The following is a 72,089-nucleotide window of genomic DNA, read 5'->3' as shown; positions in this document are numbered from 1 at the left end:
CCTGGTACTACAGTCCATGGGGTCACAAAGAGTCGGACACGACTGAGCGACTTCAGTTCAGTTCAGTTCAGTTCATTTCAGTTGCTCAGTTGTGTTTGACTCTTTGCGACCCCATGAATTGCAGCACTCCAGGCCTCCCTGTCCATCACCAGTTCCTGGAGTTTACCCAAACTCATGTCCGTTGAGTCGGTGATGCCATCCAACCGTCTCATCCTCTGTCGTCCCCTTCTCCTCCTGCCCTCAATCTTTCCCAGCATCAGGGTCTTTTCAAATGAGTCAGCCCTTTGCATCAGGTGAGTAAAGTATTGGAGTTTCATCTTCATCAGTCCTTCCAATGAACACCCAGGACTGATCTCCTTTAGGATGGACAGGTTGGATCTCCTTGCAGTCCAAGGGACTCTCAAGAGTCTTCTCCAACACCACAGTTCAAAAGCATCAGTTCTTTGGTGCTCAGCTTTCTTTATAGTCCAACTCTCACATCCATACATGTCTACTGGAAAAACCATAGACTTGACTAGACAGACCTTTGTTGGCAAAGTAATGTCTCTGCTTTTTAATATGCTGTCTAGGTTGGTCACAACTTTCCTCCCAAGGAGTAAGCATCTTTTAATTTCATGGCTGCAATCACCATCTGCAGTGATTTTGGAGCCCAAAAAAAGTCTCTCACTATTTCCACTGTTTCCCCATCTATTTGCCATGAAGCGATGGGACCAGATGCCATGATCTTAGTTTAAAGTTGAGCTTTAAGCCAATGTTTTCACTCTCCTCTTTCACTTTCATCAAGAGGCTCTTTAGTTCTTCTTCACTTTCTGCCATAAGGGTGGTATCATCTGCCTATCTGAGGTTATTGATATTTCTCCTGGCAATCTTGATTCCAGCTTGTACTTCATCCAGCCCAGTGTTTCTCATGATGTACTCTGCTTATAAGTTAAATAGGCAGGGTGACAATATACAGCCTTGACATTACTCCTTTTCCTATTTGGAACCATTTCCTATTTGGAACCAGTCTGTTGTTTCATGTTTAGTTCTAACTGTTGCTTCCTGACCTGCATACAGATATCTCAAGAGGCAGGTCAGGTGCCTAGATGTCCATCAGCAGATGAATGGATAAGAAAGCTGTGGTACATATACACAATGGAGTATTACTCAGCCATTAAAAAGAATACATTTGAATCAGTACTAATGAGGTGGATGAAACTGGAGCCTATTATACAGAGTGAAGTAAGCCAGAAAGAAAAACACCAATACAGTATACTAACGCATATATATGGAATTTAGAAAGATGGTAACAATAACCCTGTATAAGAGACAGCAAAAGAGACACTGATGTATAGAACAGTCTTTTGGACTCTGTGGGAGAGGAAGAGGGTGGGATGATATGGGAGAATGGCATTGAAATATGTATAATATCATATATGAAACGAGTCGCCAGTCCAGGTTCGATGCACAATACTGGATGCTGGGGGCTGGTGCACTGGGACGACCCAGAGGGATGGTGTGGGGAGGGAGGAGGGAGGAGGCTTCAGGATGGGGAACACATGTATACCTATGGTGGATTCATTTTGACATTTGGCAAAACCAATACAATATTGTAAAGTTTAAAAAAAAAAAAAGAAAACACATCACAAATGAAAAAAAAAATTTTTTTTCTGGAGTTTGTTGTGGTCCACACAGTACAATTTGTCAATAATAAAATCAAAACTAGAAGACAAGAAAATCTAGACTTAGATGGGAAAAAAAGCATCATCCGAGATAAATTACCATCATGTAAAGCCATATACTAAAGTTAATTTGTCACTATGCCAAAAAAATGAAAGAAAATTTCAAACAACAGTTAAAGTGATTTAAGTTAAAGTCTTTTTTATTTGCTTTAGGACTTAATGTTCAAAGCCTTCAATCGAGGTACAGAAAATTTATATGTATATATATGTATGCTGTGCTGTGTTCTGCTAAGTCACTTCAGTCATGACCAACTCTTTGCAATGCTACGGACTGTAGCTCGCCAGGCTCCTCTGTTCATGAGATTCTCCAGGCAAGTATATAAGGAGTGAGATGCCATATATACAATCACATTTATATAAATCACACACACACATATATATATATATATATAATCACAATATCATAGTTAAGTAATATCAGTGATGGATTGCTTTCTATATCTAAATTTTATTCAGTGTGAGAGAGAACGAGCAGTCCTTGATAATTGGAAACTGATCTAACCTGTAGAGCTTGGACTCTGTTGCCAGAAGCTTGTCTGACTCTTAACAGTTCAAAACCCATGAATGCTACTTTGCTTTTCTAGGTGTTTGCCTATGGATGCTTCATTTAAATTAGTGTAAATTAAGGTGGATTTCCTATCTCCAGAAATGACTTTTAAGAATGTTTTCTGACCTGACTTTAAATGAAGCTGAAGAATAAAACACTACATATACATGTAATTTTTTTAAAAGTTCAGTCTTGGTTGATTACCTAACTCCTTAATTTGATTTTTTTTTTTCCAAATTAATTTAAACTTTAAGACTAGCTCATGAAAAACCAAAAATGACAACTCATCCACTGTGCTGGCCTTCCTTTCAATTTCCCATTTGTTGAGCCTAAGATATACTTCTTGAGAAGTATATATTTTCCCATGTAGCCCAGTGGGTAAAGAATCTGCCTGCAATGCAAGAGACACAGGAGATGAAGATTCAGTCCGGGGTTGGAAAGATTCCTTTGGAGGAGGGCATGGCAACTCATTCTAGTATTCTTGAGAATCCCATGGACAGAGAAGCCTGGAGATCTATAGTCCATAGGTTCGCAAAGAGCTGGGCACGATTGAAGTGACTGAGCCCACTAGCGATGTATACTTCTTAATAATATTTGTGGTTTGCTTGGGTTCACTGATATTTTTGTTTAATGCTGTTACACCAAATATCATTTTTTCCCTAATGACCTGTGAATGAAAATGCAGTGACTGAATTTGTATGAAATTCTAGGGACCTTTTGGAAGCAGCCTGACTCACAAACTAACCAAAGGTCCAGAAACCTTGTGTACTGCAAGAACAGATTGGTGACTCAGTTTCCACTAGTCTATCAGATTTTTCCAAAGTAAATGACACTAGGAACAGAGAGTGTAGGACAAAATTCACATAGTTTTATGAGCATTAGTAACATTTTTTTAACTTTTTTTAAAAAATTTTATTTTATTTTTAAACTTTACAATATTGTGTTAGTTTTGCCAAATATCGAAATGAATCCGCCACAGGTATACCTGTGTTCCCCATCCTGAACCCTCCTCCCTCCTCCCTCCCCATACCATCCCTCTGGGTCGTCCCAGTGCACCAGCCCCAAGCATCCAGTATCGTGCATCGAACCTGGACTGGCGACTCGTTTCATACATGATATTATACATGTTTCAATGCTATTCTCCCAAATCTCCCCACCCTCTCCCTCTCCCACAGAGTCCATAAGACTGTTCTATACATCAGTGTCTCTTTTGCTGTCTCGTACACAGGGTTATTGTTACCATCTTTCTAAATTCCAGTAACATTTAACATATAAACATTAGTGTAAAGTTTTAAAACTATGTAAAATTAGTGTTTTATCTGTAATACTAGTGATTTTACTGGGTTTGACCTAATAGTTAATTTCACAAATTATTGCAACATACTTTTGGCCAGCAAAAGAGACACAGTAGGAGTAAGGGAACAAAATTTCTCTTGGCCTCTTTCAATCTCTATTTATATGGACGTTTAAAAATCCCAGCCTTCCCTGGTGGCTCAGATGTTAAAGAATCTGCCTACAATTCAGGAGACATGGGTTTGATCCCTGGGTCAGGGAGATTCTCTGGAGAAGGGAATGGCAATCCACTCCAGTATTCTTGTCTGGAGAATTCCATAGACAGAGGAGCCTGTCAGGCTACAGTCCATGAGGTTGCAAAGAGTCAGACACAACTGAGCAATCAGATCTGTTAAAGGTCCCAAGTAGGTTTTAGTGGAAAGGCATCACTTATGCCTTGTTTTTCAAAGAAGTTTTCATTTTAGTATTATTATTTATTGACCATCTACCATGTATCAACCAATGTTGTAGAAAATTTATTGTCTTATAACTGATACTAGCAGCAATGCTTGAAGGCAAATTCAATTATTCCTATTTTAAAAATGACAGACCTGAAGGTAAGGTTGATTAAATAACTTGCTACATTTTTATCTTACTCCACAGTTCATGCATTTTCCACTCTCTGAACATAGCTATTTAGTCCTACTCAAATATAAGGAAGTTTTTACTCCATATTTGAACATACCCTTCAGTGAACAGGGAGAAAATATCTCCCCAAATGCCAATTAAATAGATCCACTTAACTTGTTAGCAGTTCACTTAGAAATATTGTTTCTCTTCCTAGTTCATTACGAAGCAATTACATCTGTGGCAAATGAAGGAGATAAAGATGACTGTTTTGACTTAGAGGAATAGCTTTGCCAGAAAAGCTTTGCTTTGGGTTCTTATGCATATAATATTGGAACCATATTTTACATAATAAAAGTTCCAGTCTCATTTAGCGGCATTTAAATATTTTATGTTGTTGCATTTGGCAAAGAATAATTAAAATGTACTTCTTTTCTGCAAAAGAGTCATTTAAAATGTTACATTTCACAGTGATCAAATGTGGGGAAGTCAGTGGCTCTCACTTCAAGGCATCTGATTATTGTTTCAAGCCATTCCACATTAATGCAGGCTTGATGAGCATCTTGCTGGTATGAATCCTGAGACCAGCCCCCATTTGGGTAAATGTCTTTTTTTATCTCTAAGTATGCAAGCCAGTTTGAAGAGAAAGTTTTGCTTTAAGTTTTAACTGAAAGTTTTCTTGCAAGTGGATTCTTCTTACTCAGGACACATAAACAAATAGCTCATTGAATGGCAACACTACACGAATGCTGTTCCTCTTGAAATATTGAAGCAAAATTGAACAAAACATAAAGAGGAGTGAAGAGAGGGAAGCCCTGATGTCAGGCCAGCCTGGCAGAGGCTGGCAGAGAATAAAATTCTATGTCATCTGAATATGTATCAGAGGAGGGAGGAGGAAGTGACCCAGCACAAAGAGAGAAGAGCAGACAGGCAGGACGTGAAGGGAATCCTCTTTTAGGAAAAATGCTGCCAAAGAGCCTTGCAACCAGCTCCCGAGTGTGTCAGCTCCAGACTGAGAGTTACATGCGTTTTTAAACAGGCCTAAAGCAATTTATATCTGCAAAATCACAACCTTAAGAATCTATTTCTGAGAATAAAAAATTAACTTAGACTTAATGAATAAGGAAGAAGAGGAAGAAGAGATATCGATGGACACAAAAGCTCCAGAATCTTTCTTGGTGTCATTTGATATTGCTTCATTTTTTTCTGAAATGATTTGTAGACAAGGTGGTTAGAATTTTGACTACAGGCTAACCACACACAGAGAGAAGTCATAAAGTAAGACATTCAATAATTTCATATATGGTTCCTTCAGGCATGTCTTAAATTCTGAACCATCTTTTCAGAGAAGGAACATAAGTGTTCATTGACAGAGAAATGGATAAAGATGTGGCATACACACACACACACACACACACACAGTGGAATATTACTCAGCCATTAAAAGGAACGAAACTGGGTCATTTGTAGAGATGTAGATGAGCCTAGGGTCTGTCTTACAGAGTGAAGTAAGCCAGAAGGAGAAAAACAAATACTATATATTAACGCACCATATGTGGAATGTAGAAAATGGTACATATAAGTAGTTTTAATGAATGAGACTTGATTCCACAACTTTAGAGTCAAACTGTGCTAGTTTGATCGAGGTTCTGCCACCTCTCAGCTGTTTGGCTTTGAAGAAGTTATTAATCCCTCTGGGCCTCATTTCCTTCAGTAAAATGGGACAAATATATTACTTACTTCATATATGTATAACTAGTCTAGAACAGTGAAAAAATGAAAAAACAAAACCCAGAATTTTTAGCTCTAAAAATTATTTTACTGTTATTGCTGCTGCTGCTGCTAAGTCGCTTCAGTCGTGTCTGACTCTGTGTGACCCCATAGACGGCAGCCCACCAGGCTCCCCCGTCCCTGGGATTCTCCAGGCAAGAACACTGGAGTGGGTTGCCATTTCCTTCTCCAATGCATGAAAGTGAAAAGTGAAAGTGAAGTCGCTCAGTCGTGTCCAACTCTTCGCGACCCCATGGACTGCAGCCCACTAGGCTCCATCATCCATGGGATTTTCCAGGCAAGAGTACTGGAGTGGGTTGCCATTGCCTTATTGTTATTATGATAACATTATTATCATTATTTTTTACCCTGCCATCTCCACTCCTTATCCCAGGAAATTTTCAGCACAGTCAATAAAGAAAAGGCCTCTGGAGTCATACAGTCTGGGCTTAAATCCTGTCTTCATCACCTGCCAGCTTAAAATCCATAGGCTGGTTTCTTCATTTATCTGAGCTACAGTTCTTTCACCTATAAAATAGGCCAATGAATCATTTAACTCATGAGTCCATATGAAGATTGTCTTTGATATTTTAGGTAAGGTGTCTTGCATGATAGTACACTTTTAATAAATAAACCAACTTTCCAGCTAGTCTTAACACTCCTAGCTATCAATAGATTGAATCTTAGGAGTTTTCTTTTATAGGCTAAATCCCCTAGAGAAAAGAATTTATAAAATGTTATAGCAACAAAGTCCTCACATGTTTTTGTGTGCAATCATTTGTGTCTTTTTTCAAGACCTATTTTTTTTTTAAAGCAGCTTTAGTTCACAAAAAAAATTGAGGGCAAGGTACAGATATTTCCCATAGACCATTTGCCCCAACATGTGCATAGCTCTTCCGCTATTGTCATTCCTTACCAGAGTGGCACACTTTTCACTGTTTCCATAGTTTTGCCTTTCCCAAAATGTTGTATAGTTGGAATTGTACTGTACACAGTCCTTTCAAATTGGGCTCTTTCATTTAGTAACATGCATTTAAGATTTTTCCATATCTTTTTCTGGCTTGATAGCTCATTTCTTTTTAGCTCTGGATAATAGTTGCTTCTCTAGATTTATGACAGTTCACTTATCCATTAACCTACTGAACACCATGTTGGTTATTTTCAAGTTTTGGCAATTATGAATAAAACTGCCATACATATCTGTGTACAGTGTTTTGTGTAGAGAGAAGTGTTCTGCTCCTGTGGGTAAATAGCAAGGATCATGATTGCTGAAGGAGTGATGCTGAAGCTGAAGCTTCGGTACTTTGGCCACCTGATGTGAAGAGCCAACTCATTGAAAAAGACCCTGATGCTGGGAAAGACTGAAGTCGGGAGAAGGGGGTGGCAGAAGATGAATTGGTTTGACAGCATCACTGACTCAATGGACATGAGTTTGAGCAAACTCAGGGAGATAGTGAAGGACAGGGAAGCCTGGCATGCTGAAGTCCATGGGGTCACAAAGAGTCGGACATGACCTAGCGACTGAACAACAATAACAATGGTTGATGAATCAAATAGTCAGAGTATGTTAGTTTTATAAGAAACTTCCAAATGGTCTTCCCAAGTGACCATGCCATTTTGTATCCCCCCAAGCAGAGTGAGAGTTTCTGCTACTCCACATCCTCACCAGCATCTGGTATTGTCAGTGTTCTGGGTTTGGGCTTCTCTAACAGGTGTATTTTGGAATATTGTTATCATTTTAATTTGTATTTTTCTGATGACATATGACATGGACCATTTTTTTTTTCATGTATTTATTTGCCATCTGGAACAGTGTCTGTTCAGGTGTTGGGCCATTTTTAATTTGGGTTGTTTTCTTATTGTTGAATTGCAAGAGTTTTTTAAAAAATATATTTTAGATAATACATCCTTATCAGATAAATATTTTGCAAATACTTTCTCCCAGTCTGTGGCTTGTCTTCTTGTTCTCTTGATATTGTTTTTTGTGTTTTACATTTAGGCTTGTAATCTATTTTGAGTTAAATTTTATGAAAGATGTAAGGTCTGTGTCTACATTAATTTATAGTTGATTTACAGTATTGTGTTAGTTTCAGGTGTACAATAGTGATTCAAGTTTATGTATGTATATATTCTTTTTTATTCTTTTCCATTATAGTTTATAAGAAGATACTGAATATAGTTCCTTGTGCTCTACAGTAAGTCCTTGTCGTTTGTCTATTTAATTATGGCAGTACACATCTGTTAATCCAAAACTAATATATCCCCACCTTTATTTCCTCTTTGATAATCATAAGTTTATTTTCTATGTCTGTGAGTCTGCGCCTGTTTTGTAATTAAGTTCATTTATATCACTTTTTTAGATTCCGCATGTGAGTGGTATATAATACTTGTCTTTCTCAGACTAACCTGCTTCAGTTAGTGTAATAATTTACAAGTCTATCCATATTGCTGCAAATGGCATTATTTCATTATTTTTAAAGGCTGAGCAATATCCCATTGTGTATATAACACATCGTTAAAAGTGTAGATCTCCAAAACTTATTCTGTTGTAGCCAGTGCATAACCAAAAACTGCTTCTCTCTTGGGACCAAAGTAAACATGGAGACCAAGAGGGCAAACTCTGCTCATCTGTGCAGTTTGTCTTTGAAAGATGAGATGCTACACTGAAAAAGTCAAGGAGAAAGAATGAGAAGAAAGGCTTCCTTGAGACAGGGAAGGTGGTTATCTGACAACCGTGCGTGGATTGTTGAGAGGTTATTGTAATCACTGTTCTATTGTTATCACAGTGATGATGCTGATGATGATTTCGGTGCTGCTTTTTGCTCCCTGAGCATCCTTCTTGCCCTCCACAGGATGGCCATCAGGTGGCTGTAGGTATCTTAGGCCAGTTTCTTTTCAGCTGCTTATCTTCCAATCTACTACCTTAGATTTAGATCCGAGGTACTTATCCTTCAATCTGTCAACATTTAGAATTTTACCCATGATTGAGGTCCCCTCTTATATGTCACGTATGCTTTAAGATGTTTGCAATAAATGTGTGTCTACCCCATGTTGGTCTTTTAAATTAGTTTCTTCCTCTTATGATCTCAAGGCAGCAAAGGAGAAATAACTGTGCAGCATAGCGTTAGATGTTGAGCCAAGCCCCTCCTCCAGCTCTGCGTATGTGAGATTTGTATCAAAACATGAACCTCTCTAAGATGTCACAGAGCGCCAGACTGGGCTCCCAGTGTTAGACAGCAGCTTCCCACTAGCTAGCTATTTGAAACATGGTTGTGTATGTATGTCAATGCTACTTTCTCAGTTGATCCCCCCTCTCTGTCCCCCGCTGTGTCCACAAGTCCATTTTCTATGTCTGCAACTTTGTTCCTGCCCTGCAAATAGGTTCATCAGTTCGATTTTTCTAGATTCCATATATGTGCATTTTACCTCCTCTTCTGATCAAAGGATTTCCTAACACAGCATCCACAGCATTAACAGACTGCTGTGAGATCCAAATTTTGACACAATTTAATTTACCACCTCAGTCTTTTTTGATTGCTCCAAAGTGGTTCCACCATTTACAGTACAATCAAAACCTTAAGAGCAGAATCACGGTTGTAGAAATATACTAAATACAGTCACAGCTTCACCTCCTTTTCAGTGTTTTTTTTCTTAGGTGTAGTATTCCCTCAGAATCCATGTTTATCTGGTAACTCAGAATGTGACATTATTTAGAAACAGTCTTTGAAGAAGTAATTCAGTTCAGTTCAGTTGCTCAGTCGTGTCTGACTCTTTGTGACCCCATGAGCTGCAGCACGCCAGGCCTCCCTGTCCATCACCAACTCCCAGAGTCCACCCAAACCCATGTCCACTGAGTTGGTGATGCCATCCAGCCATCTCATCCTCTGTCATCCCCTTCTCCTCCTGCCCTCAATCTTTCCCAGCATCAGGGTCTTTTCAAATGAGTCAGCCCTTTGCATCAGGTGAGCAAAGTATTGGAGTTTCATCTTCATCAGTCCTTCCAATGAACATCCAGGACTGATCTCCTTTAGCATGGACTTTTTGGATCTCTTTGCAGTCCAAACGACTCTCAAGAGTCTTCTCCAACACCACAATTCAAAAGCATCAGTTCTTCGGCACTCAGCTTTCTTTATAGTCCAACTCTCACATCCATACATGACCACTGGAAAAACCATAGCTTTGACTAGACAGACCTTTGTTGACAAAGTAATGCCTCTGCTTTTTCATATGCTGTCTAGTTTGGTCATAACTTTCCTTAAGGAGTAAGTGTCTTTTAACTTCGTGGCTGCAATAACCATCTGCAGTGATTTTGGAGCCCCCCAAAATAAAGTCAGCCACTGAAGAAGTAATTAGGTGAGGAAATCTCCATAGAATTAGAGTGGATCTTGAATCCAATGACTGATGACTTCATAAGAGAAAGGAGAGGAATGTTTAGAAACAGAAACACCGATCAGAGTAGGACAGTGTAGGACACTGTCACTGCCTAACAAGTATAGACTGACCAAGAATGTCAGATCTTCAATAGAGGTGAAGATAAGGACAGAGATTGGAGTGATACAGCTTTAAGTCAAGGAACATCAAGGCTTGCCTGGAGCCTCCTGAATCTAGGAAGATGCAAGAAAGGATTCCTTCTGAGAGTCTTTAGAAGGAGCATGGCCTTCTTGAGAACTTGAGTTCAGACTCCCAGCTTCCAAGATTGTGAGGACAAATTTTTGTTACTTTAAGCCATCAAATTTAAGTGTGTTTAAACCACAAAGCAGCCCTAGCAGATGGATACACTGGGAAAGAGGGAGGAACCACTGCATCTTCTCTCAGGGTATTTTGTCAGTAGCACCCTACCTGTGATCCTTGAAAACTAAAATGAGCTTCTTTTTATTTATTTATTTTTTGTCATGCATTAAAACAATTTAATTGGAGGCTAATTACTTTACAATATTGTGGCAGTTTTTGTCATACATTCACATGAATCAGCCATGGGTGTACATGTGTTCCCCATCCTGACCCTCCCTCCCACCTCCCTCCCCATTTGAGAGAATAGCACTGAAACATGTGTATTATTATATGTGAAATAGATCACCAGTCCAGGTTCAATGCATGAGGCAAGGTGCTCAGGGCTGGTGCACTGAGCTTCTTTTTCAATCAAATTTATGCTTAACGTGGCTACAATTTTTGTAATCTGTTGAATGGGAATCTCACAGTGGATGTGAACATAAGTTTGGTGCTTCGTTTTTATTTGTTTGTTAACCTCTGACACGTGTAAGCTACTGGAAGACAAGGGTTCTATTATTTGGATTTAATATTTATTTAAGTCCTAGGTTATCTGCATCTTAAAAGTCACCCTCTACTTAAACATCGTCTATAGAGGCACTGGCAATTTCTTGTTTAAACCATTTATGCTCAATGGCAGTTCAGTTCTTACTGAGGTAGCTCATACTGGCATTGCAGTTCTTCAATAAGTTTCTCAATGTGCAGTTAAAATGTCACTAGCTATAATATCTACATTCCATCTTAATTCAAGCACACAGGCCAGCCAGATGAATTCTGCTCTTCCCCACCCCATAAGAGCATCCTATCTTTTCTATAGCACCTATATATTTTTTTTTAGCACCTATATTTAATAAGAGTTTTACTCCCCCTTTTTTTCTGTAAGTTAAACATGTCTGTTCTCCAAACAGATGCTTACAAAAAGGAAAGTTTAACTTCCTGTACTATTAACATCTTTGAATATTTCCCAGAGTGGCTTCATCTCTTCTAGAGCACAACAGCTAGAATCAAATATGCTGCCTTTTTAAAGGACGTTCTTTGGTGCCATTGAAGGCAGTGTAGGACACTGTCACTGCCTAACAAGTACAGACTGACCAAGAATGTTAGATCTTCAATTAGAGGGGTTTGAAGAACCCCTGAGCTGGAGTTGTCATATAGATGCCATATAGTCCTGTTTGGACTATATTTGATGTAGAAACCGGAAACAGGACTCATTTGATGTAGAAAATAATTTGACATCCAGAAGCAAGTCATATATTTTAAAAGTGTTCCCCTCCCTCCCATTTAAGGTAAATCAACGTATTCCGTGAACTTAATATTTACCTTCCCTTTGTAGACATTCTCTCTGCTTTATTTTGAAGTCTAAAATGCAAATGAAAACAATGCAATTTTTCCAGTAATTGGGTGTGTGATATGATTATATTTTGGTTCAGACTATTTTTAAATATTTAAGTGAAAGTGAAGTCAATTCAATATGAAGATTCATTTGGTACATGAATTTTTTTCTCATATTTTAAACTGGGTTCTTCCTAACTAGAAGGCAATTTCCTTGAAGGCTGATGTAATAAAATGTCTTGCCGGTGCTTAGATAATGTCATTCAAACAGAAGACGCCCCATATATGTTGTTAAGAATGAACTTAAAATGAACCCTCTGGGACACTGGGGTCGTGCACCAGTTTAATCATGAAGTGACAGCTCCAGAGCTGGTAACCTCAACTTCTCCCTCTGCTTCTTGTCAGTCTTCTTTCTGTTGCTTGAATGAAGAGTAAATGAACCACAGGAATTAAAACTAACCCTGGGGAATTTGCATTAGATACAGATCAAAGCCTCTAGCTAGATTTATACATTTTTGATGGTGGAAATTTGGGCATCAGCAATAATTAAGGTAGAAAACAAGCATTTTTCAGTACCTGGCAGTCATCTTATACTATGAAAAACAGTTACAAAGATTTTGGAGTAATTTAATGTTTTTTTAAAAATGCCTATTTCTTTCATTGTATTGTACTGGCTAGCACCCAGGGATATTTCACCTCCCTACAAAATGCCAGCAATGGTTTGGATATTGGGCCAAAAATGTACATTAAAAATAGCAAAGTAAGTTAAGCCAGAATTGTTTTTTTTTTTCCAAAGTAACTAATCTCAGTTATGTGATTCCCCTAGGACAATAATTTGGAAGTTTTCAAACTTGATAAGCCAAATTTGAGCCAATACCTTTGAACAGAATATTAGGTGCTCTAAGATGGCCTAAAGGGACACTCTTGTATAAGATGCAATTTTCAGGTTATAAATTAATTTTAACCATGCTTATAAGACTTTCCAGGCTAGAATACTCTGGACACTTTAAAAATTAATACTTTGAGGGTTTTTTTAAGCTTGGAAAGTTGGGAGAGGTTTAGATATGTGTATGTATGCCTGCATATACAGAATATCACAGAGAAAAATTCTTTTCTATTTAACAATGACTAAAGATGCTTACTCCTTGGAAAGAAAGTTATGACCAACCTAGACAGCATATTCAAAAGCAGGGACATTACTTTGCCAACAAAGGTCCATCTAGTCAAGGCTATGGCTTTTCCAGGAGTCATGTATGGATGTGAGAGTTGGACTGTGAAGAAAGCTGAGCACCAAAGAATTGATGCTTTTGAACTGTGGTGTTGGAGAAGACTCTTGAGAGTCCCTTGGACTGCAAGGAGATCCAGCCAGTCCATTCTGAAGGAGATCAGTCCTGGGTGTTCTTTGGAAGGAATGATGCTGAAGCTGAAACTCCAGTACTTTGGCCACCTCATGCGAAGCGTTGACTCATTGGAAAAGACTCTGATGCTGGGAGGGATTGGGGGCAGGAGGAGAAGGGGATGACAGAGGATGAGATGGCTGGATGGTATCACCAATTCGATGGACGTGAGTCTGAGTGAACTCTGGGAGTTGGTGATGGACAGGGAGGCCTGGAGTGCTGCGATTCATGGGGTCGCAAAGAGTCGGACACGACTGAGTGACTGAACTGAACTGAACTGAAAGAGAGAAATTAAAATTGGCATTTGAAGAAAGCATTTTAGTGCATTAACAAATTTAAATTCAAAAGTTAGTCTCTTACCTGTATCCTTTAAAATGTCTAAGTTTCCCTTCCATTTTTTTGGAGAGACAACTATAACTCAAACTATAAATATATTCACATGAATCTAAAAATGTCAAAGAAAGGTAACTTTTATTATGAAAAAAGAGGAAAAACCTGGAGAAATCCTGGGGTTCAAATTCAGTGTTTGTCAGCTGTAACAACCAAAAGTTTAGTCATCAATCTTAGTCAAAATTATTTCTACTTCTAAAGTGATTTCTCATTTGGAAATCACAAAGTGTATTATCAGCAGTGGGTGAAACAGAGATTCCAAGGAAAAGGAGTTATATTTGTTGCATTTACCTAATGGACTATCATTATTTTCCAACTTTCAGTTCATAATTCTAGTTTTATTTCTTATTTAAAACCCAGGTTGCACACATTTTTTTCCAGGCCACTGCATCCTGAGGAAATATAATTTTTAGATGTAAATGACAGAATGATCTCTGTTCATTTCCAATGCTAACCATTCAATACCACAGTAATCCAAGTCTATGCCCCAACCACTAGTGCCAAAGAAGCTGAAGTTGAATGGTTCTTTGAAGACCTACAAGACCTTTTAGGACTAACACTCAAAAAAGATGTCTTTTTCGTCATAGGGAACTGGAATGCAAAAGTAGAAAGTCAAGAGATACCTGGAGTAACAGGAAAGTTTGGCCTTGGAGTACAAAATTAAGCAAGGCAAATTAATAGAGTTTTGCCAAGAGAACACACTAGTCATAGAAAACACCCTCTTCCAACAACACAAGAGACGACTCTACACATGAACATCACCAGATGGTCAACACTGAAATCAGACAGATTATATTCTTTGCAGCCAAAGATGGAGAAGCTCTTTACCATTAGCAAAAACAAGACTGGGGGCTGACTGTGGCTCAGATCATGAATTCCTTATTGCCAAATTCAGACTTAAATTGAAAGTAAGGAAAACCACTAGATCATTCAGGTATGACCTAAATCAAATCACTTATGATCATACAGTGAAAGTGACAAATGGATTCAAGGGATTAGATCTGATAGACAGAGTGCCTGAAGAACTGTGGACAGAGGTTTGTAATATTGTACAGGAAGCCATGATCAAAACCATCCCCAAGAAAAAGAAATGCAAAAAGGCCAAATGTTTGTCTGAGGAGGCCTTACAAATAGCTGAGAAAAGAACAGAAGTGAAAGGTAAAGAAGAAAAGGAAAGATATACCCATCTGAATGCAGAGTTCCAAAGAAGAGCAAGGAGAGATAAGAAAGCCTTCCTCAGTGATCAATGCAAAGAAATAGAAGAAAACAACAGAATGGGAAAGACTAGAGATCTCTTCAAGAAAATTAGAGATACCAAGGGAACACTTCATGCAAAGAAGGGCACAGTAAAGGACAGAAATGGTATGGACCTAACAGAAGCAGAAGATATTAAGAAGAGTGGCAAGAATACACAGAACTATACAAAAAAGATCTTCATGACCCAGATAATCACGATGGTGTGATCACTTGCCTAGAGCCAGAATCCTGGAGTGTGAAGTCAAGTGGGCCTTAGGAAGCATCACTACAAACAAAGCTAGTGGAGGTGATGGAATTCCAGATGAGCTATTTTAAATCCTAAAAGATGATGCTGTGAAAGTGCTGCACTCAATATGCCATCAAATTTGGAAAACTCAGAAGTGGCCACAGGACTGGAAAAAGTCAGTTTTTATTCCAATCCCAAAGAAAGGTAGTGCCAATCAATGATCAGACTACCATACAATTGCACTCATCATACACACTAGCAAAGTAATGCTCAAAATTCTCCAAGCTAGGCTATGTGAACTGTGAGTTTCCAGATGTTCAAGCTGAATTTAGAAAAGGCAGAGGAATCAGAGATCAAATTGCCAACATCCGTTGGATCATAGAAAAAGCAAGAGAATTCCAGGAAAATATCTATTTCTGCTTCATTGACTATGCTAAAACCTTTGACTGTGTGGATCACAACAAACTGTGGAAAATTCTTAAAGAGATGGGGATACCAGACCACTTGACCTGCCTCCTGAGAAATCTGTATGCAGGTCAAAAAGCAACAGTTAGAACTGGGCATGGAACAATGGACCTATTCCAAATTGGGAAAGGAGTACATCATGGCTGTATATTGTCACCCTGCTTATTTAACTTATATGCAGAGTACATCAAGCAAATTCTGGGTTAGATGAAGCACAAGCTGGATCAAGATTGCCGGGAGAAATATCAATAACTTCAGATATGCAGATGACACCACCCTTATGGCAGAAAGTGAAGAGGAACTAAGGAGCCTTTTGGTGAAAGTGAAAGAGGAGAGTGAAAAAACTGGCTTAAAACTCAATATTCAAAAAACTAAGATCACTGTATCCAGTCCCATCACTTCATGGCAAATAGATGGGGAAACAATGGAAACAGTGACAGACTTTATTTTCTTGCACTCCAAAATCACTGCTGATGGTCATTGCAGCCATGAAATTAAAAGACACTCGCTCCTTGGTAGTTAAGCTATGACCAACCTAGACAGCATATTAAAAAGCAGAGACATTACTTTGACAACAAAGGTTGTCTAGTCAAAGCTATGGTTTTTTCCAGTAGTCATGTATGGATGTGAGAGTTGGACTATAAAGAAAGCTGAACGCAGAAGAATTTTTGCTTTTGAACTGTGGTGTTGAAGAAGACTCTTGAGAGTCCCTTGGACTGAAAAGAGTTCCAACCGGTCAATTCTAAAGAAAATCAGTCCTGAATATTCATTGGAAGGACTGATGCTGAAGCTGAAGTTCCAATACCTGACTTGATGGAAAAGACCCTGATGCTGGACAAGATTAAAGGCAGGAGGAAAAGGGGACGACAGAGGATGAGATGGTTGGATGGCATCACTGACTCAGTGGATATGAGTTTGAGCAAGCTCCAGGACTTGATGATGGACAAGGAAGCCTGACTTGCTGCAGTCCATGGGGTCACAAGTATTTGGACACAGCTGAGTGACTGAACTGACCTGAACTGACCTGAGAGCAGTTTGGGGCTTGAAGTCCTTACCAGGGAAATTAACATAAACCACGTCTCCTCCTCCCATTCTGCCATTGTCTTCCACTTCCAATCCTGGGGGCATTGACATTCTCTACAAACATTCTGAGTATTGATATCTTTAATAGTCACTTGTGGCTTTAGGTCGAGAAGTATTATTAACCATTACTCTCTTTTTTCATTAAATAAAGAGTTCTTTGAAGAATCCATGTCACAGTCACTTCTGTTTATGTTACATGTACTTTCTTCTGATATTCTTGTCTCATATCTTCACCATGTTAAGGGGGTTCTGGATTGCATGCAAGAGGTGAAAACTGTCCACTCCCCAGGTCTTTGCCACACTCTTTCATAGGCCAGATAGCAGTTCTCTTTGTATCCAAAATTTCCTAAGTTTGTATAACTTGCCCGTACCCAATCAGTTCAGTTCAGTTCAGTCTCTCAGTCGTGTCTGACTCTTTGTGACCCCATGGGCTGCAGCACGCCAGGCCTCCTTGTCCATAGCCAACTCCCAGAGTTTACTCAAACTCATGTCCATTGAATCAGTGATGCCATCCAGCCATCTCATCTTCTGTCATCCCCTTCTCCTTGTGTCTTCAATCTTTCCCAACATTAGGGTCTTTTCAAATGAATCAGTTCTTTGCATCAGGTGGCCAAAGTGTTGGAGCTTCAGCTTCAGCATCAGTCCTTCCAATGAATATTCAGGACTGATTTCCTTTACGATGGACTGGTTGGATCTCCTTGCAGTCGAAGGGACTCTCAAGAGTGTTGGATTCAAGGGATTAGATCTGATAGACAGAGTGCCTGAAGAACTATGGACAGAGGTCTGTGACGTTGTACAGGAGGCAGTGATCAAGACCATCCCTAAGGAAAAGAAATGCAAAAAGGCAAAATGGTTGTCTGAGGAGGCCTTACATGTAGCTGTGAATAGAAGAGAAACAAAAGGCAAAGGAGAAAAGGAAAGATATATCCATTTGAAGGCAGAGTTCCAAAGAATAGCAAGGAGAAATAAGAAAGCCTTTCTCAGTGGTCAGTGCAAAGAAATAGAGGAAAACAATGAATGGGAAAATCTAGAGATCTCTTCAAGAAAATTAGAGATACCAAGGGAACATTTCATACCCATACCCAACCACATGCAAATAATATATCCCACTCCTTAATTTTCTTTTGAATCACTGGGATAAGAAAAAACTTGTCTTTTCTCCCTTTCTGAAAACAAATATATCTGTGCATAGATATGGATACAAACACATCTTTTGTGTATATTTAACTTGCAGAAAGATTTTACACCGGTGCCATCTGTGCCCTAGTTCAACCAGTCTAAAAATTTACTGCTTAACATTCATGCCTGCAAAGTGTCATAAGTGATTTTTTTTCACTGTTTTGGGGAAAAGCATGTAGCAAATGAATAGTGTCAAAATTTTAAGGTCTTTCGTGCCCTACTGTTGTTGTTGTTCAGTAAGTCATGTCCGACTCTATGACCCCAAGGACTGCAGCACGCCAGACTGCCCTGTTCTTCACTATCTCCCAGGGTTTGTTCAAACTCACATCCGCTGAGTCCATCCAACCATTTCATCCTCTGTCGTCCCTTTCTGTTCCTGCTCTCAATCTTTCCCAGCATCAGGGTCTTTTCCAATGGTCAACTCTCACGTCAAGTGGCCACAGTATTGGAGTTTCAACTTTTGCATCAGTCCTTCCAATGAACATTCAGGGTTGATTTCCTTTAGGATTGACTGGTTTCATCTCCTTGCTGTCCAAGGGACTCTCAAGAGTCTTCTTCAGCACCACAATTTGAAAGCATCAGTTCTTCAGCATTCCAGCCTCCTTTACGGTCCAACTCTTACATCCGCACGTGACTACTGAAGAAACCATAGCTCTGACCATATGGACCTTTGTCAGCAAAATGATGTCTCTGTTTTTTAATATGCTGTCTAGGTTTGTCATAGTTTTACTTCCAAGTAGCAAGAGTCTTTTAACTTCGTGGCTGCAGTCACCATCCACAGTGATTTTGGAGCCCTTGTGTGCCCTATAGCACCTCTGTATCCACACACATCTCCTGACCTCTCAACTGTAGGAGAATTATTGGGACTGGCAGCTAGGAATCATTTGCTCCAAAGAGTCTCTTGGATGAATCCAAAGTCTCCAAAGAGCCTTTGGGAAGAATCTCCCCCAACCCCACCTTCTACAATTGTAGATTACTGCAAGCAGACTGTTCCTCTCCATGACTAAGTAGGTAAAGAATCACATGCAATGCAGGAGACACAGGAGACACAGGTTCAATCCCTGGGTCGGGGAGATCCCTTGGAGAATGTAATGGCAACCCACTCCAGTTTTCTTGCCTGGAGAATCCCATGGACAGAGGAGTCTGGCAGACTACAGTCCATGGGGTCGCTGAATGACTGACTAAGTCATGACTGAGTGACTAAGCAGACAAAGTAGGTCACATTGCCTGACTCTTTGAAGTACCTGGACAAAGCCATTGTGTGCTGAAGAAAGAACTCTGTCTCAGAAGCAGAAATACATTTAAAATTCAATGGACATGCCCCTCTATGGGTTGCCAGATAGAGTTCAGAAAAGTAGAAAGAAACACAATAAAATCTTGTTCAATGAATAAAATAAGCTCATGCATGTATCTAAGTGTCAAGATTTTATCCTCTTCTCCTCCTCTTTCTCCCCTGTGCTATTTTAAGGTGAAATAGGTCCCAATAAATGGAGGGTCCTTGCTTGGATAGTGGTGGTGTAACTGTAGGTGTGCAATTTGCTGAATTGTTTTGAGTATTAATGTAAGGAGCCAATTGCAGTTTACAGAAGTGGGAGAGAGAAGAAGCCTGAAAAATGGTGCAGAGTGGGGAGAAAGGAGCTGTATGGGATAAAAATGAAGAAGATTAATCCTGTGAGCAGGCTTCTGGGGATTAGAAGATTTTTAAAGCTAGATATGCCTGTTTTGAGAAATTTGCTGTCGTGTGGGTAATGTAAACATCTTACAAAGTTACTACAATCTTTTCAATGAAATTTGCATAGCTCCCTGAGCTTTTCATTTGAGTGGATTATTTCTGGATAATATGAAATGTGTACTGAATTCTCTGTTAAACTAGAGGGAAATGGGAAAAGGAGTGTCTGCTTAGAGGTATATTTTTACATCAGAAGTGAGTTGATAGAAATTTACATTGCATCTTTTATTACAATATGCATTTGCACAGAGTTTTTGATCACATTTTTTTTGCTTCTAACTACATCAAATATATATGCTAGAAACCACTTCAGATTCTCTTCTAAGTATTCTAGCTCTTATGCTAACTTGTCCATAAATTATTCATAACACCAGCATTTGCCAGAATAAATTTTTAAAGATGGAGCCAATTTTAACAAATTGGGAGTAGAACTTGTTTTGCTAGAGAATAATTATCAGGTAACAAATTTTACCAGAAATAATTATCAGGAAATACTATTTTCTCTAGGAAAGAGAGAGAGGATATATCTAGGAAAAGGACCAATTAAATGAAAATTGTGAATGATGACACATGTGCCTGAGTATAGCATTTACAATGTAATTGCATAATATGCATTTTATGATCTAAGTATTATCATTATTATTTTAATAGTTGAAGAAATTGAGGTTCAGTCACTAAGTCTTGTCCGACTTAAAAGTGCTTAAAAGTGTTCACCCACGGTCATATAATTCATCAGCCTCTGCCAAACTCGGCAAGACTCTGGACAAATTGGAAAAGAAGTTACTCTTTCTTGAAGCTAACAGGTTGAATGTTGGCTGCATTTCAGCCCCCAAACTCTTTATAGACCTGACATCTTTGCACACAACAAACGTCGTTCAACGTTACTCGGCTGCCGTAGGCTTGGAGACCGCTGCTATGCTTGCTCTTCACAAAAAGAAGGTGAAATCTACATATAACTAATTATTTTGGGCACAAGCACAGAAGCCAAATGGTTTTTGTGCTTTGACCTCTAACAGAAGTCAGTGTTTCTTAAATAACGATGATGACTCTGTGGAGCCAAAACTAATTTCATAGTAAGTGTCTCGGTAAAAAGTAAGAATCGCTCGTTGTAAAACACCAATGCATGTGAATTAGAGAACTGCATCACCCGTTGGTTAGAGAAATATTTTCTAAAATAGCTTCTGGGCAAATGTGATTTGCCTAACAATCAAAATCTGGCCTTCCCATAGGAGCCAAGTTATGTAAGCAAGGATTAAAACTCATTTCATTTTCATCTGAACTATCCTGAGAGATTGAGTTGTTTTGTATGGTTTCTCTCTTTTGACACAAGTGGATACAGATTTAATTTCACAAAAGAGTAGTTGGTACAAGCATTTCCTATTCTATAATAATCCAGCACCAATGGGAATAAAGAATTGAGCATAAATGAATTTTCCTTATAAATGAAACTTTTCATTTTAAAACTGAAACTTAAAACCTTTCTACGGTATGTTATGGCTTCTCAGATGGCACAATGGTAAACGATCTGCCCTCCAGTACAGGAGAGGCAGAAGCTGTGGGTTTGATCCTTGGGTTGGGAAGATTTATACTTGAACCTAATTTATAAGAGGATATTATGAAAGTAGATGATATAATAGAAAGATTATAGGTTGTGTCCTCAAAAAGAACTTGTTTTTGTTTTGTTTTTTTTGGTTTGGTTTTGGTGGTAGGGTGACTGTTTTGTTTGTCTTAAATTATTTTCTTTCTCTGAGTTTCCATTTTCTCCTCCATGAAATGGCTTTGTGTGACTCACACGCTATTTCTTGTGATCTCTGCTCCTGTGTAAGAGTATTAATATCACCAAACTCTGTGTGTTTAATCAGCTCCACACATTCTCCAGGACTCAAATTGCAAGGGAATGGGTACTTTACTCAGACTGTTTGAACAAGGAAAGCCCAAAAGAATTGTCTCCTTGAACAAGAGAGATGAGAGGACATTAATTACAGAGGAAAGAAATGAAAGTACCAACTTCAGTGCCAGCTCCAGGCAAGCTCAGTTCAGTTCAGTTGCTCAGTCGTGACCAATTCTTTGCAATCCCTTTGGACTGAAGCATGCCAGGCTTTCCTATCCATCACCAACTCCCAGAGCTTGCTGAAACACATGTCCATCAAGTCAGTGAGGCCATCCAATCATCTCATCCTGTGTCATCCCCTTCTCCTCCTGCCTTCAATCTTTCCCAGCATCAGGGTCTTTTCCAGTGAGTCAGTTCTTCACATCAGGTGGCCAAAGAATTGAAGCTTCAGCTTCAGCATCAGTCCTTCCAATGAATACTCAGGACTGATTTCTTTTTCGATTGACTGATTTGATCTCCTTGAAGTCCAAGGAGAGTCGTCTCTTGTGTTGTTGACTTCTCCTATTTGTCCCAGTCTTTGCCTGAAATGTGTGTAGAGTTGTCTCTTGTGTTGCTGATTCTACACAAGCTACAGGCAAAGCCTGGGACAAATAGAAGAAGGCCACTGGAAATGTGTGGGTCTTCCAGACTTGGAGCCTGGGAGACCCATGCCTCCAGCATCACTCAACTTGTGTGGTTGCGTGAGGATGTGTGTATACACACACACACACAGAGACACAGACACACACACATATGAAGTAATAATTGTAGTTACCTTACAAGACTACTGTGAAGAATACATGCCATCATGTACAGATGTAATTAATTATCTAACTAGAAGTGATGTCACCGCTATTGCTGTTATGTAATATTATCATAACAAATAGGTAACTTAGTGGTAGTAACATAAAGTTTAAAGTCAGAATTTCAACTCTGCTATTTATTGATTGCATAATCTTAAGCAAGTCATTTATCTCCAGTTGGCACATTCATTCATATCAAGCCCTGATTCAGCTTTCTAGATGCTGCTATCAGGGTCATTCTTCCAAAACAATAAATATCTTTCTCCTTCCTAGAGTAGCCTAGAATAGCATCATGCTGTTTGCAAAGCTAAGTTTGAATTCTTAGTTAGGTACACAAAGTCCTTTTCAATGAGGGTCTTGCATTTCAGTTTTCCAGTCCTGGTGGCTCTGTAACTTTTTAACCTCTTTGTAACATCTGTGACTTCAGATACCACAACGAATTCCTTGCTATCCTCCCCACATACATCTTTTCCCCTTTGGAGCTGATCTCCACATTAAAAACAAAAGTATTCTTATTTTTTTCTGAAAACAAAAATCATGTTATTTCCTTATTTAAATCTATTCCTCGATCTTTTTCATTGTCATTAAAGAAGAAAATTATTTTCATAGCATATGGCATCCTAAAATGTCTGCTCCTGGCTGTGTGCTCATTTCTCTCTACTTGTCTCTTTATCTTTTATCTGACACACATTTACTCTCCATGTATGAAGCCCTAGCTCTTCTTGGTAGTGAGAACAAGGCAGTTCAGATCTCCTGCTCTTACAGGACTTACATCCTAGATGAGGGAGCGAGACAGAAGCATACTTTATATCCAAAGATAATGCAGAATAGAGGTAAATAATGAATGCTGGGAGTACTGAATTTTAAATTACATAATCAAAGAAGACTTTAGCCTTTGAGCCAAGACTGGAATGAGGAGAAGCAATGAGCCATAAGTCCATCTGGGGATAGAGCATTTAGACAGAGGAAAACAAGTGTAAAATTCAGGGACCTCTCGTCCAAGTAAGTTATCTTTATACTGATCATCTTCACTTTCCAGATTTTCCATGCACTTGGATTGCCTTCTGCTCCCTTAAATTTAACACTCCCTTCTCCATACTTACTTTTTAATCTAACTTTGACTTTTTCTTCAGGTCTCAATTGAAACACCATTTTCTCAGAAGATTACTTCCTTGATCCCAAAAGTCTGTTGTGCCCCATTGCCATTCACTTACAATGCATCTTTTAAATTTCCTTCACACACCTTTTCACCTTCACAGGTACTTGCTCATTGCCCATCTATCTTGCTGGATGGACCACTGGAAGGGAAAGCCTGGGTCTTTCTCATTCAGTACCTCTTTCCATTGCTTTGAAGAGTTCCAGGTACCTATGGAAATTTGGTATTTACATCATGAATGGATAAACAGAGCATAAATGCTCTTGATTATAATCTCCCAGTCAAACCTATGTGACCTTGGGCAGGGGAGGAAATCATAAATATTTCCTGAGTCTTATTTGAAATATGGGCAAGAATATGTGTTTGTTTTCATTTGTAGATAAAAATGAAGGAGGTAAGGAAGGAGAGAAAGGAGCAGAGAGAGCAAGTCAGGAAGAAAACTGAGAAATCCTTCGAAAATGTTCTCTCCCAGTTTATGAATGAAAGTTTGCATTTAAGAGAATATTAAACCAAGGCTAAATTTTCTTAGTTTTATTCTTATTGGAAGAAAAAGAATGACAGTCTCTTAACTCAACTGAACTATCTCAAGGGCAGAGAAACAACACTGTTTATAGACAGGTATAGAAAACTAGAGTGGGCAATAAATGAAATTGGAAAATAATGCTAAAAATTAAGAAAAAGGATGACAAAGGCAACTTTCATCAACTTCTTTATCATTCCATCTTATTTTTCCCAGGAGTCTCTGAAATATCAGAGCATTTCCTGAAAAATGGATTTCAAAAAGTAGCTAGTCTCTCCATATTGACTATCTCCTTTTTCTAAAGTGGTTGAAACAGTTTTTATTTTTAAAATGTTCGATAAATTTTAATTTTTATTGTATCATATGTGAATGTTCTTTCCTTTAAAATAATACATGTGTACAATCTGGGAGAGTCTGATCAGGAAGTTGCAAGTACAGTCCTTTATTTGGAGACCTTAGTTTCCATTTTGTATAAAAATACTATCTGTCTTCTATTTGGTTTGTATTAAGTTTGACAAAATAGTGTGCTGTGCAAAAATAGAGCCACTGACGGGCGTTTGCCCTGTGAATATGCTTATTGACGGCTAGCTTTCAACTTCTTAGCGCTATCAGGAATGTCCTAAGCAACAGTCTGACAAGATGAGATACTTGTATTTGGAGGGTATCCTCTCATTTGTGAACTGAAAGCTATTGTGTGTTTTCTTGTGTTTTAGATTTGTTTTTATAGTCTTTGGAAAAACCCAATCCCAAGAATATTTCTGACAAAGTGCATAACAGGAAGAAAAATAGTTATTTGTCATTGATGTACTACTCTGAAACTCCACAGTTTAATTCCTGCTGTCATTTCTAATTTAGCCTTCAGAAACAGAGTGGGGGGGCAGGTTGTAGGGGCAGGTTCCTCTTTGCATTCCCATAACCAGTTTTAAAGCTTTCAGTTTGAAATCCAATAACTTCTAAATAATGCAAATCTATTTGGGTTTCAAATTTTTCATTTATTCCAATGCTACTGAGGTTTTCTCTCTCTTTTTTATTGAAGCTCTCTCTCTCTTTTTATTCAAATTATCCCACAAATGTTCCAACTTTTCTGCATTCATCTGTATAGGAAAGTTTTAAGTGCAAACTGTATTTCAGGGTAATTTAAGATAAGAACCAAACCAAATGGGTAAGGAAATTGTCACATAATCCTATATACTCTTTCCATCTGGTTGTATCCAAACAATGACTTCAATTACCATCTGTACATAAGTGACTTTGTATGGGTTCAGGTGCTGGAAGCATGCCTATAACATCTTTAAGTTTAAACTTTGAAGCAAAAATGTCAAAATGTAAATTTAAATGGTGGCTGCTTGCTAGGAGCTCTGTCATAATTATTTTTTACTGATAAATTTAATTTAAAGAGTATCCTTTGTCAAAACTAATACAATTATGTAAAGTTTAAAAATAAAATAAAATTTAAAAAAAAAAAATAAAGAGTATCCTTTTCATAAAATTAAATATATCCATTTAAATGTAGAATTTTATAAACTTGGACAGCCAAATATACCTTTGTTATCAACTTACGAATTAAATATTTTTTTATCTCCTTGAAAATATCTCCTCTCTTCCTCTGCAGTCAGCCCAATTCTGTACCAACCCCAAGTAATGTCTGGTCTTTCTGAAATTATAGATTGGTTTGGCCAATTTTATAATTTCTTTCTTTTTTTTTTTTTTTTGACATATACTTGATTTTTGGAACTCTGCTTGAAGCTCCATATGTCAAGAGGCCTTTTGACTGATACAAACACAAACTTCCCACCCCTGTAGAAACTCAAGGAATCATTCAGCTTACTGCTCATCAGTGGCATTCATGGATAAAACAGTGCTTAGTCTGAGACTCAAGGGCAGGCTTCTAAACATCTCTGAGTAGCTCTCTTTCTCTGTAATTTTATACCCTCAGAGATTCAGCCCCGTTGGTTTTAGGCAACTTAACATCCCTGAACTCTAATCTCTTTTTGATTCAGCAAGACTGCCTGACTCTCTTTGCTTCCCTTCTCTTCACTGTGGTCTGGAAAGTGCCTCCAGAAAGCAAAATAATTATAGGACTCAGGTACCTCAGTCCTGTTTTCTCGAAAGTCATCATCTCACACTGCTTCTGGTCCAATATCTGAAAATGTCGTTTTATATGCGTTTTACCTGGTTTTCTAGTTGTTTAAAGTAGGAGGAGATCCCCTGGAGAAGGGAATGGCTACCCACTCTGGTATTCTTGCCTGGAGAATTCCATGAACAGAGGAGCCTGGTGGGCTACAGTCCATGGGGTTGCAAAGAGTCAGACACAACTGAGCGACCAACACTTTTGCAAAGTAGGTTGAAAGTCTGGCCCCATTTTTTTATTCAGTACCAGAATCAGAATTCCTCTGCAACTTTTAACATACAAAGAATATGCATTTGCAATTATCATGAACAAATGAATGAATCACTGAGTCAATAAGAAGGTTTTATTTACTATGTTTCCAATATGTATTATACTTTGTTCTTTGCTGTGTGCTACTATAGCATATATGTGTCCCAGTCTTGCTGGTGGAGTTTTCCATCTGTTTAGAGATACCAAACCATCAAATGGCTTAATATCACAGTAACTATATATTAATTCATTCTGTTATAGCTTAAATGTTCATTAGTAGTATAATAAATGTAATGATTACTATAGACTGGAGTGGCCAAAGTTACACAAACAAAGTAGAACTTTAATTAGACCTTGAATTATGGGTGATGCTGCTGCTACTGCTGCTGCTAAGTCGATTCAGTCATGTCCGACTCTGTGTGACCCCACAGACAGGAGCCCACCAGGCTCCCCCGTCCCTGGGATTCTCCAGGCAAGAACACTGGAGTGGGGTGCCATTTCCTTCTCCAATGCATGAAAGTGAAAAGTGAAAGTGAAGACGCTCAGTCGTGTCCAACTCAGGCAACCCCATGGACTGCAGCCTACCAGGCTCCTCCATCTGTGGGATTTTCTAGGCAAGAGTACTGGAGTGGGATGCCATCGCCTTCTCCAATTATGGGTGGTAGATGAGGTCAAAAAGGGGAGGGGGCAACCCAGTGGAAGAAATGTAATAGTTGAATGCACAATGTCTGGGTAAGGGGGTGGGGAGGTGGATGTGGCAGACACCCTGAGAAGAGCAGCCTGAGAAAGCATTTTTCTTTTATATAATTATGTAACAAAAAAATTGTCACATAACAAAAACCCCAGACATTAAAAAAGAAAATAAGGGCTTTAAAACTGTCAGTTTTACCTTTGAAGTGCAACTATAGACAATTATTTAACCTCTTTTAACTTCCATGTCTTTAACTGTGGTTCCACTTTTTATTATCGCAAAGACCTTGGTATTTCCAGTAAGGCTCTTGATGAAAGTGAAAGAGGAGAGTGAAAAAGTTGGCTTAAAGCTCAACATTCGGAAAATGAAGATCATGGCATCTGGTCCCATCACTTCATGGGAAATAGATGGGGAAACAGTGGAAACAGTCTCAGACTATTTTTGGGGGCTCCAAAATCACTGCAGATGGTGGCTGCAGCCATGAAATTAAAAGATGCTTACCCTTGGAAGGAAAGTTATGACCAACCTAGATAGCATATTCAAAAGCAGAGACACTACTTTGCCAACAAAGGTCTGTCTAGTCAAGGCTATGGTTTTTCCAGTGCTCATGTATGGATGTGAGAGTTGGACTGTGAAGAAAGCTGAGTGCCGAAAAACTGATGCTTTTGAACTATGGTGCTGGAGAAGACTCTTGAGAGTCCATTGGACTGCAAGGAGATCCAACCAGTCCATCCTAAAGGAGACCAGTCCTGGATGTTCATTGGAAGGACCGATGCTGAGGCTGAAACTCTAATACTTTGTCCACCTGATGCGAAGAGTTGACTCATTGGAAAAGACCCTGATGCTGGGAGGGATTGGGGGCAGGAGGAGAAGGGGACAACAGAGGATGAGATGGCTGGATGGCATCACCGACTTGATGCACATGAGTTTGGGCGAACTCCAGGAGTTGGTGATGGACAGGGAGGCCTGGTGTGCTGCGATTCATGTGGTCTCAAAGAGTCAGACACGACTGAGCAACTGAACTGAACTGAACTGAATATTAAGGGAACATTCCCATTGAGTATAGTCATATATTATTTTCACATGTAGCCATTTCATATCTTCTCTCAGGAACACACAGATGTGAGATTAAGATAAAAATGAACCCACACTCCTGTGCTTGAATTTAGTTCTTCTCATATATGACACTGATGTTACTTATTCATGTTTCAGACATAAAACCTAAGACCTCTACTATTTTTATTATGTTGATTACTTACATTAATTTATTTTTTGATAACAGTTGTGTATATTTAAGGTGTACAACATGACTGGACATACATACACATAGTAAAATGATGACTGCGTGTGTGCATGCTCAGTCGTGTCTGACTCTTTGTGACCATAGGGACTATAGCCTGCCAGGCTTCTCTGTCCCTGGAGTTTTCTATACAAGTGGAGGGGAGTGGAGTGTCATTTCCTACTCCAGGGGATTTTCCTGACCCAGAGATCAAACCTGCGTCTCCTACATCTCCTGCACTGGCAGGCATATTCTTTACTACTGCGCCACTAGGGAAGCCCAAAATGATTACAGTCAAGCCAATTAATATATCTTCTTTTCACATAGTTACATTCTGTGTGTGTTTGATAAGGACACCTAGAAATCTACTTTCTTGGCAAATTTCCAGTATTCCATATGATATTGCTAACTATAGTCATCATACTGTATGCTACATCTCTAGACTTATTTATCTTATGTAACTAACTTTCTATCCATTGACAATATCTCCTCATTTCTTTTACTTCTCTACCCCTGCTAACCACTGCTCTATGCTCTGCTTCTGTGTATTTGAATTTTTTAGATTCCACATATAAATGAGATCATGTTTTTTTTTTTTCTTTCTGGGTATGGCTTATATCACTTAACATAATATTTCGCAGGTTTCTTAATGCTGTTGCAAATACTGTAGCAATATGAATAACATATTGGGTTGGCCAAAAAGTTCATTCCAGTTTTTCCGTGTTATAGAAAACCCAAATGAACATTTTGGCCAACCCAATAATATTCGTGTGTGTCTGTGTGTGTTTGTGTGTGTGTGTCTGTGTATGTGTGTGTGTGTCTGTGTGTATGTGTGTGTCTCTGTGTGTGTGTGTCTGTGTGTATGTGTCTGTGTGTGTGTGTGTCTGTGTGTATGTGTCTGTGTGTGTGTGTCTGTGTGTGTGTGTGTGTCTGTGTGTGTGTGTCTGTGTGTATGTGTGTGTGTGTGTGTGTGTGTGATACATATTCATCTGTCCATCTGTCAGTGGACATTTATGTTGTTTCCATATCTCAATATCATGAATAAATACTGCAGTGAACATGGGAGTGCAGATATCTCTTTGACATATTGATTTGACCTTGGCAATAATATTTCCTTATGACATAAAAAGCTCAGGCAATGAAAGGAAAAATAAACAAGCAGGGATATGTCAAACTGAAAATATTCTGCCCAGCAAAGGAAATAATCAACAGAATGAGAAAAGCACTCAATGGAATGGGAGAAAATGTCTTCAAACCATAAATCTAATAAGAAATTAGTATCCAAAATATAAGACTCATATAACTCAAGAATATAAAAACAACCTGGTTTAAAAATGGGCAAGGAACCCAAATAGAGGTTGTTTTCCAAAGTAGGAATGTAAATGACCAACAGGTATATGAAAGAGTGCTTCACATCATCAATTATCAGGGAAATGCAAATCAAAATAACAGTGTGGTATCACACCTATTCTGATGGCTATCATAAAAAGGTAAATAATTGTTGATGCAGATGTAGAGAAAAGCAAATCTTTGTATGCTGTTAGTGGGAATTTAAATTGGTACAGCCACTATGGAAAAAAGTATGGAGGTTTCTCAAAAAGTTAAAAAAGAACTACCATATAACCGGCAATCCTTTTTTTATATACCCAAACGAAAAGACTAAGATCCTTACTTTTTTTCTCATTTTAACAGACTTCTGACTGGGTGGAAAATAAGGGAACACATGGATGGTTACCAGAGAGGCGGGTGGTTGGGGCATGAGAGAAAAAGGAGAAGTTAAGATGTATACACTTCTGATTATAAAATGAGTCACTGTATTAAATGTACAGTGTGGGAGTATAATCACTAATAATGTAATATAGTTCTGTGGTGACAGATGGTAACTAAACTGATCGTGGTGATCAATTTGTAATGTATAGCAATATGGAACACTGTGCTGTACACCAGGAACTAACATAGAGTTGTAGAGCAATTATCTTCAAAAACAAAGAAACAAACTCCAGAAAAAGATATCAGACTTATGGTTACTGGAGAAGAGGACAGGAGGAGGGGGAAATTGGAGACAGGTGATCAAAATGTACAAACTTACAATTATAAGATAAATAAATGCTAGGGATTACATCATTAATGTAATTAATATTACTGTACTTGATACATGAAGATTGCTAAGAGAGTAAATCCTGAGTTCTCATCACAAGGAAGAATATTTTTTAAATTAATTTATTTTAATTGGAGGATAATTACTTTACAATATTATGATAGTTTTTACCGTACATCAATATGAATCGGTCATAGGTCATAGGACACATATGTCCCCTTCATCCTGAACTTCCCTTTCAAGGAAAAATATTAAAAAAATTTTTCTTTTATTTTGTATCTATATGAGAGGATGGATATTCAGTGAACTTGTGGTAATTGCTTCATTATGGTTAAACCAAATCATTATGCTAATCACTTTAAAGTTATAGAGTGCTGTAAATAAAGCTAGAAAAAAGAAAAAGGCCATTACAAACTGACATTAGATATCTAAAAATATCTTGTATAAGATTTGAAGTGCAAAAGCTAATAGTTTTCATTTTCTTGGGCAAAGAAAACCATATGGGTAGAATGTGGGTACCTTCTGAATTACTACTACTAGCAATATTTCTATCATTTTCGCATGTAGTAATCTCAGGTAGATTGGTTGTAGTTACAATCATTTGTGTCATACTTAAGAGTTCAGAGAGTTCAACTTGCCAAGTCACTCTAGCATTTCTATGCTGGCATTGTTGACATATGGCTTTCAGAATTCTCTCCAGGAATCTTTCAGTGCTCTGCACAGTATGTTAAGTCTTTCCCTCCTAACTTATTAATGTAATGGGAATATAGATAATATTTAATTTTTCATATTCACTGACTGTGTATATAAACTTATTGCAACGATGCCCCACATAATTTTTAACTTTATTTCAGAAAACTTCAGAGAACTGTCAGCGTAAATTTAAACATCTATAATCATGCCAGGGCTCCCCAGGTGGTGCTAGTGATAAAGAATCCACTTTCCAATGCAGGAAACACAAGAAATGGGATTCTAGCCCTGGTTTGGGAAGATCCCCAGGAGTAGGAAATGGCATCCCCCACCAGTATATTCTTGTCTGGAAAATTTCATGGGCAGAGAAGCTGGGCAGGCCACAGTCCATGAGGCCTCAAAGAGTAGGACACAACTGAACAACTGAGCACATAATCATGCCAATATTTTTTGGGGGTGTGGGGAAAATTAGATTGATTTTTCTTCTTAGCCCACTAGAAATGTCTAGAACACTTTGAAATCTGTTGGAAGCCCCACCCATGTATCCTGTCTCAGATACAAAGCATTTACACACATACTGTAGGCTCAGACCAACATACTGTGGAAGGTAATTGTGTGATGCTTGGTTTGACATGTGTACCTCTGTGTATATCATCATCCCCCACCCGCACTCTCTCTTTACATAAACACTAAACCCTGCAGGTATTCTAGATTTTAGGGCATCATGAAGCAGGGTTTAATTCTGAGGATTGCATGTTTAAAAACTCCTGCATTCAAATGTTATCTCCTTTTATGTGTTGGTTTTACAATGACCAAACTAAAAAGAATGATTTATGTATCAGCAAATCCACTCATTATTCACAATGAGAGATAAATCTAAATCCTTGCAAAGATATCCATTTTCCAGCATCTTGGCACTTGGAAAGCTTTATCACTAAGTGGAAAGTTGCTAGCTGAGCAAGGACTTTTTGCTTAGTTGCCAGATGTCCTTAAAGAATCTTTCATCAAACTGTTTTTGTCTGGTGAGTCACCTTCTCCTACCACAGAACTCAACCTACCATGTTGTTGAAAGTACAAATGCTAGGGTCTCCTTCTTTTCAGAAATCATTGAGGTATGTGGGCAAATTACTTGACACTGCACCATTCTCTGTATATAAGTATCATGAGGATCACCATCATTTTTATTTGTTCTTGTTACCCATTCTTAATTGTTTCTCAATGACCATCATATTCAATGCAATTCAGAAAACACAGATTTAGAACCATGGTCTTTAGATCCAAAAGATTATTGAATACTCATGGTGCCATCATCCCAGTCTTTCAGAAAATAGTTTACCCTTGAACAACATGAGTTTGAACTGGCAGGTCTACTTATCAGTTCAGTTCAGTTCAGTCACTCAGTCGTGTCCGACTCTTTGCGACCCCATGAATTGCAGCACACCAGGCCTCCCTATCCATCACCAACTCCCAGAGTTCACTCAGACTCACGTCCATCGAGTCAGTGATGCCATCCAGCCATCTCATCCTCTGTCGTCCCCTTCTCTTCTCGCCCCAAATCCCTCCCAGCATCAGAGTCTTTTCTAATGAGTCAACTCTTCGAATCAGGTGGCCAAAGTATTGGAGTTTCAGCTTTAGCATCATTCCTTCCAAAGAAATCCCAGGGCTGATCTCCTTCAGAACGGACTGGTTGGATCTCCTTGCAGTCCAAGGGACTCTCAAGAGTCTTCTCCAACACCACAGTTCAAAAGCATCAATTCTTCGGCACTCAGCCTTCTTCACAGTCCAACTCTCACATCCATACATGACCATAGGAAAAACCATAGCCTTGACTAGACGGACCTTTGTTGGCAAAGTAATGTCTCTGCTTTTGAATATGCTATCTAGGTTGGTCATAACTTTCCTTCCAAGGAGTAAGTGTCTTTTAATTTCATGGCTGCAGTCACCATCTGCAGTGATTTTGGAGCCCCCCCAAAATAAAGTCTGACACTGTTTCCACTGTTTCCCCATCTATTTCCCACATAGTGATGGGACCGGATGCCATGATCTTCATTTTCTGAATGTTGAGCTTTAAGCCAACTTTTTCACTCTCCTCTTTCACTTTCATCAACAGGCTTTTGAGTTCCTCTTCACTTTCTGCCATAAGGGTGGTGTCATCTGCATATCTGAGGTTATTGATATTTCTCCTGGCAATCTTGATTCCAGCTTGTGCTTCTTCCAGCCCAGCGTTTCTCATGATGTACTCTGCATATAAGTTAAATAAGCAGGGTGACAATATACAGCCTTGATGAACTCCTTTTCCTATTTGGAACCAGTCTGTTGTTCCATGTCCAGTTCTAACTGTTGCTTCCTGACCTGCATACAGATTTCTCAAGAGGCCTACTTATATGTGGATTTTAAAAATAAGTACAGCAGTACTACATGATCTGTGATTGGTTGAATCCATGGAGGCAGACCCGCAAATACAGAGGGTCTACTATGGAACTTGAGCATCAGTTAATTTTGGTATCCACAGCAGGTTCTGGAATAAGTTCCTGAGGGACACTGGCTTGTAATTTTGGCTAGTGCTGTTGCTAACAGTTCTGTTCTTCACTCACTGAAGCTTCATAGAAACTACCCACCGTGCATACTTCTGCTTTCCTGTCTGTTTTCTCTGAAACCGTGGAACCCCGCTCCAATCTAAGCCCAAGAGCAGCCCAGAGTAGGGAGGGTGCTCTCCTTCAGGGATAATCTCACCCAACAGTGGGCAATAGGATGATTGTCTTCTGGCACGGTTATGTCTTAGAAGTACTTATGAACTATTCAGAAGTTCCTCTGGGGTTGATTATATACTTTTGGTTAGCCTTTCTTCTTCTGGTCTTACTCTTCCTGCTCCCTATTCCTGCTTCTTTGAATGACAAAGAAATGATGGGCACTTAAGCCTGTTTCAAGCCTTAAAAGTATTTAAGGGAATCCACATTAAGAAAGAGAGCAACCTTAGGAATCATCTAATGCAATTCTTCCAATCTGCAGTGGTGAAAACAAAAAGCAAGAAAACCTAAGTAACTTGAAAACACAAAACAAAATAGTGATAAAACCAGTACTAGAACAAGTATCTACGACTTCAGTTTTATGAGTTATTATCACATTTGTCTCTGAACTGGAGTCCATGAGACAGATTTATCTTTGCCATATATATAATACCAATCCTGGTAATTTCCCAATAAATATCAAACATTACCTATGCCTACTTGACACATTATTTCAATAGAAATTATTAAAGACTAATGCAAAACAGAAATTTTAATTTATGTCAATCAAAGATATGCAATAATTATTGTATGTCTCCCTGATTATAGTACATTTTCAATATATAAATCCTTTGTTCTCTGTGTTGGAAATGCCAATTTTGTTCCCCCATGTGACTCCCTGTAGTCTCTTTGGATAGGCCTTTGAAATGCAATGTGAGGATAATTTTTGTTGTTTAAAATAAATCAAACACTTGAATATCGAGCAGGAAAGATAAATCTAATGTAAATCTGCTCCAACAGTAGGACAAATTGGTGATTTTTTTTTATATTAGCAACAAAAATCTTTCCGTGATAGCTAGCTACAACAGAAAATAACTGGAGCATATTGAAAGGCAAGAGCTTTTCAGATATATAAAGTATGTGTTTTTCCATAAAGCAAAAAACAAATTGCTCAGAAACATTATCAGAGGCAGAAGGACTCAGTTCTAAGAGGATAATGTTCTTTTTACCATATTTATATTTCTCATGTTTCTGTTTTTATTATCCCTTGTAGGTTTCAGTTTATTTTATGAAGTCCGAGGCTTGTAAATATGAGATTCTATTACCATATTTTTATCTTGTTCACCTAAAAAGTAACCTCTATCTTTGCAGTGGATATTATAATTTTCTTCACAAAACTGCTGACATTATAACCTAGATTTCTAGATCACAGGATTTAAAACAGTGACTGTGTTTCTTAACAGTTGGAAAACTTTGAAAAATAAATGGATACATTGTCATTTTATTGGTGTTAATATTTGGGCAGAAAGTCCTTCTTTAAAGTTAATGTTTTTCTATATAATAACTATACGTCAGGTGAGTAATAAAATTTTACACCAGTTTTGCTGGTGGTGGGTCCTCTTTGAATGTTTCTTTCTTCAGTAAGTAGTAATGTTGTCTGGGCAGAGTTGGACTGATGAATGACCTGAATCTCTATGACCAGTAGAGCTTGACTTTGCTTTTCTGTGGCCTCTTGGGACATTTTTCACTGTGTAGGCTCTCACTTAAGTCCTGATGAATGTGATTGGTTGCTATCACATGATCTCTCCATCAATCTACTAGAAAGAGCAGTGTTTCTTGTCTATTTTCTAAATGCTGTATTACCAGAACTGAGGATAATTTTTGGCATATGAAAGGCACTCAAGAAATGCATGAGCTCCCACCTTTTCATCCTTGATGTTGTTTCAATTTTTTTAAATATCAAGAATAATTCATATGCAGAACATTCACCTTTCTTAGTGCACAGTTCTCTGAGTCTTGACACACATAGACAGTTAGGAATTCACCTCTTAATTAAAATATAGACTTGTTCTAACACGTCCCCAAATTTTCACAGTAGCCCACCTCTAGTTCCAGCACTTGACAGCCACTGTTTCTTTCTCTCCCTTATTGTTTTACTTCTAAAAGAATGTTATATACATGAAAACATATAGAATGGAGTTTTCATTTTTTTTATTCCACTTTTACTTAGCATACTGTACTTGAGATTCACCCATATGATGGCATGTAAATGATCATCCTTTAAAGGTAAAGGCCTCATGGACCTCTGGATCATATATTTACATAGAACTCATCTTTGAAGAAAAAGTTTTTAATTCTAAAAGTTCCTTCTAAAGTGCACTGTTTATGATGACTGTGCTAAAATCCAATAAAGAAACAGTATTGAGTCACAACTAACACTTTTAAAGAAAAAAAAAACCACTTTAATAAAATTTTAACTCTAGGAAAGTTATTTATTTTGGATCTTCTCTCATGCAGTGTTACTTGTTTTCAGGTTGGAATTTGAAAATGGAGAGCAAATTTGATAAATGCTGTCAGGAGACTGTGGGTGAGGGAAAAAGAATAAAAAATATAGAGATAGTTAAAGAGAAGAAATGGCAGGAGCCAGTTAATAGGTAATTATTTAAAAAAGAAGTAAAGTGTAAATTAGAAATACAAACATTTATTTACAAGTAAGAAAGATAATTGTTTCCATGATTTTCACTACATATATTTTTTCATCTTCAATGAAAATATCAGATAACTGGGAAAGTCTTACTGAAGAAGGGAATTTACATGTTCCAGATGGATTCCTGTGGGGTAGAAATATGCTCAGTGTTAATGATCTAATTTGGAGAAGGCAATGGCACCCCACTCAAGTACTCTTGCTTGGAAAATCCTATGGACGGCGGAGCCTGGTAGGCTGCAGTCCATGGGGTCGCTAAGAATCGGACACGACTAAGTGACTTCACTTTCACTTTTCCCTTTCACGCATTGGAGAAGGAAATGGTGGCCCACTCCAGTGTTCTTGCCTAGAGAATCCAGGGACCGGGGAGCCTGGTGGGCTTCCGTCTATGGGGTCGCACAGAGTCGGACACGACTGAAACGACTTAGCAGCAATGATCTAACAGCATGGATCCTAAGAAGTTCTTTCAATGTAGTAATTAGTGGTTTCTTCAGCTCCACACAGAGTGGAGGCAGAACTGTTGGGCACAAAGAACAGTGGTTTTTAATGGAAACTGGAGCACAGGGAAAGTTCACAACAGAAATATATTTGAATCAGAGCAATTGTCCGTCCAACCCAATTCATCATTATGCATATTTTTATTCAATGACTTTTTAAAATAAATATATTTAACTTTGTACTTTGAGCCAAGCATGACTAATTAGAAAATACAATAGAGCAAGATTTCTTCCCTTGAGGATCTTGTACCCTTATTAGGAAATATAGGCAAAGAAGCAATTAGATTAGAGTAAGTTAAGATATGGACTCACATAGAAAGGGGACAAGGTAATTATAGGTGTAGGGAAGAAGGGAAAAGTCCTCAGATATGAGGGCAGACCTGAAAATTGAGTGCTTGGTCAGGAGAGACTGAAAATAGAGGAGAGATAATAGGGATAATTTAATTGGATCAAATGTCCAAAACAGTGGGAAGGGGCTGTGCAGAAAAGGTTAACTGAGTGGACCTGGGCTTCTCACATTCTGCTTGTTCTGGGGTCTCTGGAATGAACCCTTAATTCACTTCCTGGGAAATCACCTATGAACCCTTGGAGTATCCTTCCTGATTAGAGTGTTTGTGTATACCCAAGCTCTGGAGATCAGCCCTGGGATTTCTTTGGAAGGAATGATGCTAAAGCTGAAACTCCAGTACTTTGGCCACCTCATGCGAAGAGTTGACTCATTGGGAAAGACTCTGATGCTGGGAGGGATTGGGGGCAGGAAGAGAAGGGGACGACAGAGGATGAAATGGCTGGATGGCATCGCTGACTCGATGGACGTGAGTCTGAGTGAACTCTGGGAGTTGGTGATGGACAGCGAGGCCTGGCGTGCTGCGATTCATGGGGTCGCAAAGAGTTGGACAGGACTGAGGGACTGAACTGAACTGAACTGAAGGGTTGGACAAAACTGGATACTTTATGCCTACCATGTTACTTGTGGTGAACATCTGTTGTGTATGCTGGATGCTTTGAGTTACACTGTATCAGGGTATCTTCTGGGAGGCTGGAGTCTGAGTAGCTGAGGTCAGTCCTGTGGGTGCTACATGCCTATGTGGTAGACCCCCTATAAAAACCCTGGACACTGAATTCAGATGGGCTTCCCTGATTGTTCACATATATTATCACACATCGTTGTTGGAAAATTAAGTGCGGTCTGTACTAGTCCATTGGGATAGGACACCTGAAAGTTTGCTTGTGATTTCAACTTTTTCCTTTGCTGAGCCTAATTGGTATGCTTTTGCTGTAATAAACCGTAAGTGATCACCATAGATTTATTTCTGACTTCTTTGCATCATTCTCATTAGTTATCATTCCTGGAGTGGGCTTGGGAACTCCTGAAACAAAGGTGGACTCAGAGCACCACTGACAGAGGGAAGGAGAAAGGGGGGCATGGGAAAGTTTATGAACTAGGCAGGTGGGAAAGGAACAGCATTGCAGTCTAACGGCTTCTATTTATTACTTTGAACTTACAGTGTTTTGCTGGAACATAGTCAGTGGATAGTATAGGATTAGGGAAAGGGCTCAAAGATCTGAGCAGAGTTTTCAGAAATTAGGGTGGTGCTAATGGTAAAGAACCCATCTGCCAATGCAGGAGAGTAAGAGACTCCGGTTGCATCTCTGGGTTGGAAGGATTCCCTGGAAGAGGGCATAGCAACCCACTTCAGTATTCTTGCCTGGAGAATCTCATGGACAGAGGAGCCTGGTGGGCTATAGTCCATAAAGTTGCAAAGAGTCAGACATGACTGAAGCAACTTAGCAAGCTTCCAGTTTCAGGAATTACTATAATGTTTAAAGTCAGAAAGCAACCTGGGGAAATTTGTGGCACTTGGGGAATACTGAGAACTAATTTGAGGTTATAGATCCCAAATTTATAGTGACCTTGATCTACCAAGTTACAGACTTCTCTTCAGCTATGATCTATTATTCATTCAACATTTGACCTTCTATCAGGGACAGTGATGCTAGGTAGGATTAGGCTGATAATATGAAAATCGCTCATTTCTTCTAAGCTGAATAGGGAACATAAGAGGAGGCTGAACACAGAGAGAAATCAAGGAGTCAGTGGACTGTGGATCTCAGTGAGATGAAAAGCAAATAAACAAACAAAAAAATAAGCTAAGGTACTGGATATACTTGAGACAGTGAGTGGATCAAAGAAAGTTACTAGGTGAGATGGGATAATAATCAAATAACTGAATTCAGTATTTCACCTAAACACATTATCTTTAACAGTGGTAACAACAAACGTTTCAAGGAAGAAAGTGATGTCTAACATTGACTAGTAATGGAAAGTAAGGTAAATGTTTATTTAAATGATTAAGTGAATATTAATAAGCATTCAGACTTCATTAACATTCTCAGGAAGCTGTATGGAAGACAAATAAAAACTGAAAATACTTAAGACATGTAGTACATGAATTTCAAACTTTAATCTATCCTTAAAACAATGCATGAGAATCCTCTTTTCCCCATACCTACACTCAGTCTTATAAAGTCGAACTTCTTTTTTTTAAAGAAACATGAGTAAGAATTAGTATTTTTAAAAAAATTACATTATCCAGGATTTTAGGGAGTTAAAATGTGTGTAGTTTTTTCTTGCTTTCTTTTTATTTTCTCTTATTTGTCTTATTTTTTTAGCTTTATTAATCATGCACTTTTGTCAAAAAGTTGTTTCATTGTGATATACCTAAATTTATTCAAGTTTTTTTTTTATCATAGCTTGTGAATTCTGTGTCTTACTAATAAGGTTGTCTCATCCCAAATTTCCTAAAAGCTTATTCAATATCTATTATAAAATTTTTATTGTGTGGCTTAGTTCTGTTCAGTTCAGTCATTGAGTTGTGTCTGACTCTTTGCAACCCCATGGACTACAACACACCAGGCCTCCCTGTCCATCACCAACTCCTGGAGTTTACTCAAACTCATGTCCATCCAGTCAGTGATGCCATCCAGCCATCTCATCCTCTGTCGTCCCCTTCTCCTCCTGCCTTCAATCTTTCCCAGCATCAGTTTCTTTTCAAATGAGTCAGTTCTTCACATCAGGTGGCCAAAGTATTAGAGTTTCAGCTTCAGCATCAGTCCTTCCAATGAATATTCAGGATTGATTTCTTTCAGGATGGACTGATTGGATCTCCTCCCAGTCCAGGGGACTCTCAAGAGTTTTCTCCAACACAGTTCAGAAGCATCAATTCTTCAGTGCTCAGCTTTCTTTATAGTCCAACTCTCACATCCATACATGACTACTGGAAAAACCATAGCCTTGACTAATCAGATCTATGTTGGCAAAGTAATGTCTCTGCTTTTTTTTTTTTTTAAATATGGGGCGGAAGGGAGGGAGCGAGGGAGGGAGGGAGGAAGAAGGCGGCCCCGGCCGCAGCGTGAGGAGCGGAGTACACGCGCGGGAGTCGCCCCTGTCGCCCCCTCGGCTTCTCTCTTCTCAGCCCGCCCTGCGCCCGCGCTACTCGCGCACCCCGCCGCACTGACCCGTCTCTGCTTTTTAATATGCTGTCTAGGTTGGTCATAACTTTCCCTCCAAGGAGTAAGCATCTTTTGATTTCATGGCTGCAGTCATCATCTGCAGTGATTTTGGAGCCCCCCAAAATTAAATCTGCCACTGTTTCCCCATCTATTTGCCATGAAGTGATGGGACCAGATGCCATGATCTTAGTTTTCTGAATGTTGAGCTTTAAGCCAACTTTTTCACTCTCCTCTTTCACTTTCGATCCCTGGGTTGGGAAGATCCTCTGGAGAAGGAAATGGCAATCCACTCCAGTACTCTTGCCTGGAAAATTCTGCGGATGGAGATGCCTGGTAGGCTTCAGTCCATGGGGTCGCAAAGAGTTGGACAGGACTGTGCGACTTCACTTTCTTTCTTTCACTTTCATCAAGAGGCTCTTTAGTTCTTCTTCATTTTTGCCATAAGGGTGGTGTCATCTGCATATCTGAGGTTATTGATATTTCTCCAGCCAATCTTGATTCCAGCTTGTGCTTCCTCCAGCCCAGCATTTCTCATGATGTACTCTGCATATAAGTTAAATAAGCAGGGTGACAATATACAGCCTTGACATACTCCTTTTCCTATTTGGAACCAGTCTGTTGTTCCATGTCCAGTTCTAACTGTTGCTTCCTGACCTGCATACAGATTTCTCAAGAGGCAAGTCAGGTGGTCTGGTATTCCCATCTCTTTCAGAATTTTCCACAGTTTATTGTGATCCACACAGTCAAAGGCTTTGGCATAGTCAATAAAGCAGAAATAGATGTTTTTCTGGAACTCTCTTGCTTTTTCCATGATCCAGCGGATGTTGGCATTTTGATCTCTGGTTCCTCTGCCTTTTCTAAAACCAGCTTGAACATCCTGAAGCTCATAGTTCATGTATTACTGAAGCCTGGCTTGGAGAATTTTGAGCATTACTTTACTAGCATGTGAGATGAGTGCAATTGTGCGGTAGTTTGAGCATTCTTTGGCATTGCCTTTCTTTGGGATTGGAATGAAAACTGACCTTTTCCAGTCGTGTGGCCACTGCCGAGTTTTCCAAATTTGCTGGCATATTTGAGTGCAGCACTTTCACAGCATCATCTTTTAGGACTTGAAATAGCTCAACTGGAATTCCATCACCTCCGCTAGCTTTGTTCGTAGGGATGCTTCTTAAGGCCCACTTTACTTCACATTCCAGGATGTCTGGCTCTAGGTGAGTGATCACACCATCATGGTCATCTGGGTCATGAAGTGTCAGGGGACGTTCAACTTTAGGGGATCCAATATGTTTTCTTCCTTTGTGTACCTTTTCTCAAGGACTTTTTGTTCCTTACAAGTTCCTTGAAAACAGGAACGAGCAGAGCTGCACACAGTTCTCAGGACTGAGATCACGGCAAAGGGCACTTGCTTGGATTTCCTTCAGTGACTCCCTTCAGTGAGTCTCTTCAGCGACCTTGTACTTAAAGGACTATTCATTTTGTTGCAACGTGTGAAATTTCATTCTTTAAATGGCTGAGTAATCATTTTATTGAAGATATATAAGCATGCATTTCTGCAAATGAAGTACCCTTGTTTCACTTGAGACTTGGATCCCGTGCATCCCTCTTCTCGTCGACTCCAGTCCCCAGGTCCCAGTCTATGAAGACCATGACAATTAAGATCTTTTTTGTATAATTCTTCTCTGTATTCCTGTCACTTCTTCTAATATCTTTTGCTTCTGTTAGGTCCATATCATTTCTGTCCTTTATTGAGCCCATCTTTGCATGAAATGTTCCCTTGGTATCTCTAATTTTCTTGAAGAGAGCTCTAGTCTTTCCCATTCTATTGTTTTCCTCCATTTCTTTGCACTGATCACTGAGGTAGGCTTTCTTACCTCTCCTTTGTATTCTTTGGAATTTTAAACTTATTATGTTTAAATTATTAGTCAATCTGGAATTTATTTATATTAAGATAGTAGATGGAGATATGCCTTATTTTCTAAAATACTAATTGGCTTCCTAGTTTACTTCCTTAAATGGTTTAGCTTTACCCATGGTTTTTAAATGTAATCTAGGGACTTCCTTGGGGGTCCAGTGGTTAAGAATCCATGCTTCCATTGCAGGGGGCACAGATTTGATTCCTCCTTGGGGAACAAAGATTCCACATGCCAAAAAATAAATAAATAAAAATGAATTAAATGCAATCTACATCATGTTATAAATACAGATATATAATAGAGTCACATATCTGTTTCATTGATGTATTTGTCTATTCTAGATGATATCACTGTATCTTTATATTGTCTTCTGACATCCCTGTTATGTTTTTTTTTTATTCAAAATTGTTTGCCCTCGTCTCCGATTTTACTTTCACATACATTTCAGAATCAGTGCTTTAAAAATTCCTTAAGAATATTGTTAGAAATGTATGGAAATGTTTTGAATTCATTGAATGCATGAAAATTTGTTGAATTCATTTATTAAATTGAGAACTGTCTTCTTTCACAGTGTGTCTTCTGACTCGATGGTCTAGTCTATTCATTCAATTTATATGCACTTCAGTAGATTTCTACATATATTTTACAAACAAAAACATTACATTTTGAGTAAGGTTTTTAATTAATTTTTTTAATTGGAGGAAAATTGCTTTACAATGTTGTGATGGTTTCTGCTGTAAAACAACACGAATCAGCCATCATTATACATGAATCACCTCCCTCTTGAGCCTCCCTCCCTCCCCCATCCCACCCCTCTGGATCATCACAGAGCATCTGACTGGCTCTCTGTGTTACATAGCAACTTCCCACCAGCTATCTGTTTTACACGTGGTAGTGTATATATGTCTATGCTACTTTTTCCATTCATCCCACTCTCTCCTTCCCCCACTGTGTCCACGAGCCCATTCTTTATATCTGTGTCCCCATTCCTTCCCTGCAGATAGATTCATCAATGCCATTTTTCTAGGTTCCATATATATGTGTTAATATATAATACTTGTTTTTCTCTTTATGACTTACTTCATTCTGTATAGCAGGGTCTAGGTTCATCCACCTCTTGGATAAGTTTTATTTGACTTTTCCCCTTGGACATTTGTTGTTCAGTTTATTTCTAGATACTTAGTTTTTTGTTGCTGTATTTCCTAATTGAAACATTAATGAGTTTTGTTTTTCTCTAATACTTAACTGCAATATCAATTCAATTATTTGATATAATAATTTGTCAACTAAATATTCTGGATTATCTACATAGACAAGTGTAGGTTTTAATGTAATTATGGTTTTGTGTCTCTTTTTCTAATTTTCTGCCTATTTTATAGATTTGTTTGTCTTAGGGCATTAACTAAAACTTAAGCTTAAAATGATAAATAATATTTAATTAATAATCTATATTTTCCTTCTTCCATATACTCCTTAGAATGCTTACTCTATCAATGTTATCCTCTTTGTTTTCAAGCTCAGCTTTATTCATTTACTTTTAAGACCACGTTCTGGGATTTGATGCCAGGCAAGTTGCAGAGAATGCTTAATAGACCATCTTGAAAATGAAATCAAAAGCTCATATTAAATTTCTAATTAAATTATGCACACTAAGGGTAGAGGATTAGTGCCACCAAAAAAAGTACTCTCTGGGCGTAAAAAGACTTTTTTAAATGACAGTTGAAATGCTAGCAATTTTCTTAGCCCTCATAGGCTTGTCTTCCCTGGTGGCTCAGTCAGTAAAGAGTCTGCCTGCAATGCAAGAGACCTGGGTTCAATCTCTGGGTTGGGACGATCCCCTGGAGAAGAAAATAGCAACCCACTCCAGTAACCTTGCCTGGAGAATTCCATGGACAGAAGAGCCTGGTGGGCTATAGTCCATGGGATCACAGAGAGTCAGACGCGACTGAGTGACTAACACTTTCACGTTCATAGTCTTGCCACACTTTGGCATTATTCTTAAAAATTTAGCTCTTTGGAACAATAAATTATTAAATAATTCAATATGTCAACCAATAACATATCTATTACATGTTTCCTTTTTGCTTTATTTGATTTTCAGATTTTATGGTTTATAAGCATATAAAGACCTGTTTGAATAAATTAAGGTTTCCTGGTATATTAAGAGGAGAGAAGGCCAGAGGGTAGAATCCTTAGAACTCAATAGACTCTTCGAAACATTTTCTTAGCCCAAAGCACTCACCTTGTCAAGGGGCAGCATAAGATTGGAACCAAACTCTCATCATGTGATTTCCCTACCACCTGGTAATTGCAGCAGGAAATAGATTTAAGGAGGGTGAGTCTCTGGGGCATAAGCTTGTAAGTCAAGCCCTGTAGAGTATAAATTTTAATCTTTATTTCATTGCAGATATTTAGGAGTCTGCTAAAAGCCAGGGACATTCTCTTCAGAATTTTGCATAAATCCATATTAACATAATTTTATATTCAGTCCGGGAGTTGGTGTTGGACAGGGAGGCCTGGCGTGCTGCAATTCATGGGGTTGCAAAGAGTCGGACACGACTGAGCGACTGAACTGAACTGAATAGGTATTATTAACCATCCTCAAATTTTCACTGGCTCCAATATAACCTAAGAATATCTATTTAGAAAAATTATTTTACTAGATCTAAACAGGTGACTTGTGCCACGAAAGGTGAAAGTCCTTTTAAACATTTTTCCCCTCTCTCAATTCTTCTGTCTGTTGAAAGTACTTTTGCAACTGAAATTGTTTTCTGGAATTCACATATCTTGACTCTTACTTTACTGAGCTGTAGAGTAGAAAACAAGGAAAGCCTTTATCGGTATAAGGTTGTGAAGTTCGTTTATATTTATGATGTCACTTTGGGAAATACAAACTATTGAAGACAATATATTAAACAGAAAAAGTATTCTATGAAGCTGTGAGTGAACTTCTTGAAAAATATATAATATTAATGCATATATATTATAGTATATATCATATCTACTGTATTTACATTTAGGCATTTTATATATTTATATAATATTTATTTACTATATACATTATAGTTGTATACGTATATAGTATACATATATATATACATTATATATATTTAAGTTATATATTGTATAAATTAAATTCTTAAAGACATTTACAAATATTTTTGTTTTTATATTTTTATATATGTTTATAGATTACATTATTTGTTTACAAATGATGTCATGTTAAGGTATATAACTCATTACTGGTAATCAATGAAATGAGAAGAAAATTTCCACCTACTTCCTTCAGTTTTTGCTGAAACATGATCTATTTCCCCAGATGTTTGATCATTCCCACCATAATTTTCTATTGCTGCTGATTTTTGCTTTCTCCAATTCTACTTTATATTACATACCTGCCATTCTGTTGCAGCCTATATATTTTTATATATATTTTCATTTTTCACTCCTCTTGCATCTGTTCAGCACATGTGTATGGGACTCCCATTTTTCTACTTCAATATACTTTTTTTAAACAGCAGCAATTGAAAAGAGCTGTCACTGACCTGACCATAGGTAGTTATAACCTCTTTCTCACAAACCTTGAGCTTAATGAAAATGTCTATTTTTTCCTCTATCATCAAAATATTGCTAGGGAAGAGAAGCTCCTATTTTCAAATCTGAGTGTACTTGTTAAGATTCATAAATGGAGATCTGGTATTCTGTACATATAGCAATGCTGTTACATTTATTTCTTTGAGGAAACATAATTCTTTGGCATAGTTCCATTAGCCCGTTCTTAAATTACTTTAAAAAATCTGTGCAATTTCTTTGGGGAACAATAGAAATTGATATTTAAGAATTAGACAAGTCTTTCATTTCTGAGACAAAAAGCCCTACTTAATTTAGCAGTTCTTCTGGGGACAACTTGTACCTAATTTTGGTTTGGTTTGGCTTTCCTTCTGGTAAGCCAAGTCTCCACTTTTCTATCACCTTTCTGCTGCTTTTTTCTGTGAAGTCTTAGAGACTATTGCTAATGTGTTGCTATTTTATTTTTGCTATGTGCAGACAGCAATACTTCCTCACCCACTGCCCCAGCTACGCTAGTGAATGCTCATTTCTGCAGGGCTGTTTATCTCTCCTGGGGGGGATGTTGGCTCATTCAGTGAACAGACATCCGGCTCCTGGCACAAACATTTCCAGGGAGTCTGAATCTCAAAGAAACTTAACAGCCTTTTTGTAGAATTTAATGGAAATTTATTTTGACCTGCTCCAAGGTATGCTACTTAAAAAAAAATCCTCTGCTATACACTTTGTAATTTTTTCTCCTCTCCTCATAACTGGAGCTGTGTGAAATTCATTTTTGCAGACAGGCTGAGAACAGCCCTGCAGCTCTGCCAGATGAACAGCGTGGTAGATACAGCTGCTCATCATCAGGGCAGGACTTGCTCTTTGGGAAACTGGCTGGGCTCAGCTAGGGTAAGAAAATATCAGGCAGGCAGATATTAGCTCTGTGTTAAATGGTAAACAGTGTAACCAATTGAAGGAAGTAGAATATTAGCTCTGGAGTGAATGGAAAGAACAATGGTTGAGTTGATCTTTTGGGGAAAGATTTAGATTCTCCTATGGCATTAGAGATGAAAAGAGGGAAATGGACCATATATCTTGACATTTTGGGGGACATTTTAAAAGCAACAAAATTGTAGCTACTTTGGGGGACATTTTAAAAGGAACAAAATTGTAAAGATTGGTTTTCTTTATATATAACTTCAGTAAAATAACGCAGAGTCTTTCCTCTGATCTTCACTTTCATGGCCTGTGTAATGTGTCACATCATCAAACAAAGGATCATGTTTAAAGGTGGAGAGGCTGTAGAATTTGCTCACATAAATTAAACTCAGGCATATTTCCAGAATTTTATTTATTATTATATCCCATTCACAAAGAATCCAGGTCCTTCACATGATTTTAAAAAGGTGACTTATTTCCAACAGAGTTTTTTGTAAAAACTGTTTGTGATAGTGTTAAAATTTAAAGAATACAAATTGCAATAAACGTTGGAAATTCATATGCTGCTGTCAACTGCTAATGTTTATGAAAACTCTGCTTTTTAATGAGACCAAGGTTCCGTAACCTCAACACCCCTGACATTTTGGCCTATGCTGTCCTTTGTTGCATGAATGCTCTGTTCATTATGGAATGTGATGCCTCCACGCATCAGATACTAGAAGCATCCCACACTTGTGACAATGAAAAATGTCCTAAATGATAAAAGTTCCATGGAGGTAAAAATCACCCCATTCAGAAACGAAAGTCATGTTTGCTAAGGGTGGTAGACATGCAACTATTTGAGATGGTGAAAAGGGCTTGGGCTTTTTATTGAAACAAAACTAAGTTTGAATTCCAGGTCTATCATTTCATACCTCTGTGAATTTGATGAATTTATGTAATCTCCAAGAGCCTCATTTTCTTTCCTGAAATCTATGAATAATAAACACTAAAATAAATTGCATGTAAAATGCACAGTAAATAAACGTAACTTAAAGGCTCCATTGGTTTTATATTTAGCAATATTTATCTTAATTAGAGTGCAGGCTTACATAAAATACTTGAGTTGAGTTTCAGGTAATAGCTTTATCTTATATATTAATCACCAGTCCCAACAGTTACCTAATTAAAATGATAAACAGAAAAAGAGATATTTCTACAGTAAAAAGAGAATTAAAAGAGGTAAGTAGCAGACAAATAACTTCAGCTAATATCTGAAGAACTACAGGTGAATGGGGGAGTGACAACTGATGAAAACTGAATGCATTATTTATGCAAGGAACTTATAACAATCTGTTAGCTAATAGACCTCATCCATACACTTATTTCTTACAGTTATTTTGTTGTTGTTGTTGCTTTGTCTTTAAACATGAGACAAAGCTCACTGATATTTAGAAATGTCTGAAAAAGGGAAAAAAGGAATAAAACAATTTTTAAATGACCATAAAGTAAATTCAGGTGTATAAGACAATTTTTTTTTAAATTGGTACATACAGTTTCTCCTCTACCTTATATAGAAGACAAGAAAATAATATAATTAAAAGAAACAACTAGTTAACAATAAAAAGCTTTTCAAAATTAAAAGATGATTTCTGAAATTAAAAAGAAAACTACGTATATAAAGAGGAAATTGAGCAAGTCTCCAAGAAAGATCAAAAAGGCAGAGATTGAAAGTAGGGGAAAGAATAGATGCTGACTAGTAATACAAATTTCCATCACATGATTAAATAGATAAAACAGATTAAAGAGAAACCAGAAAGCAGAGGAAAGTGCACCATTGCTTAACAATAGAGATGAATTATTTGGAACTAAAATGTGATTTCAAATTGCAAAGACCCATCAGGGCTTCCTTGGTGGCTTAAATGGTAACGAATCTGCCTGCAGTACAGGAGACCTGGGTTCGATTCCTGGGTCAGGAAGATCCCCTGGAGAAGGGAATGGCAAGCCACTCCAGTATTCTTGTCTGGAGAATACCATGGACAGAGGAACCTGGCAGGCTACGGTCCATGGGGTTGCAAAGAGCTGAATACAACTGAGCGACTAATACTTTCATCAAACAAATCCAGCAAACACGTTGGAGGGCAGTGCTTGCTCCCCTATGCAGAACTGAGGAAAATGAGAACATTTTAAAAGGGTCCAAAGAGAAGAGGTGAAAAAAAAAAAAAAAAAAAGAAGATATAGAAGAAGAAGAAACACATTGTCAGAAGACAATAGCAAAAGTCAAAATTAAGAGACAATGAAATGAATCTTTTGGATTTCCAGGGGCAAATGATCTCAGTGTGTAATTCTGTACCAGTCATGCTTTTATACATTAATTGGGACTGACAACAGATATCTTGCATATGTAGTTACTCAAATAGTGGATTCTCCTTTTCTTTAGGAAGTTGTCTGGAGGGTAAATTTGAGAGGAGTTGAAAGAAAATTTAGAAACTTAAGTAGCTGGAAGCTACAAAATAATGAATAAAAGTATAAATGTAACAAAGGTAACCAATAATGGATCTAAAAATAGTAATATGACCATTTGCAAGAAAAATGGAGGGAAGGTGGGCATATGCAGGTATTACAGGCAACCTGAACTCTTTAGTCATAGGAAGAGGGCACTAATGACAAAAGTTGAAAAATCTAGAAAATATGATATAAATACTACTGCAAAATTCTGAAGACAACATCAGAAAAAATACTTAAAATAAAAAGTATTTAGCTTAGTGGAATAAAACTGTAGTTAGGAAGGGGTATATGAGGAAATACTGTTTCTCATTACAAGTCACTTTAATATTTTTATGTATGGATTTTTTAATTTTAACAAATATTCTTCCAATGTCATATTCTCCAAACTTCATTCATATATGAAAGGACACAGAGTAAATAATCCAAAAAAATAGAGTTTATTTGTAATCATTTTCTGAATTCAAATGTGAACATGGATTAGGGAATTTGTCACCTTCAAATATAAGAGCCGAACCACGCTTCGTCACAGGCTAACCTTAGCAGAAGATATGCACATAGCTTTTGTTTATTTTTTATTTGTCTGTCTATCTTTACCATCCTCTATTCTTCCAATCTCACCTGGTCCTCTTTACCTACCCTTCACCCCTTCATTCTTTTCATTCATTTATGATGCAATACAACAGGAAAACCTTTGGACGCAAATGCCTGTCTTTTCCAATGAGTCAACTCTTCGCATAAGGTGGCCAAAGTATTGGAGTTTCATCTTTAGCATCAGTCCTTCCAAATAACACCCAAGGAGGAGGAGAACAAGAGGATTGATCTCCTCTAGAATGGACTGGTTGGATCTCCTTGCAGTCCAAGGGACTCTCAAGAGTCTTCTCCAACACCACAGTTCAAAAGCATCAATTCTTCGGCACTCAGCTTTCTTCATAGTCCAACTCTCACATCCATACATGAGCACTGGAAAAACCACAGCCTTGGCTAGACAGACCTTTGTTGGCAAAGCAATGTCTCTGCTTTTGAATACGCTGTCTAGGTTGGTCATAACTTTCCTTCCAAGGAGTAAGCGTCTTTTAATTTTATGGCTGCAATCATCATCTGCAGTGATTTTGGAGACCAAAAAAATAAAGTTCCCCATCTATTTGCCATGAAGTGATTGGACCAGATTCCATGATCTTTGTTTTCTGAATGTTGAGCTTTAAGCCAACTTTTTCACTCTCCTCTTTCACTTTCACCAAGAAGCTTTTTAGTTCCTCTTCACTTTCTGCCATAAGGGTGGTGTCATCTGCATATCTGAGGTTATTGATATTTCTCTTGGCAATCTTGATTCCAGCTAGTGCTTCTTCCAGCCCAGCGTTTCTCATGATGTACTCTGCATTTAAGTTAAATAAGCAGGGTGACAATACACAGCTTTGACATATTCCTTTTCCTGTTTGGAACCAGTCTGTTGTTCCATGTCCAGTTCTAACTGTTGCTTCCTGAACTGTGTACAGGTTTCTCAAGAGGCAGGTCAGGTGGTCTGGTATTCCCATCTCTTTCAGAATTTTCCACATTTTATGTGATCCACATAGTCAAAGGCTTTGGCATACTCAATAAAGCAGAAATAAATGTTTTTGTGGAATTCTCTTGCTTTTTGGATGATCCAGCAGATGTTGGCAATTTGATCTCTGGTTCCTCTGCCTTTTCTAAAACCAGCTTGAACATCAGGAAGTTCACGTTTCACGTACTGCTGAAGCCTGGCTTGGAGAATTTTGAGCATTACTTTACTAGCGTGTGAGATGAGTGCAATTGTGCGGTAGTTTGAGCATTCTTTGGCATTGTCTTTCTTTGGGATTAGAATGAAAACTGACCTTTCCAGTCCTGTGGCCACTGCTGAGTTTTCCAAATTTGTTGGCATATTGAGTGCAGCACTTTCAAAGCGTCATCTTTTAGGATTTGAAATAGCTCAACTGGAATTCCATCACTTCCACTAGCTTTGTTTGTAGTGATGCTGTCTAAGGCTCACTTGACTTCACATTCCAGAATGTCTGGCTCTAGTTGAGTGATCACACCATCTTGATAATCTGGGTTGAGAAGCTCTTTTTTGTACAGTTCTTCTGTATATTCTTGCCACCTCTTCTTAATACCTTCTGCTTCTGTTAGGTCCATACCATTTCTGTCCTTTATCGAGCCCATCTTTGCATGAAATGTTCCCTTGGTATCTCTAGTTTTCTTGAAGAGATCTCTAGTCTTTCCCATTCTGTTGTTTTCCTCTATTTCTTTGCATTGATCGCTAAAGAAGGCTTTTTTATCTCTTCTTGCTATTCTTTGGAACTCTGCATTCAGATGCTTATATCTTTCCTTTTCTCCTTTGCTTTTCACTTCTCTTTTCACAGCTATTTGTAAGGCCTCCCCAGACAGCCATTTTGCTTTTTTGCATTTCTTTTCCATGGGGATGGTCTTGATCCCTGTCTCCTGTACAATGTCATGAACCTCCGTCCATAGTTCATCAAGCACTCTGTCTATCAGATCTAGTCCCTTAAATCTATTTTTCACTTCCACTATATAATCATAAGGGATTTGATTTAGGTCATACCTAAATGATCTAGTGGTTTTCCCTACTTTCTTCAATTTAAGTCTGAATTTGGCAATAAGGAGTGCATGATCTGAGCCACAGTCAGCTCCCGGTCTTGTTTTTGCTGACTGTATAGAGCTTCTCCATCTTTGGCTGCAAAGAATATAATCAATCTGATTTCAGTGTTGACCATCTGGTGATGTCCATGTGTAGAATCTTCTCTTGTATTGTTGGAAGAGGGTGTTTGCTATGACCAGTGCGTTCTCTTGGCAAAACTCTATTAGCCTTTGCCCTGCTTCATTCTCTACTCCAAGGCCAAATTTGCCTGTTACTCCAGGTGTTTCTTGACTTCCTACTTTTGTATTCCAGTCCCCTATAATGAAAAGGACATCTTTTGTGGATGTTAGTTCTAAAAGGTCTTGTAGGTCTTCACAAAACCATTCAACTTCAGCTTCTTCAGCATTACTGGTTGGGGCATAGACTTGGATTACTGTGATATTGAATGGTTTGCCTTGGAAACATTCATTAATGTCAAATAGATGCAGGGCATTTTACATCCCAAATCTTCTTTAACTCTAATGATAAATTCTTAAGGGTTGGTAGCTCTATTTTATAGATAAATACACTTAGGGTTGGGGATGTTAAGATAATACTATTCTAAAACTGTTGTTTGAAATCAAAGATCATAGCCTTTCTTCTTCACCAAATTTTAAAAAGTAAGGTAGATTTCTAATTTGTTATGAAAATTTTATTTATTGATTCTCCTTAAGGTTGAAGCAGGCATCTTTTTAAAAACAAAATTTATTAAATCAAACCAAAATGGATCTTGATCTTAGCAGTGAATACTGTATTTAGATGCTGGCCACAGTTTAAATTTTCATGGCACCCTCCCTGCAGATGCTGGTTCTTTTGTTCAACCAGGATCTAGGCATGACCACTTTTCTTCCCTAATTTCATTTGTTAGGTTGGTAATGTAAAGATTCCTCCAGGGTGAATCACATCAGTGTATAGTCCTGGGAAAGCAGAAATGACATGCAGAGTAAATATCAGCCGAAATAATAAGATTAGGAAGAGTCAATAAGAGATGCTGAGATAGGAGTCCATATTTAGAGATTAGATGCCCCTGAGGTAGTGGTGCAAGCAGACATAAATATGGATGTGAAGGTTGGGCAGAGGGAGGTCAAAGTGGATAAAAGATCCATGTGATACTCACTGTTCTTCTACCCCTTACACCAAGAAACATGATACAAAGTTGACTGTAAGTTTCTGAGGGTTTTTTGTTTTGTTTTTTAACTTCTGAGCCATAACAACTTCATTCTTCACAGAATAAAAATAAACACGTAATAAATGTTTATAAAAAGTCATCTGTCATGTCAGACAAAGAACACTGGCAAAGTGTAGTGTATATCAATAATAAAAGCCAGATAACATAAATTTAAGTAAATTGTGGGTTCATGGTAATATGCTTTCTTTCTTTTATTTCTTTAATTTTTGGCTGCACCCTGTGGCATGTGGGACCTTATTCCCTGGACCAGGGGTTGAACTAGGGGCCCTTGAATTGGAAAACAGAGTCTTAACCATTGGACCGCCAAGGAAGTCTTGATATACTTTCTTTAAATGTGAAAATTACCTCATGGAAAAATGTAAGATCATTTTCTGACCACTTCAAATTACTCCACTGTAACTTGGTGGAGTTATGGTAGTTTGTATGTCATTCTAAATGTCAAGTTTTGTGGTATACAACAAATTCTTCAGATATAAGGGCATCAAGTAGGGCCATTCCTATGCACACATACACGTGTGTGCACACACAGAGTTTATTTGAAATTTTGGATGGCAATTAAATAATAGGAAAAGAAAGAAATTTTACTTTATTATCCTTTCATTCTGTATAATAGAGCTTCTTCATTTTCATATTTCTCTACAAGTACAGATCATTCATAGACCATCCCTCAACTCTGAGGGATTTTTGAAAACAATTTTACGAAAATGTTTGAATTTTTGATATGTGAAATACATGACACATTTAGAAAAGCCTAGCTCTGCAAGGAAAAAATCCAGGTCAATGATATATCACAAAGTGAATAACACATGGACACAATGAAGGTAAAATAACAACAAAAATACAGAACAAAATCTCAGAATTTTTCATTATGCTCCCTATAGTCAATATTCCTCCCCTCCACGAGGGTGACCACAAATCTGAATTCTATTATTTTTATATCATTAAATTCCAGAAAATAATCAGCAACTTTTCATAATTTTGTCTCCTAAGTTTTACATCCTAAATAATGCAGTATAACTTTAAATATTTTGAATTCTGTACAAATATATTATATTGTATGTGGTTTTTACTTTGATCAACATTTTATGTATGAGATTTTTTCCAAATTCTTAGGTGTATCTTTTGATCATTTTCATTGTTATGGAATGTCCCATTAAATGGAAATGGCATTCTAATTTGGTGGACATTTTAGGTGTTTTGAATGTTTTGTTATTATGATGGAATAATGTTGTTCTGGTACTTTCCTGTACATGTCTTATAGTGAACATGCACAGATATTTTCAGTGGATTTATGCCTAGGAGTACAATTGATAGGTTGTAACTAGAGATCAAATTGCCAACATCTGCTGGATCATAGAAAAAGCAAGAGAGTTCTAGAAAAACATCTATTTCTGCTTTATTGACTATGCCAAAGCCTTTGACTGTGTGGATCACAATAAACTGTGGAAAATTCTGAAAGAGATGGAAATACCAGACCGCCTGACCTGCCTCTTGAGAAACCTATATGCAGGTCAGGAAGCAACAGTTAGAACTGGACATGGAACAACAGACTGGTTCCAAAGAGGAAAAGGAGTACATGAAGGCTGTATATTGTCACCCTGCTTATTTAACCTCTATGCAGAGTACATCATGAGAAATGCTGGGCTGGAAGAAGCACAAGCTGGAATCAAGATTGCCGGGAGAAGTATCAGTAACCTCAGATATGCAGATGACACCACCCTTATGGCAGAAAGTGAAGAGGAACTAAAAAGCTTCTTGGTGAAAGTGAAAGAGGAGAGTGAAAAAGTTGGCTTAAAGCTCAACATTCAGAAAACAAAGATCATGGCATCTGGTCCCATCACTTCATGGGAAATAGATGGGGAAACAGTGGAAACAGTGTCAGACTTTATTTTTTGGGGCTCCAAAATCACTGCACATGGTGACTGCAGCCATGAAATAAAAGACACTTACTCCTTGGAAGGAAAGTTATGACCAACCTAGATAGCATATTAAAAAGCAGAGACATTACTCTGCCAACAAAGGTCTGTCTAATCAAGGCTACGGTTTTTCCAGTGGTCATGTATGGATGTGAGAGTTGGACTGTGAAGAAAGCTGAGTGCCGAAGAATTGATGCCTTTGAACTGTGGTGTTGGAGAAGACTCTTGAGAGTCCCTTGGACTGCAAGGAGATCCAACCTGTCCATTCTAAAGGAGATCAGTCCTGGGATTTCTTTGGAAGGAATGATGCTAAAGCTGAAACTCCAATACTTTGGCCACCTCATGCGAAGAGTTGACGCATTGGAAAAGGCTCTGATGCTGGGAGGGATTGTGGGCAGGAGGAGAAGGGGACAACAGAGGATGAGATGGCTGGATGGCATCACCAACTCGATGAACAAGAGTTTGGGTGAACTCTGGGAGTTGGTAATGGACAGGGAGGCCTGGTGTGCTGTGATTCATGGGGTCGCAAAGAGTCGGACACGACTAAGCGACTCAACTGAACTGAACTGAAGTATGTAAGTATGTCGTAAAATGCAGTTTTTCATGCTGAACAGTTTTGTTATTGCATTGATTGAATGTCCTTTCATGAGCATTAATCCTAGAACTGAACATCACTTATACTAAATCTTCTCCCACCTCGTTTGGACCGTGTTCATCTGCTGGCTTGGCTCAGTGACTATGACTCTCTGTTTTGCCAGATGTTTTAAATCAGTGGATGTGTGAGACGGCTTGAATTCTATTCTTGTTCTTCTAGGGGAAGACTGCCATTTAATTTTATCTTTAAATTTGGGATGAATGCCACAGACTCCTATAAAATAAATTTTAGGTATCATTATGAAGAAACATTTTTCCCCCAAACTTTGACACTCTTCCACCCTGGAGGGGTCTGATATGAAAAGCCTGATCACAAGTCCAGCATCAGCAGGACCTATGTTTCAGTTAAAAATGAATGTTTATTTTTGTGTGTGTGTTATCCCCTTCATAGCCAAAGTCTGGGTGTGCTTACATCTGAAGTCTGTGTTTCTGGAAGACAGATATTTTGTTTCCTAAGTTCTGCATAGGAAATGAAACTATAACATGAGCTATAGTAACATCACATTGCAAATAACTACTTTAAATAACTTGGTGTACCAGCCTTACTGCACATAGATTAGAGAGGTGTGAAATATAAAATGCCAAGTACAGTGTTAGGTAAATATTAATGAGATATGATAGCTCAAAGAGGATTGAAGAAAATAAACAGAATTGGGTAATGGGTGAGCATATCAGATAACTATGCCATTGGACTCCAAATCAAACAGTTTTGAAGCCTTCTTTAAAAGGAATAAGTGATATTAAATCAAATTGAATCATCAGATTGAATCAAACTGAAGCCAGTGTGTGTGTCTCTATATCTCTGTCTAAAGTTATTTTATTCAATTAATGTTGGTGGAAGGTATAGTAAGTATTTTAAATTAAAACAATAATGAGCATACATGTGCTAATTTTTGTATGTGCATGCTTATATGCTGTGTTGTTCAGTCATGTCCAACTCTTCATGACTCAAGATTTCTCTGTTCATGGGATTATCCAGGCAAGAATCTTGGAGCAGGTTGCCATTTTCTCTTCCGGGGGATCTTCCTGACCCAGGTATTGAATCCACCTCTCCTGCAAGGCAGATGGATTTCTTTTTTTTAATCACTGATCCACCTGGGAAGCCCAAATTTTATACATCCATCAGTTGAATTAAAAATGATCAGGGAAAGAAATGACAAATATTTTTGTTCCAAGAGTCAGGGAAGTACCTTAATTAAAGACCCAGATTACAGAAAATGAACTCTGTGTAAGCAGAACAATTGTTTAGACCCCAATCAGGCCAACAGAGGGCTACACCATTTCTGGAGACTTTGTGTCCAAGGCCAGCACATCAAGACCATAGGCCACCATGGTTGCCCCGTGCATGTATCCAACAAGGAATAAATTTGTGGATGCTGTCTGTTAATAGTTTACACAGTTAAAAAATCTGTTAGAGGTTTCCACATTATCTGGGGGAAAGAATTGATTATGAATTAGTGTCAGAACACTTCTGAACTCTCCTGTCCTTCTGGAAACACACATCCATGTGTCTTGGTAAATGACTTCTACCAATTTTCTCAGAGATAACTTTTGGAGGAGTCTGAAGATATGAAACACACGTGAAAGATTCCATTGATCTTGTATAAGCAAAGGCGTGACAGAAGGTTCATCCCTCAAATTTGACAGAAATGGGTTGGACTGTTTTAATGAATCGTGATTGGAATTTCCTGCCCAGACATTGAATGTAATGATGTTTTCAGATATAACATTTGTTTGAAAAATGATAGGAAAGGTAAGGTGTAGTATGAGATTTGGGTAATAGGTAGTTGATGAGTGAAGGGATTGTAATATTTATAAAAATATTCCTTTGTGTCAACCACTTTATTTGTATTATCTTATATTTTCTCAAGCAACCCTTTATGAAACCTTAATTATTTAAGATAAAGAGGTAGGTAACTTCGGAATAAAAAATAAAATGTTACAGAAAATGCATCTTTCAAGCTGATGAGGTCAGATTTGAATTTAGAGTTTTCTAGCCCCTATGTCAATAATCCTTCTCTTACAACACACCGCACCAGTTCTGCAGAGAAATGACAATTATGTTTTCATGGTAAACATTTTCTCTATGAGGCAAACATCATTATTTATTTCAATAAAGCATTTAGAAAATTTAACTTTTAAGGAGAGCAAAAAACATTATTTCTTTTTCATATTCTCAATAAGGCAAATGATCTTTATCATCTTTGCAATCAGGAAGAATTTCTTAAGTGTTTTCTTGAAATAAGCAAGAAATATGTAGTAAGGAATAAGAATAAGGCAGGGGTTACAATGAATGGTTCCTGTCTTGTCCTTCCCTTGATTGGACTTTTATACTTTCCAAAGCTTATTTTGCATCTTTGTACAGAATTGTGAAAAAGGTACCGGAGTCAGTCAAGGTGCTCTGTAGCCTCGGTGTAGCTACACAGACTCATCATCTGTGGAGTATGCAAATTGAGGGAGTAGGGGCCAACAGACAGAGGGATTAAGATTCTTAACAAATAGCTCAGTGTTAGGTGAGACATTGGGCTTCCCTGGTAACTCTGATGGTAAAGAATCTGCCTGCAACGTGGGAGACCTGGGTTCTATCCCTGGGTTGGGAAGATCCCCTGGAGGAGGGCATGGCAACCCACTCCAGTATTCTTGCCTGGAGAATCCCCATGGACAGAGGAGCCTGGTGGACTATAGTCCATGGGGTCGCAAAGAGTAGGACACAACTGAGCACAGCACAGCACAGGTTATACATTAAACTTGAATTAGCTGATCATCCTTTTTTCTAGATCTCTCAATTGTTCTCTGCTGAAAATAAATATATGTGGCTATCCCCTCTGAACTCACAAGTCCTCCATTTGACTTCACATTGGCACAGTCTTCCAAAAATTAGATCAGGCAAACTCAAAATTCTTTCATATTTGCTTAAGTGAATGGTTTTACATCTGGTCTGATTATCAGTGCAGTTGAATTGATTTTGCTTGTTGAGGTAAGCAGAGAAATGACATGAGGATCAATGAAACTGAAAAATGCTTCAGGGATCTTTGAGGAAGTTAATTGTAGACTTACTAAATGCTATTTATCTAGTCTCTTTTAATAGGCCAGTTAATATATTCTTACAAAGGAAAAGATGTAATCAATATACTATTTGCTCTCTATGGTGCAAAGAGCCTCTATGATAATCAACTAAATATATTTAAATACCCTGCATGAGGTCAACATGAAACAGAAATTTTAAAATGCAAACATAAATGATACACAAAAAAGTGTTGTGTGTGGCATTATGCTGTGTGTGAACAGTTGCATTCAACTCTTTTCAACCCCATGGACTGTAGCTCACCAGGGAGCTCTGTTCATGGAATATTCCAGCAAAAATACTGGAGTGGGTTGCCATTTCCTACTCCAGGGGATCTTCCCTGACCAGAGATCCAAACCATATGCATTGTTAGGAGGATTCTTGGCCACTGTGCAATCTGGGAAGCCTATATTGGAGCACAATTCATTAAAAATGTGTTAGTTTCAGGTGTACAGCAAAGGGACTCAGTTGCACATATACATGTATTTATTATTTTTCAAATTTTTTTCCTATTTAAGTTACTACAGAATATTGAGCAGAGTTCCTCTTGTTATACAATAGGTCCTTATTGGTTATCTGTTTTAAGTATAGTAGGTATTTTAAATATGTAAATATGTTTTAACATATTTTTACATTTACTTATAATTATATGTAAATAAATACGCAAATCTGTTTTAAATATGTAAATCCCAAACCTCTCCCCACACTTCCCCTCTGGTAACCATTTTCTAAGTCTGTGAGTCTATTTCTGTTTTTTAAATAAGTTTATTTGTATCCTTTTTTTAGATTCTGCATATAAGTGATATCATATGATATTTGTCTTTCTCTGCCTGATATACTTCCTTAGTACAATAATCTCCAGGTCTATCCATGTTGTTTCAAATGGCATTATTTCATTCTTTTCAAAGGCCCAGCAATATTCCATAATATATATGTACCACATCTTTATCCATTCATCTGTCGATGGACATTTAGGTTGCTTCCATGTCTTGGCTATTGTCAACAGCATTGCAATGAACACTGGGATGTATGTATCCTTTAAAAAAAAAAAAAAAAGACAAGTTTTTCTCAGGATATATGCCCAGGAAAGCTGAGCACTTAAGAACTGATGTTTTTAAACTGTGGTGTTGGAGAAGACTCTTGAGAGTCCCTTGGATTGCAAGGAGATCCAACCAGTCCATCCTGAAGGAGATCAGTCCTGAATATTCATTGGAAGGATGATGATGAAACTGAAACTCCAATACTTTAGCCACCTGATGCAAAGAACTGACTCATTGGAAAAGACCCTGATGCTGGGAAAGATTGAAGGCAGGAGGAGAAGGGGACAACAGAGGATGAGATGATTGGATAGCATCACTGACTTGAAGGACATGAGTTTGAGCAAGCTCAGGGATTTGGTGATGGACAGGGAAGCCTGGCGTGTTGCAGTTCATGGGGTCACAAAGAATCAGACTTGACTGAGTGACTGAACTGAACTGACTGATACCCAGGAATGGGATTGCTGGATCATATGGTAGCTCTGAGTTTAGTTCCTTAAGGAACCTCCATGTTAATCCCCATAGTGACTGTACCAATTTGCATTCCCACCAATACTATAAGAGGGTTCCCTTTTCTCCACACCTTCTCCAGCATTTATTATTTGTGGATTTTTTTGATGATGCCCATTCTGACTGGTGTGAGGTGATATCTCATTGTAGATTTGACTTGCAATTTTCTAATAATTAGCAATGTTGAGCGTCTTTTCATGTGCCTCTTGGCCATTTGTGGGTCTTCTTTGGAGAAATGTTTATTTAGGTATTCTGCCCATTTTATGATTGGGCTGTTTGCTTTTTTGATATTGATGTGAGATGTTTGTAAATTTTAGAGACTAACTATCGTCAGTGGCATCATTTGCAAATATTTTTCTCCCATTCTGTGGGTTGTCTTTTTGTTTTCTCTGTGGTTTCCTTTGCTGTGCAAAAGCTAATGAGTGCCATTTGCTTATTTTTGCTTTTCTTTACATTACTCTAGGAGATGGCTCAAAAAAGACATTGCTGCAATTTATGTCAGAGTGTTCTGCCTATGTTTTTCTCTAAGAGTTTTTTTGTTTGTTTGTTTTTTGAATTTTTATTTTTTTTTAATTTTATTTTTAAACTTTACAATATTGTATTGGTTCTGCCATATATTGAAATGAATCCGCCACAGGCATACACGTGTTCCCCATCCTGAAACTTCCTCCCTTCTCCCTCCCCATACCATCCTTCTGGGTCGTCCCAGTGCACCAGCCCCAAGCATCCAGTATCATGCATCGAACCTGGACTGGCGACTTGTTTCATATATGATATTATACATATTTCAATGCCATTCTCCCAAATCATCTCACCCTCTCCCACAGAGTCCAAAAGACTGTTCTATACATCAGTGTCTCTTTTGCTGTTTTATAATATCCAGTTTTATATTAGGTCTTTAATCCACTGGAAAAACAACCAGAATACCAAAAAGAGAGAGATTATGTGAGCTGAATTGGTTCAAGAAAATTTTAAAGGGAAGATGTAACTTTGACAAATCCTAAAAGATATGTAGGGAGGAGAATATATACTGGGAGAATTAAATGGGCAAGAGTACAGTGATGGAAATTTACATAATATATTTTGGGGACAGTGAGAAGACTGCAACTGAAGTAGAGATACTATGATGGGAAATAGAAATACATATTTAAAAAGGTAAATCAGGATATTTTGTGGTACCAAAAATGTCAGATACAGACTCAACTACAAATCCCATTTTGATATCTTGCTATTGTTCATATGACCATGATAAAGTCATATCATTTATGAACATCAATTTATTTTAGAACATGTGAAGCTTGGATCTGATGATATCCAGATATCCAGATATGATATCTGGTGATGATGGATATGTTCCCTTATAGATTGGAAAATCTGTGATCCTAAGATTCCATGGGCTTTTCTGGTGGCTCAGATGGTAAAGAATCTGCCTGAAATGCAGGAGACATAGGTTCAATCCCTGGGTTGGGAAGTTCCCCTGGAGAAGGCAATGGCAACCCACTCTGATATTCTTGCCTGGAGAATTCCAAGGACAGAGGAGCCTGGTGGGCTACAGTCCATGGGTCACAAAGAGCTAAACACAACTGAGCGACTAACACTTTTACTTTCAAGATTCCAAGATGTTTGGACTTTTGCAGGCAGTGGGGGAGCTCTAATATTTCTGAGTGAGGACGTTCCTGACAAACTTCAATTTAGGGTAATTTGTTTTGGTGGTGTGGATTAGAGGAAAGACAGTTTAGTCCAGAGCATCAGATAGTAGAATAGTACATTAGTCTAACAGCAAAATAGTGTGGTAGTATTAACAATAAGAATAAAGTGATGACTATGAGGAGTGTGTTATCAAGTAAAGTCAAGAAAATGGTAACCATCTTGGTGGAATTCACCACCTTCCAAAAAAACCAAAGCTTAATAATAACAGCTCCTCATTTTGATTATAGTTTATGATAAACTCTTTAATTTTATATCATTGTGACTCATATATCCTCACATTTGACAGTGGAATTTTTTAACTACAACTTAAAAATCATAATTTTTATTTATTCCTGCTGCTGCTAAGTCACTTCAGTCATGTCCAGCTCTGTGTGACCCCATAGACGGCAGCCCAGCAGGCTCCCCCATCCCTGGGATTCTTCAGGCAAGAACACTGGAGTGGGTTGCCATTTCCTTCTCCAATGCATGAAAGTGAAAAGTGAAAGTGAAGTCGCTCAGTCGTGTCTGACTCTTAGCGACCCCATGGACTGCAGCCTACCAGGCTCCTCCGTCCGTGGGATTTTCCAAGCAAGAGTACTGGAGTGGGGTGCCATTGCCTTCTCCGATGTTACCTACTAGATCACCTCTATTGGAGGAGGAAATGGCAACCCACTCCAGTGTTCTTGCCTGGAGAATCCCAGGGACGGGGGAGCCTGGTGGGCTGCCATCTATGGGGTCGCACAGAGTCGGACAGGACTGAAGTGACTTAGCAGCAACAGCAGCAGCAGATCACCTCTGGAAAGTCCACTGTACATTCATCACAAGGTGAAATTGAAAAAGATATATCATATTTTAATATTATTATGAATATAGTTTTGCCTCCCTGGGTTCTCTGTGGTCCTGAACTCCAGACCACACTTTGAGAATCCTTATGATATTTAAAGGGGACAAAAAAAATTATCTAGATGAACACACAATAAAAGTAACAATGAGTTAGCAAACCCTGAAGCAGATAATAGAGGGACTTTTATTTATTAGGAGAATCCTTAGCTAACCAATGTCTCCAGAATGTTTATCCATTTTAAAAAGGCACAGAAATTTCCAGCTATCAGCTCTGCTACATAAATGTATACAAATTAAACTTGTTCAGACTTCTAAAGGCCAATGATTTGACTCCTGAGCATCTAATCATTGATTTATTTGCTGTAATTTCGATATGATACTTTTAATGCTTTAGTATTTAGTTTTTAGTTAATATGTAATTCTTTATCTGACAGCATGTTACATGTGCTCTGTAGTATCAGGTCTCTGCTGGACCTTCACATGTGACAAGCATTCCAGTGATTCTAAAAAGGATTAGAAAACATTGACTACAAAGACATTTGTGTTACATCCTGTTCTGATCCATGCAAGAAGAAAGTGTCATGACACTGGTGTTTCACACACACACACACACACACACACACACACACACACACATACACAAAACTGAATGTTGGCTCAGAAAAATGTAATGATGTGGTATGATCTTTGTGCTAGCATAAAAAGAAACAAAAATGTCAGAAATAAAAAGAAGAGTCTCAGCGTGCTGCCTTTTCTTTGTCTGCTATGCTAGTTAATGAATTTGGCTAACATCCTGCTGGAATAGCTAGGAGTGATGACAAGGGTAAGAAACTCTGTAACTGAGGAGTCGGTGCTGCTGGAGGTTATCTGGGGGAATGTTCGTTATCAGGACAATGATGGCTTGAGACATTCTGAAATGAGATATTTTATATAACTGGAATTGGAATTAGAACAGCTGCAATATAGAATTAATGAGGAACAAACTTGCCTGGAGAATCCCATGGATAGAGGAGCCTGACAAGCTATGGTCCCTAGAGTCACTGAGTCAGACCCGACTGAAGCGACTGAGCATGCACACATGCAAACTCTGATTATGTGAAAACAAAGAATCTTATAGGAATGTTAAAAGGGAAGTTATATTAAAGGTCTGAAATCTATTGATTTTAGGAGGAGCCTAAGATTTCTCTGATTGAATAAATACTGTGATGAAACTGTATATATTTTAAAAACTCATTGACCATGATTTTATTACTTTATACATATGCATGTATATATATGTGTGTGTGTGTGTGTGTGTGTGTGTGTGTGTGTGTGTATACATTTGTCTGCCTTTATAGTCCCTGGCATTCTGTCATCTTGGTTTTGGCCCAGCCCTATTTCAATACGGCCACATCTTTACTAACTGTATCTGCAAGACCCGATTTCCAAATGAGGTTACATTCTGAGGTCCTGGGCATTGGGACTTGGAAATATTAATTTGGGGAGAGGAGGCACAGTTCCATCCGTGCAGACAGGAATACACGATTCTTTCCACTAAATCAGCCCTACACTTCCTTGGACATCTCCATTGTGTTCAAACAAGCAAATGGCACAGAAGGAAATGAAATAAGAAACAAAAAAAACCAAGCCAACGAGTCAACAAACCAATCAATTAGTCCCTGCAGTGGGACTCACATGTCTATTCTGTGTGAAGGAGTCTGAGTGTGTTCTGCATAGGGCAAAAACCTGCCTTCTGTTCATGCAACCAGTCCCACCTTTGCAACAACCTACACATAAAACTCATTAAAACAGCAGCAACAAGCTTTCCTGGATCTGCAGTAACTTGTCCTATGCATAGTGGCTTGTATCAAAGGAAAGAAGGGATATTAATTTTCACCTTGAATGATGTCCCTTTGATTTAGAACTTAACAGGTTAAAACACACTCATGTACAGTTTGTCTCATTTAATTCCTACAGATATAGGACAAAGGCAGAGTTCATCTCATCCTCAGCAGATAGTAGGTGAACTCAAGCTCAGATAAATTAAATGCCTGGACCCAAACCAGAAAACTAGCAGGGGGCAGAGGCAGGAGGAACCCAACCTTTCAGTCTCTGTTGCCAGGTTTTTGATGCTTTCCACAACCCACTGTGGTTTCTCTTCAGAAGTTATTTCTTTCAAATCCCAGATTTCTCCTTACCATTTCCAAACATCATGCTTTTCATTTTTGTGTCTTTGATCCTGTTTCTTCCAGTTGCCTGGTTATTTCTGCCATCTTTCCTTCACCTGTGTAAATTTCATATATCCTCAACACTCATAATTTCTGCCTTTTCCAGCTATCTCAGCCTACACTTACCTTTTTCTAAAACCAAAGGTACATGCATATACTCTGTAAAATTTAGTGCTTGATTGTTCATCAATGTTCTCTACTAGTTTCATGTCAGTTTTCCTTTTTAACTTTTTTTCTATACTAGATATTAATTTTACCTCAAGGTTATTATATATATATAATGACACACATACATAGTATACACATACACACATATACACACACACATTTTATTTTTTAGTACCAATTTATCTGGCTCAGTGCTTGGTCTAACAAGGGAACCAAAGGACTGTTTGTTTATTGATTAATTTATATTCCATCTATTTGAAAGGATATTTATTCATAGTGGCCTGCCTTAGAGTCCCCAAACAGTGTGGAATATAGATGTTCTTTATTAGATACTTTTGAGTTAAGTTGAGTGTGTCCAATCACAGCATAATAATTCATAATGATCAAAGAAATGCCCTTGAATTTTCATACAGATCTGTTGTTAACTTAAATAGTTTATGCATATGTCTATGAAGTAAGAAAGCTAGAATAAAAAGGTATTTTTATACATGTTAAAGACATGAAATAACATGATTCACCAGATTGGATTAAATTGTATTTAATTACTTTTTTTCTCTATGATACCAGAACTCATTTTAGTGAAACTATTATATTCTATTTCATTTTTATATCTTCTTTCGCTTCTTTTTGTCAAATGTCTCATTAATCTTCTCAGTACTATAGTTAGATAATTAAATAGTTTTACTCTAGAGTAAGGTACAGCCTCTGCTTATTATTTATGTAATTAATGACAAACAAATAAGAAAACAAGTCCTTCTGGCTTCTGCTTTAGCTGTGGACCTGTGCTGACACAGAAGAGAAAATAAGGGTCCAAAAGGCTTGTTACACATGATCTTATCCCATTGCCACTGTAAGATCATTCATTGTAGGGTAAATCACTGTAAGATCATTCACCTTTTCTGATGTCTGCACTCTCACTTACCTGGGAAATGCTGCAGGTCTGCTTTTTATTGTTTATTTCTCATCAGTTTCTATTTGAATTATACTGAATAAAAAGCAGTAATTTAGCCATCCCTTTAATGATGATTTTCAGCATCTCAGAGAGGCTACTCACTGTTTAGAATGAAAGAAGACACATGATGTGTAAAGAAAAGTGGTTAAATGAGAGTTCTAGATAATTTAAAAAATGCCTCCCTTCCTCCCTCCTGCAGTCCAAGAAAGCAAACATGCAAATCAGGGTGGTTCTTAAGACATTTTGAATATTTCTATTTTGTTTCCTTTTCATTTTATTTTTTAACTTACTGTTGCTAAAATATAGAAAAATAGATTTTATATGGTGACTTTATTGTAAGAAATTTTATGAATTTTCTTGTAGTTTCTCATAAAATTCATCTGTTTATTGCTTTGGATTTTTCCCTTTTTCTAATCTTATCATCTGTTCATCTGCAAGTAATACTGGTTTGTTTCTTCCTTTGTAATATCTTATATTTCTTTTTAACTATATTAGTTAGCTCCAACAGAGCTACTCTAATTCTCAAAGGGGATATCTTAAATACTTCACCATCAACTTGAATCTATTTTATTGTTTTTACTTAGTGATATCAATTGTTTAGGAAGGTTTCTGGTGTATTAAAAATCAAAATTCTGGTTGTATGCTTGATCTCACCAAAGGTTTTCTGCATCTTTTGATGAGCCATATGATTTTTCTCCTTTTGGTAAATATAGTAGATCATTACAATTGATCTTTATTGTTAAAATTGCTTTTTAACTCCTGAGATAAAACCAGATGTGACAATGTATTATATCTTATGTAGATGTATTCATTGCTGGAATAAATTTTGCTTATTTTCTAACAGAATTCAGTTGTTTGGATTTTCTTCTTAAATGTTTGATGGAATTACTGGTGCCGTTCTATGAAAACTTTTTTCACAATTGATTTAATTCTTTAGTGGTTTAAAAAAAACCCATGTTTCCTACTTATTATCAAGTCAGAGTTGGTAAGTTACATATTCATTTAATTTGGTATTTCTTCTAATTTTCAGATTTACTGGCAGAATATTCAAAACACCCACTTAGTGTTGTTTTAGAATCTGTGATATTTGTAGAGATAGTTCCATTCTTTCTTGACAATTATCCAACACTGTTTATTATTTATTTGTTAATCTACTTGTTTTTTTTTTTAGTATTAATGTATTTTTTATTTGCTATTTTCAGATCTTAACTTTTTTTTTCCTATGGTGTTTATTTTGATTTTCTTATCTTGCTAATTTTTAGGATAGTGATATATTGTAATTCACTGATTTTTCACTTTTCCAGAATAGAGGTAAAATGTTTAGACTTTGGATTCTGACTGACTGGTTAAATGTGGTGATATAAAAATATGTAAAGGTCATCTGAAAAGTGGAAAAAACACAGCTCAGGAATTTCATTAAAGTTTACTTATTCACATAAATCCATACTAATAAAGTGAATTCTCAGATTCAAAGTTTCATTGGTACAACATACTAGTGAGTATTTGTGTATAGAAGTTTGTGTGCATGTGTATATGTTTTACTAAAGTCTCATTTTCACTCTTTTAAAACTCATAACCTTAAATTTAGAAAAAAGTTTTTGAAATGTATTTCTATTTCCAAAAATAAAAATTATTTCCTATTTTGACTCTGCACTGACAGTTGCAATTAACATATGTTACTTCTTGGCATAATTATTAATAATGTCACCTTTAATTTTCAAAAGTGTCCCGTTTGTATAATAAGAGATATGGTGATTATAATGTATGCCTACTCATTCTTGAGTCTTTAGGCTAAGTTTTATAATTCACAAGAAAGCCTCCTGTAACATCCACATGAGACCTGGCCCCCTTACTATAGCACGCTGCGTTTCCCATTTGTGATATTGTACCTGTATTAGTGGTTTGCTCATCCTATCTATTTCCTGCTACAGGCAATGCTAAGACTGGAGCTTTGACCATTTTATTAAACATTGTAACCCCCAGAACCTAGTATAATGCATAGAAAATAGTAGACCTTCAATATGTTTGTTTATTTTTTATGCTTACTTTTTCATTTTTTAAATGAATTAAAGAAGCAGTTTTGTTTTATATTTCAAAGAATTAAGCAGAATGTGTACAGTCTAGGTGAACAATTGTAAAACAGGAACAGCTATGCATAGGCATTACAGAAGAGTCTACTGAATCCTTTAGAGACATAATGCTAGATAACTTCTTTGGCTTTGAAGGTAGATTATCACACATCTGTCTCCTCTTTCTTCTTCTTAAGAATATCCCACACTCTAGATATTAATATAGCTTTATGCGTGTATGCATACATACACAAAGAGAGGGAGAAAGAAAAAATGCACCTAATTGCTAATAGTAACTACCTCTGCATGTCAAAATTTATTTTATTCTTTATTCTTTGCTACCTTTCAAATGATTTATTTTAGTTATAGATATAAAATTTTATTTTTATTACTCGCATTTTAAAACAGTCTAACTATTCCAAACATTGGATAGTATGCCTTTAACATTTAGCTAAAAATTTATGTTATTAAAACCACATAAAGTATCTATTTGAAGAAATAAATGGGTTGTCCACATACAGGTGTGATTTTTTTTTCAGGAAGAATTAAGCTAAGGATATACAACCTTTTTAAGTTAGGTAGTGATCGTAAAACATATTTATGAGATCTAAATATTAAAATTGATCACACATAATTTTGGACAATGATCTTTGCACCAAAAAGCCCACAGGCAACATAAAACACATTCTTTTAATGCTTGCTATGCTCACAATTTATACAATAGATTCACAACTCAAAACTTCATTTTCTATTTCATATTGTATAGAACAAAAGGTATGTTTATGTTTATATACATGTAAGTTTATAAATATATAAATGAGTTGTAAGCTCATGTGATAGATGAATGTTCACTAACAAATATGGAAGAAAAAATAAAGAAGAGAAAATAGATTTTCAGATATTAATATACCATTAATGCAGAGTGTAGAGCAATATTGGAGTATTCATGGGATTGTGCAATAAATCTCTTTTTTTCTTTTGGCTAAGGACAAGAATGGATGAGCATTCAAGATTAAACCATGAGATAAAAGAGAAAAGAGAATCCTACTAGATTTATTGTATTTTGGGCCATTCATCTTAAAATGTTTTACTTACATGGAATAAAATTGCAAAAAATCAGTCATCTAGGAATTAGAATGTTTACTTGTAAAAACATAAAAATAAATTCAGCTCTTGTTTACAAGTCCATTTCTGGGCATCAGATCAGATCAGATCAGTCGCTCAGTCGTTGTATACTGCTGCTGAATTGGTCAATGGAAAATATGCCAGGGTCCTAGCTCAGGTCAAGAACCCCTATCTGGGCCAGGGAGGTTCTTTTTCCAATCAGATTCATGTGGCCAATTGCAAAACGGATGCTGAGATAGCACAAACTTTATTCAATGGCCAAAGAATGGAGAAGCAGAAACCTGGTTCACAAATCAACTTCTCAACCCAGTTTAGAGTAGAGACATCAAATTTAAAGGAGGGTAGAGTTAAAAGGGAAGGAATTGGGAACAGTGGGAGGAAAATTCTTGACTTATCTGAGTACAGGATTGTGGTTTGGACCCGTCACTGATGCAACTCTCCTTTTCAGTCCTTGTACGGACCTTTCCATTTGTTGTCATGGCAACTGGCAACTGTCTGCCACTGGTTGGTGTGTCACTTAGCTAATGTATTACAATGAGTGTATAACAGGGCTTTAGTTATACTGGATATTCTATCTGCCTCATCTTGGGTCTACTTGGTTCTAGCTAGTTCTTTTTTTTTTCAGATTCCTCCTGAAATTTCAGTTCAGTTCAGTCGCTCAGTCACGTCTGACTCTTTGCAACCCCATGAATCACAGCACTCCAGGCCTCCCTGTCCATCACCAACTCCCGGAGTTCACTCAAACTCACGTCCATTGAGTCAGTGATGCCATCCAGCCATCTCATCCTCTGTTGTCCCCTTTTCCTCCTGCCCCCAATCCCTCCCAGCATCAGAGTCTTTTCCAATGAGTCAACTCTTCGCATCAGGTGGCCAAAGTACTGGAGTTTCAGCTTCAGCATCATTCCTTCCAAAGAAATCCCAGGGCTGATCTCCTTCAGAATGGACTGGTTGGGTCTCCTTGCAGTCCAAGGGACTCTCAAGAGTCTTCTCCAACACCACAGTTCAAAAGCATCAATTCTTTGGCACTCAGCCTTCTTCACAGTCCAACTCTCACATCCATACATGACCACAGGAAAAACCATAGCCTTGACTAGATGGACCTTTGTTGGCAAAGTAATGTCTCTGCTTTTCAATATGCTATCTAGGTTGGTCATAACTTTCCTTCCAAGGAGTAAGCGTCTTTTATTTCATGGCTGCAGTCACCATCTGCAGTGATTTTGGAGCCCCAAAAAATAAAGTCTGACACTGTTTCCACTGTTTCCCCATCTATTTCCCATGAAGTGATGGGACCAGATGCCATGATCTTCGTTTTCTGAATGTTGAGCTTTAAGCCAACTTTTTTCACTTTCCACTTTCACTTTCATCAAGAGGCTTTTGAGTTCCTCTTCACTTTCTGCCATAAGGGTGGTGTCATCTGCATATCTGAGGTTACTGATATTTTTCCCAGCAATTTTGCTTCCAGCTTGTGCTTCTTCCAGCCCAGCATTTCTCATGATGCACTCTGCATAAAAGTTAAATAAGCAGGGTGACAATATACAGCCTTGACGTACTCCTTTTCCTATTTGGAACCAATATGTTGTTCCATGTCCAGTTCTAACTGTTGCTTCATGACCTGCATATAGGTTTCTCAAGAGGCAGGTCAAGTGGTCTGGTATTCCCATGTCTTTCAGAATTTTCCACAGTTTATTGTGATCCACACAGTCAAAGGCTTTGGCATAGTCAATAAAAATCTGTCTGACAAAGCTCCTTATCAACTTTAAATTTCAATCACTGGATAGTGGTTTTGTACAAGTGGGCAGTGAGTAACAGTTCAGACCATAGGTGCTTCTCTAGTATTGGTACCAAGGCTATTGCCCCTGAATCATACCCCTGCCCCTCCCTTGAAGAGAAACCAATTACACTTATCAATCACTGCAGATGGTGACTGCAGCCATGAAATTAAAAGACGCTTACTCCTTAAGCAACCAACTGAACTGAACTGAACTGAACCTTTTGAGAAGAGGTACCTCAGGGTTGATCAATGCACTCAAATAGAACCACTTATCACTACACTAAACACCATGATTATATTTGTTATTTTATTCCATTCTTCCTCTGATCTTGGAATTCAAGTCATCTCTGATTGGTCTTGTCTTGACCTGAAGTGCAGCCATGCAAGCCAGTGGAGCTTGAATTTGTTCTTTACTTGATTTGGTCATGTTATTAAAATTGATTCTATTAGCCCTGAATCCTATTCGCTCTCTGGAAACCTCCAAGGAGCAGGGGCACTGGCGGAATATTGACATCTGTTGTTGCTAAGCCTGGAGAAAGTTTGAATACAACACATCTCCAAAAAAAGATAACTAAACACATAAAAAAGAGATAAAAGAAATTGCAAGGAAAACTTGTAGTTGGTTTGCAGTTTTTAGACTAATTATATTTCCAGATGCAGAGAAAACAACATATGCTGCTGCTGCTGCTAAGTTGCTTCAGTCGTGTCCGACTCTGTGCGACCCCATAGATGGGAGCCCACCAGGTTCCCCCGTCCCTGGGATTCTCCAGGCAAGAACACTGGAGTGGGTTGCCATTTCCTTCTCCAGTGCATGAAAGTGAAAAGTGAAAATGAAATAGCTCAGTCGTGTCTGACTCTCTGTTCTACAAATCTGCATTGGGCTAAAA

This window comes from Bos indicus, chromosome 23 (assembly GCF_029378745.1).
Source record: "Bos indicus isolate NIAB-ARS_2022 breed Sahiwal x Tharparkar chromosome 23, NIAB-ARS_B.indTharparkar_mat_pri_1.0, whole genome shotgun sequence".
Classification (NCBI taxonomy): domain Eukaryota; kingdom Metazoa; phylum Chordata; class Mammalia; order Artiodactyla; family Bovidae; genus Bos; species Bos indicus.
Note: the sequence above shows the minus strand (reverse complement) of the source record.